Genomic DNA, 72,089 nt, shown 5'->3' with positions numbered 1-72,089 from the left:
ATTCTTACACCTAGCTCTGATACTCAACCAGTCAACAGCCCTGCTGACACGATGCAACCACTGGCGAAATAAGTTACATATTAGCACAATCAGGAGCGCTGATTATGACGCATTAATACCTGGCAGGATTCTAAGAGGCAAAGTTCTTTAAAGAAAGAAAAAAAAAAAAAGAAGGTTTTGTGTGCAAAAGGAGAGGAACAATTAAGGAGAGGCCTGGTTAATCATTCCAAAGCTGTCAATATATCCACTAGAAGTGACTCATTCCTGGGCGGTTCTGCTAATGAACCCTACAGCTTAGTCTACTCGCACTGTTCGCACCAGTGACGCAAATGAAAAGTCCTCAAGCAAGCTGGGTGTTGATTCCTAAATAGGTGTATCAGTCTAATTATGTTCGATAAATAGAGACGAGGACGGTACGCTCTTGAGTCACTTCGTTTAAACTGATCTCGAGTCTGTTATCTCGAGTTTCATTTCCAGAATAAAATGACTCAAACCCTACACTGTAAGAAAACAACATGTTTCGGGATGGCTCTCTGGATAGTCAAAGATCATTAGTTTGCTAAAGGGGTTCTACTAGGAACCTTCTCTGATATGAAAAGGCAATATTAGAGGGTTCTACATTACAAAGAGTTCTAGATTTAAAATTCATTGTGTATTTCACGTTTTTTTTTCTTTTTATGTATGTATTTTCTCTTCCTGGTGTATCTATTTCTACAGTCTTTCAAGTGAGTCATCTATTATTATATATTTATTGGACGGACTTCTGCTTGAATCAGTTCGACTTCGCTCCAATCGACGTGACTTGATTAATTATTACATTTTAAGACCAGCGCCAGATTCTTATCTTGAATCCTGAAAGGAAAATAGAAACCTGTTTTTTTCTTAAGAGTTTCCTAAACGAAGGTATGTTAGAAATGTTCTGCAGGTTCTCTGGACCATGAGTCAGTGCTAAGAATACCACAGCACACCTACTCAGGTGAAGCAGGAAAAAACAAAACAAAAAACAACACGGGTTAAAGTTCATCCAAAGACCTGAATCAAAATCTGAGATTTGGAGCTTGCTGAACCCTAACACTACAACACTAAGGGGTGGGGATCTGATGGAAAGTCGTGACGTTAAAAACCTCCCGTTTGACTGAGATCAGGTCAGCAGTTCATATACTGTACCTATGATTACATCTTAGACACTTTATGGATAAATTATGAGGAGGCTATAGCTGACCTTAAGCTTTAACTCACAGCCTGACTGCTCTGTGATTATCGTATAGAACCCTAAGCACTTACTCACACCCTGTGTGTCTCTGAGTGCGCATACGTGACTCTTGCACTAGTTTCTATCAGTCGTTTCATCACCCATAAACACGGCTTGGCATGCCAATCGTCATAATGTTGTGAGTTCTAATCTCAAGACTGCCAAACATATATTACAGGTCTGTCGAGTAAAACCACTCGTACGAGAACCCTAAACTCTCATTTGTATCCTGGATAGAAACTGCCTAAAGATCAATATTTGATCATCACAACACCTTCATATTTACACTTATGTGCTAGAAGTGTGCACAAGGTGATGAGTTCTAATCCAGCCAAGAGTGAACACTCAAACAAGGCTCCTAGTGAACTTTTTAACTGGTTAGTTTTAGATTAAAAAACAACAACAACAACACCACCACCCAAGAAAACGGCTGTAAATTAATTACCAGTGAACATTATTTACAAAACACAGATGTTCCATGGTCAGCAACGGACGACTCGGAGTAATTGTTTTTGTAAGTGCATCGCCTATTTGGTTATAAGGAGCCATCTGTCTGAAAGTCGGCTGTTTAATGCATTGTACAGTATTCCTGCATACCTCCTTGAGTTTGAGCAGCAGCTCCATGAAGGGAAAGGAGGAGAACTGCGAGCACCTGCAGCCGCATCTCGTGCTCGTGAGCGCGCGCTCACTTCACTCACTCAACCACGCGCCCTTCTTCAGCCCAGGTGCTTCACGCGCCTTCTTCCGGATGGAGACGCTGAGAAGATTCCAGAAGGAAAGTTCCAAATCCAACAAAAGCAGAACAATATCCACAAGTGTTTTATCCTGGGTTGTTTGACTGATTCTTTCCTCCCAGAAAACTCCGAAACAAGTAATCTGATTTAATCCTAGTTTTTAAAAAGGCTACCTTTCGATTCCGACTCTACAGAGAGACCGGCAGCAGGAGCTGGACATGGCGTGAAAAACGTCAAGCGAATTATCTTTTTATTATTATTATTATTATTCCCCGCTTCAGAGACAGTTTACGAAACGCCGTGAGGGTTTAGTGACAGCGACAGTTTGGGGAATTTGGGAGCGGAGACAGATTGAGTGGGACGCTCAGTAACCACGCCCTCTCTAAATGTCAACCACAGAACAGCGCTCGCGCTCTAGTTGCCAAGTGTTCAGTCTGCCAAACAGCAGCGCGCGGGGTGTGCACGCGACCGACTACTGATTAGCTGTCTAAGTGCTAGATTCATCTGACAGTTGAAACAAAAAGACAACAAGTACACTGTAATGCCAAAACTTTGTGGAAACCTAATTAACACATCCTATATCAGATTGAGTGCCTCCCTTCGCTGTAATAATAACCTCCAATCTTCTGAGGAGGCTTCCCAGTAGATTTTGGAAAGTGGCTGTAGGGATTCAGGTTCATTTCAGATATTCACAATAGCATTAGTGAAGGAGGTCAGGCGCTGATGTCGGATGTGGAGGTCTGGGGTGCAGTCAGCGTTCCAGTTCCAGTGGGGTTGAGGTCAACGCTCTGAGAGATCTTCCGCTCTGACCTTGGAAAAACATGTCTTCAGGGAGCTCATTTTGTGCACAGGGGCATTGTCCTGCTGGAACAGGTTTGGGTCTCTTAGTTACAGTTATATTATAATGCTACAGCATACAAAGACATCCTACACGATTGTGTGCCGAGAACTTTTTGACAACAGTTTGGGGAAGAACCACATATGGGTGTGATGGTCAGGTGTCCACAAACATTTGCATCTAAAGTGTATATCTAAAATCAATCAATCGATCAATTAATCTATCTATCCATCTTATCTAATCTGATGTTTAATGAACAAGTGCACATTTGAGAAAAGATTTCAAAGAACATGCATTGTGTTTTCATACAATTCCTAAAAAAACGTATATGGATATGAATAGGAGGCACACTTTTCTAAGCTTTCTAGAGCAGTTAACATCAGATATGAAGCACGGGACAAACACCATGTTCGCTGACATGAAAGAGTATATTATTCTCCTATGTTGCTGCATGACGTGTTTAAAACCTCCTTAGTACCCGCCTGGTGAGGGTCACGATGGTTTAAATTAGGTATAAAAACATTCAACAACCGAGGCATAACCTGAAGAAGTTTCACAGACATTTGACGAGCAGAAATGGAATAACGAGCCCCTGAACAAAGGGGGGGTCAATATTAAAAGTAACCATCAGTATCTGATGACTTCATGCTCATGGACTGCACCAGATTGGTCAGTTCTTGCTGTGAGATGTTCCTCCACTCTTCCACCGAGACATCTGCAAGTTCTCGATCACATCTGGAGGACACACACGGTCACATGTAATTTTCCACTGTGAGGACGATCAGCTGTCCTTCCTGTCTGCCTGTAGCGCCGTCTTACGTGTCTTACATTACAGACATTGCAGTTTATTGCTCTGAACACATCTGCAGTCCTCATGCCTCCCTGCAGCAGGTCTATGGCATGTTCACGCAGGAGAGCAGGAACCCTAGACATCTTTCTTCTGGTGTTTTTCAGAGTCAGTCGAAAGGTCTCTCTAGTGTCCTAACTTACTGTAACTGTGTCCTTAATCACCAACCACCTGTAAACTGTTCGTGTCTTAAGGACTGTTCCACAGGTGCGTGTACGATAATTGTTTACGGTCCATTGAACAAGCGTGAAAAATATCGTTTAAACCCTTTCCAATAAAGATCTGTAAAGCTCATTAGGATTTTACAAAATTATCTTTTAAATACAGTCTCCTGAAAAAGGGGCGTTTCTTTTTTTTTTGTTTTGTTTTTTTACTGAGTTTATATGGAGCTAATTTATTGCACAAAATAAAAATATACTGTTCATGCTTTGTACATGGTAGGTCATAAAGACTTTTTGTTTCTATTTACTTACTCTTAGGAAGAAACTGCTAAATAAAATTAAAATAATAATAATAAAAGGGAAATATCTAGCTAGCTAGCTAATGTTAGGGGGTATACAGTAATACATACATCATCCATCCATCCATCCATCCATTTTCTATACCACTTATCCTACAGGGTCACGGGGAACCTGGAGCCTATCCCAGGGAGCATGGGGCACAAGGTGGGGTACACCCTGGATGGGGTACTAATCCATTTTAAGGCACAATCACATGCACATTTACATAGACATTCACACACTACATTGTGCCCTGCAATGGACTGGCACTCTGTCCAGGGTGTACCCCGCCCTGTGCCCGATGTTCCCTGGGATAGGCTCCAGGTTCCCCCGCGACCCTGAATAAAGGAGTAAGCGGTAGAAGATGGATGGATGGACGGATTCACACACTACGGACACTTTGGACATGCCAATCAGCCTACCATGCATATCTTTGGACTGGGGGAGGAAAGCGGAGTACCCGGAGGAAACCCCCACAGCACGGGGAGAACATGCAAACTCCGCACACACAGGGCCACGGTGGGAATCACAATAATTCACTGCTTTAACTAATATTATCACTCCTGATTCCTCTCTTAACAGCTAGGTCAACAACAATAACAAAAGAAAAGAAAAGCTAACAAGCTACCCATGTTTATAATCCTTAAATCAAAGTTTTGGATGGTCATTTCCTCTTCCTGTTTGCATAGCAAACAAACACATATCCACTGCCATGTGAGTTTTTCCTGCTAATAAACATTGATAAATATGGTCATGGGTGTTTGATAGTCTGGTTTCCGCACTAGTAGAGTGCTCCTCAGTAGCTGTAGCGTGATCCTGTTACTCTCCACACAGCTCCATGTAAGCTGAGCTGCGTCCTGCAGGTGTTCTACACTAATTAGAAGGAACATGATGTATACAGTAGTTTGCACTTTGTCATTTCCTCGATTAAAAAAAAACCCTATTGAACTGTATACGTGGAAAGGGGGGGGGGGCACGGTGTAGGTGTTTTATCATGTTACAACACTATTTGGTGAAAAGGTAGCTCATTATTGGAAAAACGTCATTATTTTGAAAATAGCTCAGCTACTGACATATTACTGAGATGTACTTAAGATAACTGTATCTAGCTGCTCCCCAATATTGACTGCAGGCACGGACAAACCTAAAAAAAAAAAAACCAACAACAAACAAAGTCTCTAGTTGAGATATACATCACTAGCTGTGGTTGAGGAACTGTCAGAGGCAGAATTCACCGAACAGTGCTGCCATTTCTACCTCTTAGTTTTCCCCCCTATGTATTTCAGGAGATGTAGTAGTAGGGTTCCTTATTAATAATAAACACACCCACTTTGGGTTTAACTCCTAACGGATACACTACACCCAAAGTAAACACATCAGGGTGCACCAAAATGAGGCCAACCTGCTTCTTAAATATTTAGTCTGTTGGTAAACTGATTACTGAGGAAAGTTGTTTTCAAAGGCATCCAATTAAAAGGGCCGTAATCATTTTACTGTCACAACAAAGTTTTAAGGTCACTTTTTAAGGTCAGTTCAAAGGTCACTTCCTGTTCTCATTCCATTTGGACTTCCTGGTCATAGACTATTAAGTCTGCATTATGTCTTCATGTCATTAAGATAGTATCCTAGTCGTGCGTGTTCTGAGCCATGTTTTTCTGATTTGTCTTGCCTGTGGTTCGTCCCTTTGCTCTTTGTTGTTTGAGCACTTTTTTGGATTGCACCTGTTTGCTCTGAAGTACCGTCAGCCCATTGTGTATGACCTTTTGCCCATTTTTGAATACATTATTGGATTGTGCTTAAAGATAATACGTTGAACGTAGATCCTCATAGATTTTCGGATTCTGCTTCATTACAGAAGCCTACATATATATTTTTAATTCTTAATTCGGACTTAATTTCAGGACCACAGAAATAATGACTCTGCTGGGCCCCAGAGCTACGTTGCACACAAACACATACATATTATATAAAGTACATATTCAGCTGCTGCCTCAATGCAAAGCAAACCTGTTTCAGCCTTGACAGAGACCAGTCTTTACCCCCATGTGCCCGTGCTCGCTTATTGGATATTATTCAGTAAGCTGAGCTGTATTCATTGCCTGTTCATTGATTCTGGCATTGAATTGAAAAGAAGCTACAACTGCTTTGTTCAGTTTTACAGTAAAACAAGCGCCATGGAAAACTGTAAAGAATTCCTATCTAATAAAATAAATACATTTATAAATATATACACACACAGTTGTGGAAGTTGGAAGTTTACATACGCCTTGCAGCATCTGGAAAATCTTAATACTTTTAACAAAATAAGAGGATCATAAAAATCCCATGTTGTTATTTATTTAGTCTTGCCCTGAATAAACTATTTCACATAACAGATGTTTACATATAGTCCACAAGACACAATAATAACTGAATTTACACACATGAACCAGTTCAAAAGTTTACACACGCTTGATTATTAATACCTTGTGTCGTTACCTGGATGATCAGCGACTGTGTTTATGTTTTGTGAGAGTTCTTCACGAGTCCCTTGTTTGTCCTGAGCAGTTAAACTGCCCCACTGTTCTTCAGAAAAAGCCTCCAGGTCCTGCACATTCTTTACTTTTCCAGCATCTTCTGCATATTTGAGCCCTTTCCAACAGCGACTATATGATGTCGAGATCCGTCTTTTCACACTGAGGACGACCGAGGGACTCGTACACGACTATTACATAAGGTGTAAACATTCACTGATGCTCAAGAAGGCAACACGATACATTAAGAGCCAGGGGGGTGTAAACTTTTGAACAGGATGATCGGTGTAACTTATTATTTTGTTTTCTGGGAGGCATGTAAATTCCTTATTTATCTCCTCAAGAGTAGTACTAAATGAAGAAGAAAAAAAAAAAAAGATCTACAATTTACACCGATCCATCCTGTTCAAAAGTTTACACCCCCCTGGCTCTTAATGTGTCGTGTTGCCTTCTTGAGCATCAGTGAATGTTTGCACCTTATGTAATAGTCGTGTACGAGTCCCTCGGATCTCGACATCATATAGCCGCTGTTGGAAAGGGGTCAAATATGCAGAAGATGCTGGAAAAGCAGAGTGTGCAGGACCTGGAGGATATGGAATAGACCTCCTAGGTGTGTGAAAGCTGTAATGTTGCTTTCCTCTGACTTTGCGTTAATAATTACAAATGCCCAGTGACCATGAAGTAGAAAGGGTTATTAGAAACATTGCAACTGTTTATGTATGCACTAAAGAAATGGTAATGCATACTGTGAATTATTGCCCCAGAAAGCAGACATTATTAGCATTACTGTGCATATAATGACACTATAGGAAACGTGCATGAAATAGACTGAAACGCTTTCAATGGAAACCGATTCTAAAGATAGACTAGAAATGCTATAGGAATAGGTACAGCTGGAGCCAGTTGTAGTGGCAAACAGAAGCGTCCCAGAGATGCAAACGGTTGTTTGCAGCTCGCCTTATCGAGAGTACAGTGAATCCCTGCTTGCTGCAGAGCTTCTGCATGGCTTTCTTGTTCACTGTGAAGAGCATCATTGTGTTGCAGCCATGTCTAACTGCTAAATCCCCCCATTGATGGATGCATATAGACCCGTCAGTCACAATGGGCACATTGTCAAGAACCGAGCTGACTTCTGAACCCAGGATAGAACATGGCTGAAACCAACAAACTGGTCACTGTAAAATTTCTGAGCATGCATTTCACTCTTACTCAACTCTGAAATCACAGACTCTGCATCAAGCAACTCACAATTAGGCATCATTATGTTATGTTCTATTTCCACAAAATTGCGTGCAGATGGCACGCTTTGAGCTTTGACACCTTAGACGAATCCCCAGAAAGAGATATGTTCTCAAAAGACCTTTGTTTCAGACAAGGAATAATCACTGTGGTTGCTTATTTTGCTTTTCCTTTTTGTATTTAGGTGTTCACAACGATATTCCGACAGCTAGGAATAAGATGAGTCTAGACTTGCAGTTGAAAGGATCTATAGCTATATAGAGTAGCAATATAATGCATTCGCAGAAGCATGTATATATTTACGAGGTGCAGAAAATTGCAGCAAAAATACCACAGATGTTAATTTTGCCTGCATGTCTTGCATGTCATCTTTTTGCATCTATAATTACATTTAATGACTCGTCCCATGTCCGAACTGTATTAATTCGGAGTGATTACATACTCACGAATCAATCATGCTTTGGCATACAAATGAATATACAGAAAAACCCCTTCAGAAAAACCCTGGACCCTTTTCGACTCTAGACTTGGATTGTGTTCTGCTTCAGAGTGAATAAATGCGTCACTTTCCTGTGAATTTGGAGACCTCTGCTGGCAGAACTTTGTATCAACACTGCATTCGAACTCGTCACATAGAAAGAGAAGCACATTTTGGGGTTTAACACCATCATTTAATCTGATTAGTTACAAAACAAAGAAAATCAACAGCTGCATTAGTTATCGTTTTACAGTAGCTAAATCACCTGCAATAAAGGTTTAATCTGAGTCTAGATCACAAACCTTTGTTGTTGGTGCTCAGTTACATTAATCTGGGGTCCTCTGGTAAACTGGAGCATGAAAATGATTGATTTATTTCCCCCATATAAATACGATTGAATTGCAATGAAAACTTACTGAAACGTCCAGAAAAGTGAACTTTGACACGTAGAAATCTCAGAACTGAAGCAGGGGAACTCTATCAACAGAGCTGAGATGAAATGCGACCCATCATAAGACAACCACAGCTTCTGCAACACCAATCAGAACATCAGTTTACGGTTTTTTTTTTTTTTTTTGTTATTTTCTTTTTTACAAGCCCAGTTCAAAATACAAAAATAATGCTTTCTTTTAGATTACATTTTGGTAACACTTCAGGATAGAAACAGCAGTGGCATGAGACGAAAATGCTAGTGACTTGACAGCACATAAACTCACCACCGTTAAATATGTAGGTTGACCCACAGAAAACAAAAGAACCAACACAGATTTACTGGAAATTTTATCGTCACAAATCTCCATAATCTTGTTCAACAGTTATGGTAACTCAACATCCACAAGGTCAACAGCTAGTAACGTTACAAAACATATTTCTGTCCTTTTCATGACTTTTCTTTTCTGTTGCATCCTGCAGTCTTTATGAACATTACACAACAACTTCCATTTGGGGAAAAATACATAACTTTTTTTATTTTAAACCAAAATCTTACTGTGCGCCGAACTAATAATCCTCCAATGGGAAAAACATTTTTAAACAACATGACTGACTCACAAGGTGCTGGTCATCTTTCTGTCTACACAGGTTCTTGAATGTTTGAGAAGTTTTAGAATTTTCTATATATCTGCATAAATATATCATCACGAGTCCTAAAAGTAGACAAAGAGAACCCAATTAAACAAACGAGACAAAAATATTACACTTGGTCATTTATTTATTGAGGAAAATGATCCAATATTACATATCTTTGAGAGGTAAAAGTATGTGAACCTCTAGGATTAGCAGTTAATTTAAAGGTGAAGCTAAAGTCAGGTGATTTCAATCAATGGGATGATAATCAGGTGTGAGTAAGTGAGCGTCTTGTTTTAATTAAAGAACAGGGATCTATCAAAATCTGATCTTCACAACACTTGTTTGTGGAAGTGTATCATGGCATGAACAAAGGAGATTTCTGACGACCTCAGAAAAAGAGTTGTTGATGCTCATCAGGCTGGAAAAGTTTACAAAACCATCTCTAAAGAGTTTGGACTCCACCAATCCACAGTCAGACAGATTGTGTACAAATGGAGGAAATGCAAGACCATTGTTACCTTCCTCAGGAGTGGAGACCAACAAAGATCACTCCAAGATCAGGACGTGTAATATTCTGTGAGGGCACAAAGGAACCAGGGTAACTTCTAAACAACTATAGACCTCGCTCACATTGGCTAATGTTAATGTTCATGAGTCCAGCATCAGGAGAACACTGGACAACAATGGTGTGCATGGCAGGGTTACAAGGAGAAAGCCACTGCTCTACAAAAAGAACATTGCTGCCCATCTGCAGTTTGCTAAAGATCATGTGGACAAGGCTGAAGGCTATTGGGAAAATGTTTTGTGGAGAGATGAGACCAAAATCGAACTTCGGGTTTAAATGGGAAGCGCTATATTTAGAGAAAAAAAACCACAGCATTCCAGCATAAGAACCTGATCCCATCTGTAATCCCATGCTGGTGGTAGTATCATGGTTTGGGACAGTTTTACTGCTTCTGCACCAGAACGGCTTGCCATCATTGATGGAACAATGAATTCTGAAGTATTCCAGTATATTGTAAGGGAAAATGTCAGGACATCAGTCCATGAACTGAATCTGAAGAGAAAGTGGGTCATGCAGCAAGACAACGACCCTAAACACACAAGTCATTCTACCAAAGAATGGTTAAAGAAGAATAAAGTTAATGTTTTGGAACGGCCAAGTCAAAGTCCTGACCTTAATCTAATAGATGAAGGACCTTTGGAAGAACCTGAAGCAAGCAGTGAAGCATGTGAGGAAACCCACCAACATCCCAGAGTTGAAGCTGTTCTGTACTGAGGAATGAGCTAAGATTCCTCCAAGCCGATGTACAGGACTGATCGACAGTATCTGGTGTGACCCCCTTGTGCAGCAATAACTGCAACCAGTACTGGAAATGTTTAGTTGCAGTTATTGCTGCACAAGAAACCAAAGATTCACATACTTCTGCCACTCACAGATATGTAATCCACGCATCCATATTCCGCAGCGCTTATCCTACAACGGGTCGTGGGCAGCCTGGAGCCTATCCCAGGGAACTCAGGGTGTCAACCCATCGCAGGGCACAACCACACACCCGTTCACACACTATGGACAATATGGAAACGCCAATCAGCTTACAATGCATGTCTTTGGACTGGGGGAGGAAACCCCCGAAGCACGGGGAGAACATGCAAACTTGACACATGCAGGGTGGAGGCGGGAATCAAACCCCAAACCCTGGAGGTGCGAGTCAAAGTTGCTAACCACTAAGCCACCAAGCCTCCACAGATGTAATATTTGATCATTTTCCTCAATAAATAAACGGCCAAGTATGATATTTTTGTCTCATTTGTTTAATCGGGTTCTCTTTATCTACATTTAGGACTGGTGTGAAAATCTGATGGTGTTTTAGGTCGTATTTGTGCGGAAATATAGAAAAGGGTCGACAAACTTTCAAGCACCACTCTAAGTTCAAAAGCAAAATCCAGGGAAAGTATTTAACTTTATATTAGTTACTGTTTAAGGCTGTCCTTAAAACCTCAAAGGGGAACACGCTTCAGTGCTGCTCAGAAAGGAAACATACGGTCAGGTGCAAATCTTCTGTTCTTGGTAGTTTCACATACATCACTCATTAAAATATAACGTGAGAGCAAATGAAATTAAGTTTGATGAGGAATACACTGTATATCAGTTTATGGTGTCTCACAAGTGGTTAAATCTGATAAACAGTGCTCACTGATGTGCTCAGAGGGATGTCGGTAACTGTGCAAAACACACTAGCACAAGACTGGACATTATTTGCTTCAGTTGCAGCATCCTGAAACCATCCTTACTAAAACGACCTGAAGAGAAGAGTCTGTGGATGAGAGATGGGAAATACTGCAATCACAGCTGCTTTAAATTTCTACCGAAATGGACAATTTGGAGAGCTTCTCCAGCATCCACTGCAGAACACTTGATTGAAATCAATTTTGACATCTGATTGCCCATGTTATTACCGAAATCCCTTAACTAATCGAAATGTTATTAATACAAATATTAATCGGTGCAAAATCGAGGAAACATGAAGAACATGCCGTGCATTAGATCGTAAAACAGTGTTCAAGTTGGTCACATGGCTGAAGCCATGGCTCCGAGGTAAATGTCTTCATGCTCTGTTGTGAAACATGCGATTGCTCTCACTGCTTATTAAGACGTCTTGTGCTCTACTCTCTTAAAATGGCAACTTTCTGATTAGTATCCGTCTCAAAAAATATCTCGTTAGGCTATACAGACACACGTTACGATGATGCAGAAGGATGAATTCAAATCTTGGTTACTAATTGCACTTAAAAAAAAAAAAAAAAAATTCAAATAGTCCTTTTACTAGAATTGTTGTTAAGTAAAAAAAAAAAAAAGAGAAAAGAAAAAAAAGAACAAGATAACTTAATGTCCAAAAGTTCCTTAATTTATTATTATTATTTTTTTTAAATATATGTGCACACCCAGAAGAATTCATGTTTGGCTTTCACATTCTCAAAGTGGGAATATTTCCTCTCCTGGCTCATCCTTTCGTACTGTTGTCCTAATGGAGAAGAAGCATCACGCATTTGTGGAGGAGGAGGAGCAAGAGTAGACTGAGGTTGTGGAGGTGGAGGCGATTGTGGTTGGTGGGGCTGGCATGGATGTAGAAGTAGTGGAGTGGGCTGTCAGAGAGGTGGGTACACTAGAGACTGGTACGCTGGGCTGGCCATACTGAAGCGGCTGAAAGGACTGGAGGCTCTGCTGTGATACAGGAGGGATGGAGGGCTGAGTGCAGGCTGGAGGGGCGTGGCCTCCTGTGTTGCTGTTGCTGGCTGATACATGAGCAGTCCTGGGGTTCAGGGAAGTCGTAGGGAACCACGCTGCAGGTGAAGCCTGACGACAGACGTAAACAAAATATCAATATCATAATATTTTAAATACAAGGCACAAAAGTAAAGACTATAAGCATTGTACGTCATTCCCTGACGTACAGCTACTACTCACAAGGGCTTACAATCAGCCTTTTCTACATCAAGGAACTGAGTTCATTTAGTAAAAGGATTAGGAAATATGTGTCCAAGACTTACGATAAGGTGCATTAGGTAAGATTAGTAATTTTTTTTCAGGATTAAGTCTCTAACAGATAGGTGGGTAATACCATGACAGTCAATTGTTTTTTTAAATCATGCTCCACATATCTTCCAGGTTATTTGTACAAATAAGGAATGATTTAAAAAAAACAGACTACTGCACCTTCAAACTGCCCCAGTTAAAAGCAGAGAATTTGAATGGACACTTTATTATATGTCTAAAATGCAGGAAAATTCTAACAGAGCTCGAAATTTATTCAGACAGTGCGAATGAAAAAGGCCTGTATTCAGAGGGGAGTTACCGGCGGAAAAGTGATCGCCTGAAAAATCCCCAAAAGGAGTATTTGGAGCTTTTTTCGTTTCTCCCCTTCCCGCCGGTAAGCCGGCTTGCTTTATAGGAAGGAAAGTTGTTCAGCTGATCCAATGACATCATGGGAATTCCCTTCATGGTTGGCTGGCGAACTCTCGCGAGAGTAATCGGGAACACAATCACATGTCCGGGCAATACAACCATAGGGAAAATAATTCTACAAATCACAGCTGACTTATATAGGTAATTTAGACAATACACAGCTTTATTAATATTCCCCTTTATGTGGCCACGCTACATAGATTCCCCCCTCCACAGATTTACCACATTAAATACATCGGTTCTAGGTGGGTTGCTCCAACACACAGTGTAATTTATTGGCCCGGTCTTACTTTTTATTTCAGCTGGCCCCTCCCACTCGGGTGCCAGCTTGCCCGAGAACTTGTTAGAGGAACTGGAGAGAGGGCGGGTTTTAATCTAAACCAGGTTACCCGTTTGAAACTGCGCATTTTTTCTACTGCAATTGTAGTACCTAGCTTGTTTGGCTTGGCTCATCCTCATCTTTATCTCCTCCGCCATGATGTTTTGTCGTTCCATCAAGGATTATGCAGCTCGACCGGTTGAAGGTGCTCACTGGATTAGACGTTTTTTTTGTATAATACACTTTGGGTTTTGGAAGAGTTTATGGTAGCAAGGTTTTACTTTCGTGTACATATCAAATAAAAGCTTAAAAAGGGGGGTAAAGCCCGTATTTTACTTGTGTATCCCTAATGTTCGAGCTGTAAGTGTAGCAGCTGAATGCTTGGTCAGCTTATCCTTCAAAGTGTGGGTACATTTTACAGGAGGGCACAATGAGTTAAAACAAACATTGGCACGATTTTATTAATTAACTCCAAAAATTGAATGAAAAGTATTAGACAAAATTTTGTGCGCACACATGACAATTTCTTTATTATATGATACATAAAAATGTGATTATTTATGCAGCAATATATCATTAATCTACTATCATTATATTAGTCACTGTATTAGTTTTCACTTGCGTTTACTACGTCTTATTACATTTGACTTCTGCTTATCTGCATTTTCTATCCCTGATTTTTTCCTTTTCCCCCTGTGTAAATACTGACATAACACTAACTCGGAATCTGACCTGCTAAGTGTAATATTTTAGAAAGCTCTATTTTATGTTTTAAAAGCAGGAAGCGGTTAAACTGGGAAAAAAAACCCAACGTAGACTACAGAAATATAAAAAGAATAGAGATCCATAAGAAATAGTATTGCTACTGTGTATAACAGCTAGTACTGCTATTATACACTGACAGGTCATATAGTTGCATTTGGGTAGATGCATTACCTCAGTGAGCTGGTTCCAGCCACCTAAATCCTGCGCTTGCTGAATCTGCTTGAGCTGATTGAGCGAAGGCTTGGAGATGGCAGGTTCAATGGCCTCCTTTGTCCAATCATCTACAAGTTTGTGGAGTTTGTCTGTGAAGGTGGTGTCTTTATTGGATACACCTTGGGCTGAGGGATTGTAGACAGACATTGCATCATCATGGCATTGCTAAGATATACTAAGCACTAGCGGTTGCATAGATAATCGACTGAATCACTAATCACTGCTGTGGTGAGATGTCAACTAGTTTTTTTTGTGTTTTTTTTTTTTTTTACATATTTGGACAAGCAAACATTTGATCCTCTTTGAAACAGTACTCTTAATGAAGCCGATACACTATCAAATTGACATTTTGTAGTAATTTTCACAATTTAAAAATCAACAGAAAACAGATCAGTCACAGATCATGGAAAAAGTAAGTACACCCCATACAATGATCACAACTTCAAATCCATAAAATTAGAATCAGGTGTTCAAGATTGGGTGCTGGTGATAAGAACCTGCATAGATAATGCAAGTGGAACCGGTCTTATTTACACCCCTCTCATCTCTCATATCTAGTGTCTGGTGTTCCATTTGCTATTGAGGTGCGTGGTGTCATCATGACAAGATCTACAGAGTTCTCCAAGGCCTTCAGAAAAAAGGTTGTGGATGCCTACGAGTCTGGCAAGGGATTTAAAAAGATCTCCAAATTATTTGAAATGCATCATTCCACTGTAAGGAGAATCATCTACAAATGGCAGAGATTTCAAACGACCGTCTCAGTGAATTCAACCCAAGAGCAGACCAACTGATGCAAAAAGAAGTCTCCAAGAACCCCAAAATTTCATCACAGGATCCGCTAAAAAGTCTCGCAACTTTTTTGCATGCTTCTACAATCAGAAAGAGATTGCACAAATTTGACCTGCATGGGAGGCGTGGCAAGAAAAAGCCATTGCAAGACTACAGTTTACCAATCAGCATATAGGCAAAGACCAGGCCTTTTTGGAATAATGTGCTCTGGACTGACGAGTCAAAGATGGAGTTGTTTGTCCACAGTAACAGCAGACATGTTTGGCACAGACCAAAGACAGATTTTTAGGAGAAGCACCTCAAACCAACTGTGAAGCACGGTGGTGGAAGTGTTATGGTTTGGGGTTGCTTCGCTGCCTCAGGGACTGGACAGCTTGCATTCATTGATTCAACTCTGAATTTTGCATCATATCAAAGACTACTTGAAGATAATGTGAGGCCGTCTGTCTGAAGGTTGAAGTTGAACCAAAAGTGGATCATTTAACAGGATAATGCCAACAGAAAAGCCAACAATTTCCATGGGGTGTACTTATTTTTTCACATGACAGTATGGTGAAGAAAACAGATAAATGTACTTAAGTAATGTTATGTTAGTCTGAACTAAATTCAAACTAGATGAAGCCAATTCTATAGTCAACTGCACAAGACTACACTGGGAAAAGTGTTTTAAAAAAATGATTACAACACCAATTCCAAAAAGTTGGGACGTTGTGTAAAATGCTGGAGGTTAATTGGGAACAGGTCAGTAACATGACTGGGTATAAAAGGAGTATCTTAGAGAGGCAGAGTCTTTCAGAAGTAAAGCTTGGCAGAGGTTCGCAAATCTGCGCAAAACTGCGTCTACAATTCGTGGAACAATTTCAGAATAATGTTCCTCAACGTAAAATTGCGATGACGATGAATATCTCATCATCTACAGTACATAATATCATCAGAAGATTCAGAGAATCTGGAGAAATCTCTGAGCGCAAGAGACGAGGGTGAAAATCAATATCGCATGCCCGTGATCTTCGGGCCCTCAAGCGGCACTGCATTAAAGACAGGCCTGATTCTGTAATGGAAATCACTGCATGGGCTCAGAAACACCTCCAGAACTCAGAACGTGCCATCCACAAATACTGGATAAAGCTTTATCATGCAAAGAAGACGACACATGTGAACATGATCCAGAAACGCCGCCGTCTTCTCTGGACCAAAGCTCATTTAAAATGGACCGAGGCAAAGTGGAAAACTGTTCTGTGGTCAGATGAATCGGAATTTGAAATTCTTTTTGGAAACCATGGACGCCGCATCCGCTAAACTAAAGAGGACTAAAGAGGAGAGGGACCAGCTGGCTTTTTATCAGCGCTCAGTTCAAAAGCCTGCATCTCCGATGGTATGGGGTGCATTAGTGCCTATGGAATGGGCAGCTTGCACATCTGGAAATACACCATCAATGCTGAAAGGTATACACAGATTTTAGAGTAACATACGCTTCCATTCAGATTCCATCCCTTCTTCACTTCTGAGAGACTCTGCCTCTCTAAAATACTCTTTTTATACCCAATCATGTAACTGACCTGCTGCCAATTAACCTCATTTCAAAATGTTCCTCCAGCTGTTTCTTTTTAGTAACACTTACCTTTCCGGCATTTTGTTGCCCCGTCCCAACTTTTTTGAGATGTGTTGTGGCCATCAAATTCACCTTATTTTTCCCTTAAAATGGTCCACTTCCTCAGTTTAAACATTTGATAGGTTTTCTATGTTCTATTGTGAATATCATATGGGTTTGAGATTTGCAAAATATTGCATTCTGTTTTTGTTTACAGTTTACACAGCGTCCCAACTTTTTTGGAATTGGGGTTGTATTATTGTTGTTTTTTAAATTGTTTTCTTTACTTTAACGAACCATTAACACTGATACCACAACATGTGGAGAGGCATACACAGAATCGCTCATGGAGGAGTTCCTTCAGTGGTTATTTTGTTGTCTTTTAATGCTAAATCAAATTGAAATAAAATCCATGCTCTGTGACAATGAACTCTAGTTGGCTATTTTTGTAAATGATTGATCAACTAGTAAAAAATAGCAGTCGTGCTACCTCTACTAAGCACTGAGCTAAGAATCCTTTTGGGGTTACAGTGATTTCTGTTTGTTTCATACCCGTCTTAGAAGTCAGTGAAGCCGTTTTTTCAGGTTTGCAGCAAGACTGTAGTCTGTTTGGCTCTTCACTGGAGTAACTGCTGGATTGCTGGAGAGAACCTGAGAGTTTATACACATTTTAGGTTAATCAGGGCATATACCTCACTTAAACGTTCTAAACAAAACTCAAGTAGTCGATATACTTCTCATAAGAATTCCTTTATCCAACAAACTGCTTATGAATTTTCTCCACCTAAGTGGGATTATTTTAAGCCTGTGTGCTGCTCATGAACCATTTCCTTTCAAAAAGAGAGGGTCAGCACCTTGGTGTGTGACTCCGTTGTTGTCAGTGTGGGAATGAGGACGAGGCCGGGGTTTGGGTTTGGAGGGGCGGGGTCTGCGGGGGGAAATGGCCAGTGATGTTGCAGGGGTCGAAGGGGGCTGAAAGCAATCTTTCAGACTGCGCAGTTGCCTGTAGAGCTCCTGTAGTTCTTGCTTCTGCTGTGCCTGGAGTGACACCACCTCCTTGATATGTCTGTGGAAGGGTGAGAGAACCAAGAAAAGAGAAAGGGCAGAGGTGAAAAAAAGAAAGCAATATATAATATGAAATACAAGTTATGAATATATTAAGTATTAAGATCTATGGATTCATGTACATGAATATATATATATATATATATATATATATATATATATATATATATATATATATATATATATATATATATATATATATAGACAAAGATAAAGATGGCTAAATTATGGCAGAATTCAAGAAAAAAAAAATGAAACACAGCAATTACCCATTCAACTTAAGTTATTATAGTTAAATAAAAAGGAAAAATATTAAACAATCAAATCAAAATTCAAATCAAATAAAAAAAAATAATTAAACTGTAATTGTAAAAACTGTAAACTGAAATTAGATGCCTCAAATTCACAATGTGAATTCATTTCTATGTCTGTAATTGTTGTGCATAATCGACTTGAGTTCTAGTTTAATCTGGAAATGTGAGGTCTGTATATGGCTATTTTTTAATTCCTGCTTTACTTTTCTCTTAGTTTCTGCAGTTCCCTCCTCAGGTCCTCGTCCTCTACCTCACTCTCATCATCACTGCTTCCTGTTGGAGAGTGTGTGTGGCTACGTGGTGGATGGTGGTAGCCCACTGGGATTGCTCTTTCTTCCTTTTCTCCCTCCTTCGCTTTCGTCTTCCTCCGATCTTTCTCCAGGTCTGGAGAGACAGGCGAGCTGTCGGTGAGCTGCTCCTCTTTCTCCTCTGCCTTCATGATGGAAAAGCGCCCCACAGTCTTGGGAACATTTCTATGGTTCGGCGCTACCTCTGCTGTGGGCGTTGGGTCCTCGGGCTGGGTGACTGGGGTCACCTGGATGAAAAAGAACAAACATCCTGCACCTCTTTTTCTGCCAACTGAAAGGTTAAACATGTCATTTTTACAGTTCACGGTATTTTAATCCTGGATAAGTCTACATTTGGGCTGCCTTTGTGCAATTTACTTGGAGGTCTAAAAGGTCTAAATTGGAGGTCTAAAAGCTTTGAAAATCCAATAACACTGCTCATGAATACCGATAATAGAACATGCACTTTCTGATGTTTCTTTAGGTGAGCTCTAAGATGGAGTCAGTGTCTGCAGTAATGATAAAACTCCAATTTTCTGACAGCATGATTGAGGTATCTTAGTATGGGATCCATTTCCTATGCAGTCTTCAGAAGCTCTTATTTCAATTATAATTCAAACCTTCCAAACTCCTGGACATCCATAATTCAGGGCCTGACCTGCAAGCTGCACCACTTGGGCACACTTACAATCAACACAAGGTGAGCGCAAAGTGGGATCCGGTCAGTAAAATCTTACAAAACACAAGGCGTGATCCAACACAAGAGCCTCCAAGAATCACTGAGACAGATGCTGAGTTATTATAGAGCTGCCCAAGAAAAGTTTTGCCCATGACATGAACAGGTGTTTGGCCTTCCTAAATCCCTCAGTCCTGTCCATGTAGATGCACTCGATTTGGGCCTTGTCTTATACATTTTTAAGACAGGCTTACCCAAGAAAGATTTTGCCCAAGATACAAACAGCTGATCAGCCTTCATAAACCCAATCGTCCTGTCTCCGTAGATGCACAATATGTATACTGGCTATAGCATATGCAGCCACTGCTGCTCCTCTGAAGCAAATGGTAGAGGATACATGCTAGCACAGCACAGGCTATTCAAAAACCCTGGGAATAAAAACTGGGTTAAGTTTTAGCAGTAACCCTGGTAGAACCCGAGTGCATGCTGGGTGAACCAAAAGCATGTGAATGTCACTTTTGCTGAGGCCACTGTCAGTAACAGCAATGATTTTAGCGGCAGTATTCTGAAATCTCCTTCCCAGAGGGTTTCAAAAGGTGGGCATATTTGAGACACAGGATGGAGACAACAGACTCCATTCATAAAGTGGCATACTAGGGGGTGATGACCCACTGTCCAATCACTGAAACCCACATGGCAAACAGAGACTGTGGCCAAATACACCTTAATTGTGGAGACTTGATGAGGCCGTGGCATTCTGAATCTCAGTATAATGTCCCCACTGAGACAACAGATCTCTCAACAGGCAGAGGGGCCAAAACTGCCTGCACAGCTTCTGTGGAAAATTAGCATGAGTGATAGACATCCGTTCCTCACCCTGGTCAAAGTCTGAGAGATGACATCAAGTGGTGGGAATACGTACAGAAGAACTTCTGCTCATGGGGGGAGCTAGTGCATCCACCCCCATTGGTCCATCCTGATTGATGAGAGAATAAAGCAAAGGATTCTTTTTTAAGGGAAATCCTTTGGTGGCCTTCCCAAAGGGAACCCATATCGGATATACCACCTTTCTGTGCTGTTTTCATGTCGTGTGATAGGTACCGCTCCTTGATGACAGGCCTGACTTAGAATCCCAGGCATGTAAGTCACTTTCAATGACAGGAAGTTCACTCTGCCCGACACTGTCAGACTGTGTGCCAGAACGTACAAACGATGGGACCGATTTCCCCCTTGGTGGTTAAAATAGGCCACCACTTTTAGTATTCTTCATCTGAATAAGAACATAATGCAGCCACAAGAAGGGGAAGCTATTTTAGGGCCAGAAAAACCACTGGACGTTTTAAATCATTTATATAGTTGGACCACAGGTGTGAGTCCCATACTCCATTCACTTTCATGCCCTCATGAGTGGCTCCCCAACCCCAAGAGACACATCTGATTCGACAACCTTCCTGGATAGTATGGTGTCCATCAAAACTCTGCATCAAAAAAGCCTGCCAGGCTCCAAGGATGCTGTGCCAACATACAACTGATAGAAAACTGGTCTAATCTGAGGGAGGCCACCCTCATGAAACTTCATGTACAAGCAACTAAACTGGAAGTCTGAAGGACCTGCCCTTAACATTTAAAAAACAAAAATAAAACAAAACTATGTTCCCCCGAATTGGGGCTTTGATAGACCCCTGTCCATTGTTTGCAAAACCCACTGTGATGCCATGCCAATGCCCCATACCTCTCTCCTTTTGTGAGGCACTACACAGACGACACTGGTCAGAGGTGAACACCATCTGTTGGCTCATGTGTGAACAGCACCTTTACATGCCTGACACAAAAGGTCTCAGCGCAAACCTGTTATCTGGCCAACAGCATCATTTATCGTATTTGTAATGTTTTCCAAATGTTGTAAACATTGTGTAAACTGAGTAACAGCGCCGTCAGCTCATCATCAAGACGCGTTAGGGGGAACACATTTCATACAAAACACTGGTGTGAGCTTGTGCTGAGACTTAAAGGTGGCTCGAAGAGATCATCGATCTCAGAACAGACTCCCTTTCTCTTTGCAGGGTTGTGCTCCAGGGTGGTGTTCCACACACCATTCCAGACTCAGGAACTGAGAGTGTTGTGGGGAAGGCCAGACCCACAATCGGATGATTTCCTCTTTGCTCTCTGGGAAGCTAGGCGAAAGCTGTCTAGCTGCACACAATCTGCAGATCCATGCTGAGTGTTTGATTCACAGAGATTCAGACTCATCCTCTGCTTCCATGGAAATTCACGCCATAGCTACGAGGACCTCGCTGAACATGTCCTTGTGCTGATCTCCCCAGGGTGTGCTGGCTGTAGTCTCTAAACCTCCGCACCCATTGCCAAACAACCTGGCGTCCCCAACGATAAACCTTAGTCGGACAAATTAATTTAGCCTTGTATGAGGCTATTCAGGGATAGATACTGCCCAACTCTGGCAAGGCCAGTGCAGTCTGGACATGTTGCAGCCCAAAACAGTGATCTGCTGTGAGTGTCCATGCCTGAAATCTTGCTGACATATGGGCACACTCGAAGGAAAGGCTTCTCTATTAGGTAGTTTGGGGACTAGCAACTGAGGTTAAGAGCTTGCTGAAAACTGGCTAGGTTGAAGCAGCTTCTGTGGAAAGAGGCTTGGCATTACCCAGGTAGGTTAATGACTTGTGGTCAAGTTGTTAAGTCAAACTGTGGACTGTTTAGCCAAGCCCCCAAAGTGGATATGTCAAGCTAGATCATTCTGAGATGAGATGAGGTATTTGAACGACATGGAGAGGGTGAACTGGCCCTTTAGTAAAGCTGAGGAGCATATGCATACATCATGAATGTCAGCCAACGAGATTCGGCGTATTGAAATAAGAGCTTATCAGTACCAAGTGTATCCTGCAGTGAGATACCAAAACAAAGGCTTAAAAGACAACTTGTTATTTTTCTCTGGCAAACCAATAAAAATGGAAAGGAGTTGGCTTAATGTGACTATTGTGGCTCTCAGTTGTGTGTAAATTAATGAGCAGAGAGTCTGCACCTGGAAACGTCCTCTGTGCAAACATGGCTGGGAATTTGAGGGAGTCTGTCCGTCTTCATTCACTCCCCGACTGCTAGAATTCTCATCTGCCCAGAACAGAAACAGAGAATATGAAAAGATAAGAATAAGACCAACTCTCGCAGATGACAGAAAATCAGGAAAACCACAGATCTCTCTCTCTCTCACACAAACAAACAAGTAAAAACCACATACAAAACAACTGACCAGGACAAATACATAAAATCCCATAAACAACACAACACACATATACATGTATGTAAATAATTAGGGAATTTTAACACAAACTTTCAGCATGAGACCTGGGAAAAACACACTACCATGCATGTCTGAGCTATAAATGCATTGCTCAGGCATGGCCAACAATATTGCAACCTACATTACATCATTGCATATCTTTTTCAGTGAAAATTACAACTCCAATTCCAAAACAGTTGGGACAGTATGGAAAATGCAAAAAACAAACAACAACCCCAAAAAGAGTCATTTGAAAATTCAATTCACTCAGTACTATATTGAAAATACATTATTAACACATTATTTGATTTGTTTACCACTGTGTAACATCACCTTTTCTTTTAATAACACATTAAGCGTCTGGACGCTGAGTGAAGACACCATCGGTTTAGTTTAGTGGAGCAAATGGAGTTTTCCCCCCATTCATCCATTATGCATTTCTTCAGCTGCACAACTGTACAGGACCTTCGTTGCCTTATTTTACGCTTCATAATGCACCACACATTCTCAGTGGGAGAAAGGTCAGGACTGCAGGCAGGCCATGCTCGCACCTGCACTCTCTGCTTACACGACCATGCGCTTGTAATGTGGTTTAACGTTGTCCTGCTCTGGATGGCAGCATATGTTGCTACAAAATGTGTACATATCTTTCTGCATTAATTCTGCCCTCACAGGTGTGCAAGGTACCCATGCCATTGTCACTGACACACCCACATACCATGACAGACACTGGCTTTTGGACCTGATGCTGATAACAGCTTGGATGGTGCTTTTCCGCTTTGGCCCGGAGAACACGACGGCTGTTTTGTCCAAAAACTATTTTAAATGTCGACTCGTCAGACCACAAAACACGATTCCACTGTGCTACTGTCCATCTCAGATGAGACCGAGCCCAGGGAAGTCGGCGGAGCTTAGCATCAGCATTTTCCATACTGTCCCAACTTTTTCAGAATTGGGGTTGTACTATATCGTACTTTACATACAGTACATTGCTACATGAATATTGACCTTATACAGTATGTCATGCTGAGAGGGTGCGTTGTGAAGTATAAAATGCTCAAATAGAAATCAGTGTATGAGATTCATGTTAAGCAGTATGTTATGAACATCAAGAGAACTATGCATCCCTTCTCCTCCCATCCCAGCCACACACACACACTGATAGCAGCTGTAAATAGCACTGGATGTATTGTGTGATGTCTATAAACAGTACAGATCCATAGCATGTTGGCTGTGTGTATATTCTGCATCATACCGATTTATCTCCATGAACTGCCCCTTAATTATTTACTTGACACAGTATCACATATACACACATACATATTCTGAACATACTGTATATGACATATATTAATACACAGAGTATTCACAACAGAAAAAGCTCTAATAATGTTTATCCTATATTATATTCATATGTATGTAAGGGACCTGTATACAAAAAAAAAACAAAAAACAAAAGCCTACCCAGGCAGCAAAGAACAGGATGCTCTGATAACGATTCAAAAATATCAGTAATAAAATACAGGCCTTAAATCATTTTTAGCAAACTTCAGACAACACTCAGTTGCCATTTTGTTAGGTATAACAACTGTAGCACTTTATTTGGGACTAATTTGGAAAAAAAAAAAAATATCTGACGGGATAAAAACAAGTAATTTGAAAAAAAAAAAAAGACCTGGTATTGTGTATGGTGCTGGTATGTGGTACGTGCATGGTCAGGTACAGCGGTGTTGATGGGATTTTTAAACACTGCTGGTTAGAGAACAGTCCACCAAAATAAATATAAGCTACAGGAGGATCTGTGGGGACAAGGATCCTTTGGAGACAAAGCTGCAGTCTCTAGCGGTACCAATATGATGGATAATCAAGTCAGGCATAGGTAGGTAGATAAGTTTAATTGAGTGGCCTGTTAGTGTATACAGTGTTTCATACCAGTACTACACAGTGTCAGTATCACTGATGTGCTGATTATGGCCCACCACGCAAATAATATCTGATCAGCAGTGGTCTTCTGATGGACAAGGAGATGGACAAGGAGATGGAGCCACTAGCTGGCTCTCTCTTCTGATGGACTGACACATTGTGCAGATCAGTAAAGGGTCTACTGCCACTAATAGTTGGTGCACTTGCTCAAATTGCCAATGGCTGTATCTAAAGTATACCTAATAACTGGCCACTGAGTGTATAATGTGTACATGCTCTTTTGCTTTAATTGGGGAATCGGTTTATTACAGAATTTAAGGCACCAGCAACTAAGAAACATCAGGGTATGCAAATAAACGCCGTAGCTTGAAAGAGAGGTACAAGGTACAACACAGAAAGTGTGGGATATTAAATCTGCACATATCTGGCTGAAGACACCTATTTCTACCTGTAAAGGCTCATCACACGTAGTGATGCAGGGGGTCATTTTCAGCTACATACCCTCCATAAACACCATCTCCCCTTCAGCGGTTACTTTTAACACAGGTAATATGGGACATACCGTATATATTCATGTCTGCCACAGCTATAGCTAAGGGGGCAGAATAATACCCCTGTAAAGAGGAAAGAGTAAGCCTCAGATGGGGACTATTAAAAAAAAAAAAATGCAAATAAATGGGAGATTACATTCAGCCCATTTAGCTGCAGGATGGAAAAAGGAATCATCAGTCTTGTACTGTGCAGTCTTAGCAGTGTGTTAAAGTTGTGGGGAGGGTACTCTGGAGTGGCCACTGAGAGATGAACTTGGAGATACTGGACTTTGTCTCCTAAGATGGAGCTCACATCATGCAGTAAGCATCAAATGCCCTTAATGGGTGGTTCCCCTTGCCAAACCTCTTAGAAAGGAGGAGGAAGAGGTGGGACCTTGACTGGCTTGCTCCTCTCCTAGAGGGCAAAGGATTAATCCATCTGCTGGCTTCTTAACCTCTGCCATGGCACCTTATTCCATATCTAATGAGTTTTCTGACAAATGCCACATGCCTTTAGAGAGTGGACCACCTGAACTGGCAAAATGCACGTATCAGTTCCTGAGTGGCGCAAAAGAAAAACTTTCACTCTATCGTCAGGAGGTCTGGAGTTCAAATCCCCAGGATGCCACAGCCATGCGTGGCTGGGAGTCCAAGAAAGCAAAATCGGCTATTTTATCTGGGTGGGAGGGATGGTATACGCTCTCTCTCCCTCCCCTGTCAAGCTCAGTGACACTACCCAATTAACTCAGACACCCAGGTGTTTGTGAGTTAATGTATGGGCAGAAGAGGGCAGATAGTGCTTTCCTCTGAGTGTGTGCTCTGTGATGCAGCATGGGCAGCAATTTTTTTTTAATGGTTGGCATTGAAAAAGAAACACGTGTTAGCCTTCGCTCTCCATGACAATTGCTGGTGTATGATAGAGGGAAGCTGGCTCGTAGGTGGGAAATGGCAGGTGACCAAATTGAGGAGGAAAAAAAAACCTCATCAAGCTGCATTCCTAGCATGGACATCTTCAGACAAATGGACAGGCACTGTGATCCGTCTCAGGCAGAGAAAAAACAGGGCCCTGTTGCCAATGAACTGGAAGACTAAACCACAAGCTCATACAAGATTTACCATTAGAAAGTTTTAAATGCAGCTAGGAGACTCAATACCACAGTCATGAAAGATTTGCAAAAACTTGGCACAAAAAAAGTGGGGTAATTAGCTAGCCGCCTTATCAAAACAAAAACAAAAACAATGCATTAAAGTGACTAGCTGGCAAGCTGTAAGAGGGGCATATAGCTGATGTGATCCCCTATGTCACCACGTGTTATTGACCTTACAGGCATGTCTTAAACCAGGCACGCAAAGGCAAAGTATCCCAAAAGAACCATGTTAATGGAAACTGAATTACTCAAAGTGAACCACAGCAAATATAAAAATTTCAATGTAATTATTAATATAATTCTTCTTTACACCACAGAATAGATTAAACAATGCTTAGCTACATAATGGACTTGAATGAAATGCAACTTGTACCACAATGATTTCACTTACTGGGCCAATGATACTCATACTTCTAAAGTTTGCACCTGCTGCTGTTACGTTAAGGTTTTGCTTAGGTACTGGTTAAGGACAGTGCAAAGCAAAACTTATATACAGATGTAAACTTTAAAATGTCTGGCCCACCCAGTTCTGATCAGCAAGTGTGCTTAGATGTAGGGCAATAGTGGAACCTGTGAGATGGGTAGCCTTACTGTGCAGGCAAGTGAGGGGCAGGATCAGGTGGGCTGAACTTGGCTTTACTGCAATAGAAAAACTAGGCCAGATGCTCACATTTAGGGCTGGCTCCATCTGGATCTTCTCCCACCTCCTACATTCCCTTCTTTCCTTAACTCCACTGTTCTTACCCCTGGGTAACCCATGCAAACAAATTAAAAGAAGCTACAACATAAATTCAATATACACAAACTTAAAAACTAGCTATTCAAAAACAAACAAAAACAAAGCTTACTTCTATAAAAGAGGAGTTATGACCTATAGGCTGGGGAACCACTGCCCTGTACATATTCAAAGACATGATCCAGCTCATGAAGAACTTGACATTTAGCTGAGAAGCCAGATTAGGTGTGTTGGTAGCAGGGTAAATTTGAAAAGGTACAAGGCAGTATCTCCACAGGCTGAAAATCTTTTACATCATTTTTACCATGTCGTGGATATTAAAATAATTTAGTGGTATCAGTGCGACCAGGAACAGCAACAATCACATCACATCCTAGACAGTCATTAGGATTATTAGGATAATTATTAATTATTTTATAAGACAATACCTATCTAGCAAGGTAAGGGGTCAAGAATCATATGCTATGTTATCTACACATTCATTTAATGTCGGAGCCCACCCACACCCCTCACTCGCTCTCACTTGCACTCTGTACAGACGCTACCTTTCTGGACTCTGGGCTTCTTGAACAAGCTGGTGGAGTGGCGCAGTTTGCACGCCCAGCTTTTGAATTTGCGAGTCCAGGATTTCTTGCTAACAGGATTTCTGATACTAGGACAAGTCAGGTTTAGGCCAAAATATCCACCTCCTGCATTTTGCTGCTGCTGCTGCTGTCCGGCTGCTGGTGCAAGGGACTGCTGGGACAAGGAAGGCTGGAGGACATCTACGGCGGCACTGTCAGAGGGGGAGGGGACAGCCTGGGTATACAGGATGGGGGTAGAAGAGGGAGACATGGTGATGTCAGAAATACAATGTTGGAATGTATACATGCATATAATACAGACTATGATATATATATATATATATATATATATATGGGTGGACAACGTGGCTCTATCGTCTACCATTATGTGGTTTTGAAACCCAAATTACAGATGTGGCCAATAAAAATGCGCATCAAAGCAAAAGGGATCTGCGATTTCCTTCAGTATCATACACATGCACAGAAAAAGGCATGGTTTTGCTACAAAACTGTCCAGAGCTTCAGGTTTGAGGCTTAACTGTCATGTCCAAAACTGTCAATCTTGTCATCAAACAAAACTCACTTATTGCATGTAAAAATATTAGGGCAAATATCAACTGACCAAAAGAAAAGTCAACTGACATTGTTAAAATGGTAGAACACTATTCCTAAAATAATTTGTGCATAGTTTGGCTCCTTCTCCATTCACTTACATGGGAATGAGTGGGATTAAAAACTGCACTACAACCACATGTATGCTTCACTTTTTCACCCCTGTTATGACATCCACCCATAATATAGTCACTGGTATGAATCAACAAAACAATTACGGCATTTGTTGTTTATATTTAGTTTAACATCAGTTGGCAGCCAAAACCAGGCCAGGCTGTTTATTTATTTATTTTTTAATCCAGACCGGACTTACAAGGACTGTAGATTCACTGGGTGGAGATATAGGTCCAGGCACAGTCTCCTGTGGAGGGGAAAGGAGGGAGCAGGGTAGGGAAGTGGAGGAGAAGGATGAGGCAGGTTGGTGCTCTACAGCAGTGGAGGGGGTTGGAGCACTCTGGGTGACGCAATCTTCTCCTGTTCTCTCCCTCTCTCTGTCTGATGAGGTGGAGGAAGAACGAGAGGTGGTGGAGGAAGTGGTGCAGGAGGAGGAATGTGGAGAAGTGTCTGAAGAGCAGGCCGGAGGAAGTGGGAAGGTGGAGGGTGGCAATGTGTGAGACTCGGATGACTCCTCTCCCCTGGCTGATGTGGCAGCTGTAGCGGAGGAGGAGGTCAGGTCAGGAGTGTGGGTGGAGATGGTTGCCCCGCTGCCACTGTGCTCCTGATAAAGCAGATTCCTTAGCTTCTCATCGAGTGTTTTGATACGGTTGTCAACAAACTCAATTTTTGGGGGGCCCTCACTGTCCGACTCAGCTACTGAAGAAGGCTGGGCGGGAGAAGGGGAGAGCACGTGAGCCAGAGCTGGCAGAGCTGTCTCCGAGAGTGAGAGAGGAGGGAGAGAGGCATCAGACAATGGGTGCAAAGGAGCAGACTGGCTGAAAGTGTCATCTGTGGCAGTGACCTGTCCTGTGGAGAGCTCTGATTCCAACTGCTGGATAGAGAGCTGCTTCTGCACAAGCAGGGATGCAGGCTGAAGCACCTGCTCTAGCTTTGGTTGCGTTTCCTCAGGAGGGACCTGATTTGAGATTGAAGTCTGAGCCAGTAAGGGTTCTTGTGTTTCTAATTTTTGCTGAGATTGTATGGCCAGCGCTTTAGGGTTCAGCACGGTGTCTTGTTCATACTGCGGCGGTGGAACTGCCTGCTTCTGCACTACACCATGCAGCTGCATCTGATCCAGACTGGCATGTGACTGTAAATGGACACTCTGCTGGCCTAGTGATTCCAGTGGAATTTCCGACTGTCCCTGTTGGTATGGGATTTGCTGTAGAATCGACTGTTGCATTGGATGGAAATGAGATGCTGGATGCTCAGCTTGACAGGGCTGTGTATCTTGCTCTACAGCTGAAGAAAGTTTGTCATGGGCTATGTACTGGGACACTGTCGCCATTGGCTTAGTCTGTACTGAATAGGCTTCTGTGAGTGATTGAGATTGCAGATTGCCTTGCTGGAGTATCTCAGGTTTCTGCATTGATGGCACTTGGGGTAACTGCTGCAGTTGCTGCACTTGTTCCCCATGATTTAACATGCAAGATGACAGGGTGCTCTGAGCCAAACTGCCAGAGTGTGACATTTGATCTTCAGGCATGCTGTGCCCTATAGCAGAAGCATCTTCGGACCCAAGGCCAAAATTGGAACCCATGCTCATATCCTTGCTAGATGCCAAGGTATGGACATGATCAGCCACAGGAAAGGCTGTAACATGAATAGAAGAGGTCTGGTTGGGGACTGTGGCTTGAATAGTAGTTGCAAACCCTTTCCCCGAACCTGGCAGCGTAATAGCTGCTTCGTCTTGAATGACTGCATCTCCTGTGGACATGTGAAGTACTGGGGGAAGAGAGCTCGTGGAGTCCAAGGCGGTGGTACCAGGAATAGGGACAGCAGGGCTTGAGTCTTTGACAGACACAGTGGAGGGAGGAACAGAGGACATTGAAAGTGAGGAACATGGAGAAAAATGTAGTCCAGACAGAGAGTCTGACTGCTGTGAATCCTCATGGTCTGAAGCTATGGCAAATCAGGAGAAAAGGTCATAAATAGTATTAAGGCAATTAATATTAAACATATCTTGGCTACAGTAAGTAAAATCTTGGCAGAAAAGCACCAAGCTAAAGCCGGATTTACACTGTATGATATTTGGCCCAATTTTGCCGTTGCAGGTACAATTGTGCATTGCAAAGGATAATCTTTGGTTGTGAGTTCAGATTGGTGGTTTTAGAAAGTATAATGTGACATGCTTTCTGTCAGGCCATTTAGTGCAGAGTTCTGGCAAAATCAGAAAATTTTGCTGAAAATCTCAGTGTGAGACTGTTGCTACGACACTCAAATCCATCAATAGGAGGACGGCATATCATTACACAAAACACACAGGACAACCACAAACATGGTAATGGCAAAGGCAAAATGTACACAAAGCATATGGGATTTAAAAGAAGAGCGGTTTGGCGAATTGCAGCAGCAGACAGAATATCTCATCACACTTACAGTGGTTCTTCAAAGTGTGTGAACCCTTTAGAAGTTTCTAGATGCCTGCATATATATGACCTAAAACAGTCCCAAATGCAGACAAAGAGAACCCAGTTAAACAAATGAGACAAAAAAATTATACTTGGTCAATTATTTATCGAGGAAAATGGGCCAATATTATATATGTGAGTGGCAATGTATGTGAACCTTTGCTTTCAGTGTCTGGTGTAACCCTCTTGTGCAGCAATCATTGCAACTAAACGTTTCTGGTAACTGTCGATCAGTCCTGCACATCGGTTTGGAGGAGTTTTATCCCGTTCCTCAGTACAGAACAGCTTCAACTCTGGGATGTTGGTGGGTTTCCTCACATGAACTGCTTGCTTCAGGTTCTTCCACAACATTTCTATTGGATTACGGTCCAGACCATTCTAAAACATTAACTTTATTCTTCTTTAACCGTTCTTTGGTAGAACGACTTGTGTGCTTGGGGTCGTTGTCTTACTGCATGACCCACTTTCTCTTCAGATTAAGTTCATGGACTGATGTCCTGACATTTTCCGTTAGTATTTGCTGGAATACTTCAGAATTCATTGCTTCATCAAGGATGGCGAGTCGTCCTGAACCAGATGCTGTAAAACTGGCCCAAACCATGATACTACCACCAGCATGGGATTACAGATGGGATAAGGTTCTTATGCTGGAATGCTGTGTTTTTCTTTCTCCAAATATAGCACTTCCAATTTAAACCCAAAGTTCGATTTTGGTCTCATCTCTCCACAAAACATTTTTGCAATAGACTTCTGCCTTGTCCACGTGATCTTTAGCAAACTGCAGATGGGCAGCAATGTTCTTTTTGTAGAGCAGTGGCTTTCTCCTTGTAACCCTGCCTTGCACACCATTGTTGTCCAGTGTTCTCCTGATGCTGGACTCATGAACATTAACATTAGCCAATGTGAGCGAGGTCTATAGTTGTTTAGAAGTTACCCTGGTTCCTTTGTGCCCTCACAGAATATTACACGTCCTGATCTTGGAGTGATCTTTGTTGGTCTCCACTCCTGAGGAAGGTAACAATGGTCTTGCATTTCCTCCATTTGTACACAATCTGTCTGACTGTGGATTGGTGGAGTCCAAACTCTTTAGAAATGGTTTTGTAAACTTTTCCAGCCTGATGAGCATCAACAACTCTTTTTCTGAGGTCGTCAGAAATCTCCTTTGTTCATGCCATGATACACTTCCACAAACAAGTGTTGTGAAGATCAGATTTTGATAGATCCCTGTTCTTTAATTAAAACAGGGCGCTCACTTACTCACACCTGATTATCATCCCATTGACTGAAATCACCTGACTTTAGCTTCACCTTTAAATTAACTGCTAATCCTAGAGGTTCACATACTTTTACCTCTCAAAGATATGTAATATCGGATCATTTTCCTCAATAAATAAATGACCAAGTATAATATTTTTGTCTTATTTGTTTAATTGAGTTCTCTTTGTCTACTTTTAGGACTTCTGATGATGTTTTAGGTCATATTTATGCAGCTATATAGAATATTCAAAACTTTAAAGCACCATGACAGGACAAAAAAGGGACATCACATGGAAAGAAACAGAGGATGAATTACAGCTTTCAGGTGTGTAGCTAGCTAATTAGTATGCAAATGCTCCGATCATAGAATTTATTTCACTATTATGACAACGTGAAAGTATTTTTATGCTTTCCAGCTACAAACCTGTGATTCGTCACTGTGCACCCAGCATGGCACAATGTAATAACTAACTTTATCTTTTGATCTGACATAAAGAATGTTATCACACAATCTGTTAAAGCATGTCTCAAACAGTGTGACAAGTAACGATCGTAAAAGACCACTGGAATCGCACACTGTAAAACCGGCTTAAGTAAATGATTGAAATCGTACATGCCAGTTGTAATTCTAATTCTTGCTCTATAAAAATAACTCAAATCCAGTACAAGAATGAATATTGCTGGTACAGAGTACCTCGCTCAATCTGGCCCTGGCTCTCCCCTGCTGGTGAAGGCGTGGAGGCTTCACGGTTGGACTGAGAGTCACGATGACGAATGGTCTGGTTGATGAAAAATCGCCAGCGACCCACTGGAGAAGACTGAGGCGCAGAGTCTAGTGATGGACAAAATGACAAATAGGAGCAGCAAAAACAACGCAGCAATTTTTTAAATTATAACCTGCCACTGAGTGCCAAAGAGGACTTTATGTACCAGCTTATTATTTAGTTTTTCACCTTAAAACGTATTATTCAGTAACTACTATATCGTTATAAAAAAAAATTAATAAAACAAGAAATTATGTAGGGTAAGGAATGAGAGTCTGACCACACCATTGTCTCTTGGGAGTTAATTAAATGAATGTAGGTTAGAAGGTGTAACATTCACCTTATATAAATGAAAGCTTCTCAATACACTCACCTGTTGAACTTGATGGTGTGGTTACATGTAGCTGCTCCATGGATCCAGTCTGTGCGAAAGAGAGAGAGAGAGAGAGAGAGAGAGAGAGAGAGAGAGAGAGACGGGGAGGAGTTTTGCAGTGAATCTGGAATTTATCCTAAACAAACCTAATTAAAATGTCATTGCCTTTCTACATATGGTCCTGTGTAAATAGTTTGGACACTCCTGCTATAGCACTAACTATAATACAAAACATAACTTCTGATGTAAAATAACAGCTTGGGTGGAAAATACATTGTGTACCTCCTAATAATCCCCATCTCATCACTCTCTCCTCTCCACTAATAGCTGGTGTGTGGTGGGCGTTCTGGCGCACTATAGCTGCCATCGCATCATCCAGGTGGATGCTACACACTAGTGGTGTTTGAGGAGATTCTTCTCTTCCCCCCAACTATGTAAAGCACTTTGAGTGTCTAGAAAAGCGCTATATACATGTAACTGTAACTAACTAACAATATATTTAGTACGAGTGGATTCCATGCATAATAAAGAGCAGCCAGACCTTCGACTGAGTGCTAAGGATCTCCTGGGCTTTCTTCACTATAGCCCTCAAATCCTCTACAAATTTTTCTTTCTCTGATTCAAGGACAAAGTCCTCTTCCACCTATAAAAAAAAAAAAAAAAGATGACAACACATTTTCATTAGTGAAACATTCCCCCCCACCATTTTCTCCCCTAATTTGGACACCTGCCAACTTGTTCCCATCAGCCAACTCTCCCCTATCATATGACAGCTCCTAACCAGTGAGAGTGAACATCCTAAACATTCACAGCATCATGCAAGGGCAGCATAACACACTGAGAGGAACATGCCATCTACCATTTCTACATACATGAGCAACAAATCCCTACGACTGGCTAAATGTTGCCATGACTGACAGGGGAGATGGTGTTTGCCATCCATCCCACTGTGAGAACCTAGCCAATTTTGCTCCCTTGGCTCCTGACCGCAGATGGCCGTGAACCAAGAATGCAAAATTGGCTGGATGGGAAGGATAGCATACATCTTTTCTGTTGTGCCACTTGGGAGCAGCAGTAAATTTGTTTTGCTTTAAGAAGCAAGGAGACTAATCTTTGTTTTTGTTTTTTTTTAAATTTAATGCTCAATAATTAAATTCATGAGTCTGAAATTCTAACCATGTAATCGGCTATATCTTCAGGTGCATCTTCCTCAATATCAAACTTGAACGTGACCATCTTGTTACTGTGAGTTTCGAGCTGGCACTCCACCATGTTGTCTCCAGTGTTTGACACCTAAAAACGCATAAATATTTTTACTTTTGACTTAAATATTTCCTGTCTGCTGTAGCTGTTCAGTTGTGATCGCTTAATATAGGTGCTGCAAGAACCTTATATAACATATGTTTACCTGTAGCATGCTTAGCTGGAAGTGAGCGGTTCTCTCAGGGCGTTGGTAGGAAGATCTCCGCTGAGTCTTTATTTTCTCCAGCTTTTCATTAACCAAGGGTAACGGGGATTCCTCTCTACTGACTAGAGCAGAGCTACGAGCAAAAAGAGACAAACAAATCAAAACTTCATACCCACAAGTTTAAAAGGAAGGAAGGCAAGTGTCTGAAACATACCCTGCTAACGAATGTCGGTTGGCAGATTGGTTTGGGCTCCCCTATTCATTTAGTTGAAGAGACAAACAAACATATATGCAGAAAAAATAACAACAGAAAGAGACAAATCAGCTAAACTGTTGACATAAAATTACATTAAAAAAAAAAATACAATTACAATAACAAAAAATGTCTGTATATACAAAGCTTTGAGAAACAGAAGTTTGATTTTGTAAGTATACGTTTGATTTTGTGCGTGTTAAGTATTTAGATAAAAACAAATCATATAGTTCCAAACAGAAATTATAGTCTAATAAAGTCAATTAATGGGGATTGTTGTTATACATCTTTGCTGGTACAGGATGCCTTAAAGCACAGCTATAAAAAAAATGTTATATTGAGAAGGGTGTGCATTTGTACCTGTGCAATGCCCGGCAATGCAGGGTCACAGTCTGCCAGCAAGTTTGGGGGAAGGGCAGTGCCATTAGAACCAGGGAGCTGTGAGGCACTGATAGGAGGAAGGGAAGTCAGAACTATATCGGTTAGCACAGCCTGGCTTAGCTGTGCCTCAGCTGGTACTGGGACTTCTGAAGCAGTGGGGGCAAGCTGGGAGCCTGATAAGTTGGTAGTGATGAGGGAGGTATGAGATGGACTGGAGGGTATCTGGAGGGGCTGCAGGGGAACTTGAGGGTATAGTGGCTGCACAGATGTGCCTGCAGTCTCAGTGTATATGTCGGTGTGTGAGTGAGCTTGTGATTGAGCATGTGTCTGTGACTGAGGGCATGTCTGGCTGTGAGTATGTGCAAGCAAGATTGATTGAGGCTGGTGTTGTGGGGAAGGTGGTAGGCCTACTACAACATGACTGCAATGCGCAGCAGTCTGAATTTGTGTCGGACAGGGTTGCCTTGGTAAGTCATGTGATGGAACCCCAGGGTGCAAAGCAGAGGGTAGAGGAGATGACCACTGATTGAGATCTAGTGCGACAGCAGTTTGGTGGGATGGTGGAGGCTGCTGAATAGATGACAAAATGTGGGCCTGATCCTGCAGCTGTACTGGCTGCTGCTGTACCTGTTGGAATTGCTGTGTTTGCTGTTCATACTGTTGAGCAATTTGAGGTTGCACAAGGGGCATGGGCTGCATGACCGTCTGAATGGTGATGCCACCTGGCTGTTGCTGTCCCTGCAGAGTAGGCTGTGTCTGTGCTTGGATTTGATTTTGAGCCTGGCCTGTCTGCTGCAAGTATTGCTGTGTGGTAGGTACTGTGGCAGGAGCTACAGTACCTGAGGACACAGCAGTGGTACTTGCCACTGTTACTGGAGACATCACCATTTGTCGATACTGCTGTTGTGTACCCTGTGTAAAGTCAACCTGCATTGGCTGAATGGTGTGCTGACTGAGTTGTGAGGCTTGAAGATACTGCATTGTGTGCAAGGCAGAAGGGGCCTGAACTTGAGACTGAATTTGGCTTGATAATTGCGTTGACGCTGGTATTGCAGGAACTGGACAATGGACAGGAGTTCTGGTTTGATGTGGCATGACTTGAGCTTGAAGATTCTGTCCCTGTATAATCATTTGAGCCTGTGCCTCATTTGGGACATATGTCTGGGCCTGTACTAAAGGTTGTGCTGAATCCTGCCTCTGCATTGGAGCTGGAAATGCTTGCGGACTCTTCAACTGGATGGAGCTAGGCTGTGCTAGGGATGGAATTTGTGATTGTGTTGCTGAGAGACCTTGGGTCTGTAAAGCTATTTGACCATGGATTTGTGTAATATCACTTTGTTTCTGTTGTATTGGCCCTTGAGTTTGAGGTGCTGACAGAGACGATGCATGTTGGTCAATGTGTACAGGTGTTTGTAACTGACTAGAAATTTGGGAGGTAACCATTTGTGATGCTGACTGAGCAACAATTGTTACCTGTGATTCCACAGCAGAATTTCCATCTTGCTGCCCGGCGATAAAAGTTTGTTGCTGAACAAATTCTTGTTGGTGTTGTTCTACTTTGTGTTGAGTAATACTTTTGTGCGACTGAAGGGGCTGCTGTAGTAACAAGGCTTGCTGCTGCTCATACTGAAGTACAACCTGCTGCTGTGGAACAGTTTCAAGACCTACGGCTTGCTGTTGCCTACTGTGCTGCTGCCCAGGGGCTACTTGTTGGTCCAACTGTTGTTTCTGTTGTAAAAACAAAGCTTGCTGTTGAAGATGCTGTTGATCCTGCTGTTGCTTGAGTAGATTCTGCTGTTGCACAATCTCAAGAGTAACAGCCTGCTGTTGTCCACTGTAATGCTGCACAGGGGCTACATGTTGGTTTGACTGTTGCTGTAAAAGTTGTTGTTGCTTGAGTAGCGCTTGCTGCTGAACAATCTCAAGATTAACAGCTTGCTGTTGTCCGCTGTGATTTTGCCCAAGAGCTACTTGTTGGTTTGACTGTTGTAAGAACAAAGCTTGCTGTTGATGTTGCTGATCCTGTTGCTGACTCAGCAGACCCTGCCGCTTCTGAATAGACTCAAAAGAAACAGTTTGCTGTTGTCCACTGTGATGTTGCCCAAGCGGTACTTGTTGGTTCAACTGTTTTTGCTGTTGCAAAAATACAGCTTGCTGTTGACACTGCTGCTGATCCTGCTGCTGTTGAACAGACTCAAGAGTAACAGCTTGTTGGTCCAAATGTTGCTCTTGTAAAAATAAAGCTTGCTGTTGAAGCTGCTCCTTTTCCTGGTGTCGCTTGGGTAGTGCCTGCTGTGACTCTGTATTCGGTTGTTGGTGTTGTACAAGAGCCTGATGTTGCATTTGTAGTTCTCTCTGCTGTTGTACTAACATCTGCTGCTGTTGGTCAATCTGTGGCTGAAAAGCTTGTTGCTCTGACTGTTGCTGTATTTGTGATTGTGCAAGTTGAGACTGTGAAATGTGCTGCAGTACAGCCTGCTGCTGTTGTAAAGACTGCTGCTGCCATAATAAACCTTGTTGATGATCCATTTGGTGCTGCTTTTGCAAAAGAACTTGTTTTTGCTCTAACTGCTGTTGCTGTTGTAAGAGTTGCACTTGTTGCTGCTGTTGGTGTAAAATAGCTTGCTTTTGCAAGAAAGCTTCTTGCTCGATCTGTTGTGGCTGTTGCTCTGTCTGTTGTGGTCTTAGCATGTTCTGTTGTTCTATCTGTGGTTGAGTTTGCTGTAATAAGGACTGGCGGTCAAACTGTTGTTGGTGTAAAAGAATTTGTTGTAGCAACAGACCTTCTTGTTGCTCCAACGGCTGCTGCAATAGTGCCTGTCGCTGCTGCTGCTCACCTGCTTGTTGTAAAATAGCCTGCTGTTGTTGTACTTGCTGCAGCAACTGTGGATTCTGTTGCTCCATCTGCTGCGTCACTGCAGGATTTTGCTGTTGTATTTGAATTTGTATTTCTTGTTGCTCTATCTGTTGTTGTTGCTCTGAATAAATTTTGTGCTGTTTCTGCTGTTCCAATTGCTGCATACCATGAACTGCTTGTTGTTGCTCTGCAAGTGGTAACTGCTGAGGAGTTGATTGCATCATGGCTGACTTTTGGGGTTCTGCCTGACTTGGCACATATAACTGTTGATGGTGTTGCTGCAGTAACGACGGTGGTTCTTGCTGCTGTTGTTCCATTGATAGTTGCTGGATAGATACTGTCTGTTGGACCTGCTGTTGAATTACAGATTGCTGTGCTTTAGGTACTCCTACAGGTTGCTGTGCATATATGTGTTGCTGTGGGTCTACCTGCTGAGGGTGCACCAAAGTCTGTTGGTGTGGTATATATTGTTGCTGTGCTACACTTGAATGCAGCTGCTGCTCCTGCAAAACTAACTGTGGGTTCTCTATCTGCGGGGGTGGTATACCAGCTGAAGTAGGAGGTTGTTGCATTAAAATGCCCTGCTTTAGAATTTGCTCCATCTGCTGTAATGGAACTGCCTGTTGTTGTTGTGACGGTGGTGGTTGTTGTAGCAATGTAGTCTGCAGATCTAACACTACCTGTTGTTGTGGCTGAACTGCAGTTTGTTGAGGCAAAATTTCAGTCTGTGGCAGAGGTGCAACATTATGCTGGCTCTGTTTAGTTTGTGGCATCAGGTTGCTCAAAGATGGTACTACGGACTCTGCAGAAATAATACTAATGGAGGCCTGGGGTGAAACGGGGGTCAAGTATGACTGCGTCTGTATAAGAGAAGCATGAGAAGAAACTGCTTCTCCTGGCTGGGGGAGTGCTGTTTGTGTTACGTCTGTGGGATATGGGGCCAGTGACTGCAGGCATGTATGAATATAGCAATCATTGGAGACAGCATGTGGAAAGGAAAGAAATGAGGGGGAAGAAAGCAAGAATAAGGATTAGTATGGATCATTAATCATCCAAGGGTAAGAGGACAATGTAGAACCTAAGGTTCTGTGCATGCTATCAAAAGGTTTCTATATTCTCTTTATTCCAAGTCAGCGTTTGTTATACTATAAAGGATAATGTATGGTGGTTGTTATGATCCAAAGCTATTAGGCCAACCTCTTTAGATATTTTAATTTTATGGGTTGTGCAGATTGCAGACCTCTGGTGTTCAAACAGTAAAACTGTATTATACGCGTAATTGATAGAATGAATCGCACATTTAAACGATGAAAGTCGTCACAGTTTTGCATCGTCACACCTCTACTATGTATGCATCAACAAATGGAAATGCAAATAATAGCTTGCCTTTTAACAAACGTTAACAAATGTATTTAGGGCTAAATAAAAACAGGGCTACTAGCCACACATGATTTACAGTCCCAAAACATACAGTGACTTACAGCGATCTATACAACTGGAGCTTGGCAATGCTTAATGAATTCAGCTTTATCAAGATGACAATCTCATGCAAAACAGACCAGACTGGTGCTATAAACATCAGCACAGAAGCAAGAAACAAATTCTTTGCAAAATGCAAAAGACCAATATGGAAATTCAATGGCAAACATCCGTGTTTTACTAGCATTGAATGCACCACTCAAAACATAGTGGATACAAATACAGATAAACTAATGTACATAATTGTTCATAATGTACACAATGTACTAATGTACATTGCCGTTTCCAAATGAAATAAACTAAAGCGTGAGAAGAGAAGCTGGACACAAGGGAGTCAGTCACCTGAGAATACTGCTGCATCATACCAGATGTGACTTGTGTTATGACTGGCTGAAAGAAAGCCTGTGCAACAGGACTGCTAGGAGCCCCACAACCACTTTGGTTAGTGGACATCACAGATGCTCCACTGCTCAGGCCATTGGACATATTTGGTTCTCCTCTGCTCTAAACAGTAGGAAGCATCTGGGGGTGAGATGCAACTGCTGCACGCTCTATTACCTGATAAATAAAGAAAATACTACTTCTCGATCTTAAAAAACAACTTTTTTTTGTGTGTTTGATGCCAATCGTGCTCTTTGAAATTGACTGATTCCGAGAGAGTGGTAGTTTCTTAAAATTTATCAAGTAAGAAAGCACACACACACACACACACCACTGTGACATGGTTGAGCGTGCAGTTATTGAAGAGGTTTACGTACAGATGTCCCAGTGGGAAAGCTGGTCTGAGTGTTAGCAAAAGAGATTCCAGAGTCTCCTGCTGATGAATAGGGAAGGCTTTGTGCACCTGCAAATGATTCTCCACTGATCGCAGAGGGGTTCTCTGTTTCTGAAAAATCCAACGAAAACAAACACTCGGTGATCATTGTGAAAAGACAAAAGGCATAGACACATTAAAGATAGATTGTCTTAAATTAAGCGACTTTATGTCATATACGCTCATTATTATGTTTTATTTATTATTATGCACATAAAAATGTGCACAGTCAAGGTCTCATAAGACAAGTCAGAGATAAAACCTCTAGTGAACATGTTACCGATGTGGCCTTGTGCACTGCTGATGGGGATCTGTTGTCGAGTGTGTTGCTCCACCTCTTGCAGGTCCTCTCCCTCCCTGTGCCCCCCAGTAACCCCAACAGAGGCAGCAGTAGGAATAGCAGGAGCCCCAGGACCCAGGGAAGAGGGGAAAGAAGTAAAACTGGTGAAGGGGGTAGCAGAAGCCAAGCTAGAGTCTCGCCTCCCGTCTAGGGCTCGCTGTTGTCGTGTTGCGCGGAACTTCTTAATCTGAGTTATCCTGTCTCGAATAGACTTTCCCACAACCTTCGCGTCACTCTCGTGGAAAAACCCAGACTTGACCTAGAACGCGCGGAAAGGAAAGAAAACAAGAGAAGAATAAATAAATAAAAATAGTGATAGAAATACATTTCAGGTCAATTTTTCTATTCTTAGGAATAAAGCTTTTTGTTAAAATATCTACCCGATTTTGGCATTAGAAAGCTCAAATAAAAACTCCGCAGCCTAACTAAAACTTTGTTTTTCACCTCCGTACTTAGTTATTTCCTCAGATCTTGAATGACTGACGTTTGTGAAATACTTTCCTTTTAACGGCTCACTACGCATTAATTAGAGAGCGTTCACTGTAAATGAGCTGTATATGGAGGGGGAAACCGGGCCGTTGTAGGTACGTCATTCTGAACACTCAAATCTACACTTGTTTCTCGGCAGCTTTGATAAATAAGGGCTGATGTTTTAGAAAAAAAAAAAGTATTTCTAAACAAATTCAAAACTGAAAAAGACAGAGAAAGGGCAAGAGAATAAATGTTAAGCCTTTCCAAAAGTTGCTGCTGCTCTTAAATTGCTGATTCAGGAACATCATAACATTATAAGGGATAACATCGTCTTCAGGGATACTAATCACAAAACATCAAATTAAGTTAAACCCTCATTTGTTTTGTGTTTTATAATGTCTGTGCTGATGTCAGCAACTGCCAAGTCTACCTCCTCATAAGTGAAACTTATTAGCCAATAAAAACAATCCTGATTATTCCATGGCTGCCTCACCATCTCCAACGCCACTTCCTCTGCGCTGTCATTCTCCAGGTTGTAGCTGAACTCAATGGCCTCGTTGTCCTTGTGCTTGCCCTTCAGTTTTTTAGGCTCCTCCACCCAAATACGTAGTGCCAGACAGTCCTGATTGCCCACGTCCTCTTCCGCCAACTCCACTCGCACGCCTGTGTCCTCGCCAAAGAAGGTATGGTTCAGCAGGTCCTTGATGGAAAGCCTAAGTGGAAAACAGCAATATTGAAAATGCATTACCTATGCAACGCATAACATTTCGGTAGGCTATAATAAAAGGAACAAAAAGGTCACACGCTTACCGTTCTCCCCGGTTCTGCCGAATGCAGCCCTCGATGATCTCCTTAATTTCTGGATCGTTCACTTTATCAAAACTGGCGGGCTTGATCCCCTGCAAACAGAGACATGTAGTCAATCGTTCACCGATCCCGCTTTGTAGTCAAGTCGATGACTCGGGGATGGCGCGACTGATAGAAACGCATTTCAAACCGAATCAAAACCTTCCATTCGTCTGTAAAAGCAACAATACAAATCAAACGCTTTTTCCGAGCCTTACACTGGTGACCTTGCGGTAGATCTGGGCAGCATTCTGACACTCAGAATAAGGGTACTCGGACGTAGCCATCTCGAGCATGCACATGCCAAAGGCGTAGACGTCCACAGATTCATCATAGTGTTCCTCGTACATCTCTGGAGCCATGAACTCTGGGGTACCTGTGCAACGACACCACAGTTAGAATACGAACGATACGAACATTCTCGTGGGGTTAGTTTAGTAACAGTTTCACGCTTTAATAAGAGACCTGCTTTTGGAAGATTGAAGAAAGTGTCCACTGGAAAGTACTAATTAGTTCTTTCATCCATATTTAATGATTTGTTCATTCTGCTTTGATTAATTAACAAATTTCCTAAAGCCTCCGTCAATGTATTTTCATCGGGATCATCTTATTAATAGTAGCAGCTTCTGGGGCAGATTAATACTGACTGGAAAGAAATGTTGGTCCTATCAGTTGAGATAGTTTTCTTTCTTATTATCTAATTAGCCATCTGTTTACATCAGATACGCGTTTCTTTGCTGCTCACTTTGTCTCAGTGTGTAACTTTACATTTTTTGCATGACTTTAGAAAGTGGACAATCTACACCCAATTACTTATTATGTGTTCTGTCATGAACATTTGGACTACCACTAACAATTAGCTCCAAAATCAATAAGTATTGACAGCAGTCTGTGCATGCACACTGCAATCAATAATGCTGAGCTGAAATAAATGCTGAACAATGAGCAACAAGAGACGACTCTGGATCTAAACAGGGAAGACACTGGAGCAAAACAGAAATTGCCAGCGAAACCACCACATAATCATCGATGATTAAGAATGTTGCAGCTACAGTGATTATAATTGTACGGTTGCTACGACAGCAATGATGACGGCAAATCTATGACACATATGGGCCCGTAAACACACCGATCACACTCTTGGCGAAGGACGTCCTCATTAGCGTGGCCAGGCCGAGGTCTCCGATCTTCACTGAGCCTGTGGGGCCTGTGATAAAGATGTTGTCGCACTTTAAGTCACGGTGCACAATGGGCGGCGTACGCGTGTGAAGGAAATGCAGACCCTTCAGGATTTGCCTGCACCAGCTGCGCAACACTTTCGGCTTCATAACCTTAAAGCGCTTAAGGTATCTGAAAAGCACACAGCCAACAGAGCAAATCACTCATGACACGTTACAACGTCCAGCGTCATGTTTAAAAACCATTTGCTTTTTCAATTCTTGTGAAACTAAACTTAAATATTAAGTAAAAAATAATAAAATAACGATACCTCAGTCGAAAAAAAAAAAAAAACACAACTGTATCCGATCTCCGTTAAATAACAAGTCTTGGTGTTAATAATGAATATGAAGTGGCAAGTGTTAGTTAGCATCATGCGACTAAAAACGGGTCAGTAATAGAACGGCTTAAAGCATGTCGCCATAGAAACTAAACTCGGCGAAGACACGGTCCTTAACTCTGTCACTATTGCCTTAGGAGTATAAATATCCTGGGCCTCGGATTTGTTCCAACGTGTGGGTACTGACGTTTTGAGTGTCCCCGAGGTCATGAGCTCCGTGACGAGGACGATGCACTTCTTCCCCCGGACAGTCGACTCCCAGAAGTCGTAGAAGCGCACGATGTTGGGGTGCTGCAGGCCCTTTAGCATCTCGGCTTCCTCTTTGAAACGCTGCTGCTCAGCCTTGGTCAGCTTGCCATCCTGAACACGCCACACACATGTACACACACACACACACACACACACACACACACACACACACACATAACGCTCGGATTGGGCCAGGCCAAGTCATGCCGTACGAGACACTATAATGATGATATATTAATTAAATAAAAGACAATAGATCAAAATATGATGCAATCATGAGATCAGTTTATTTTATTGTTATTTTTTTAAAATCTCAGAATAATTGAAATAATTGCAGCAGAGTACAAACAAATGGCTAAACTAATTGAGGTAATTATGGAAAAAGGTATAGAACAAAGCCATGGACTAGCATGTGATTTTGAATTGCCCTTTTAAAAACGTGCTTATCATGAGGAATGTTGAACGCTTTGTGCCCAATCATTTGTGCTGCAAGAATGTAACCCTCCAAAATATGCTCGCTTATGCTGGTTGCCAGGAGTGGGTGGGTGGGGGTGATTTTAGAGGGCTTGGAAGTGTGCATGCTTATTATTGGCATTGCAGTTTGCACTGAAGTGATTTATTCTTCTCCATATTCAATACCGCAACTAGCCAGCAGATGGAGTACAGTAGTGTGAAGTCATGTGGCGAGGCAACACCCAGCTGTCGCAGGTAAAATATGCTCGGTCCCCCAGCGTGGAGGATATACCCTGAAACCTTCTCACTTGTCCGAGCTAAATATATAGCAACATGCGAAATCGATCGTAACATTGGCATGCACCCATGACAGCGATTTTCAGAGCATTCACATCAAATCCAATGTTTACTTGTAAAATTACACAACAATATGGCAGAGCGCTGTCCTCGGGCTTCCAGGTCACGCCTGGAATTTGTTCATGAGAAAACTAGAGTCTAAATTAGAAAAGCGCTAGCCTATCATTAACAGCAGAGAAAGGAATCCTGTCGTTCCCATCCAGACAGAGTATGGCCGTTAAACGAATCACGAAAAAGCATGACGTGATGAAATTAGGTCTAAGGTCAGAAACTGATTGGTCAAGTAGCTAAAGAAATCATGGTAACGTCTACCGACAACACATTTGGGTTTTAATTTCTAGAACTCCTGTCGGCTGTTCGTACAGGAAATAACGGAATGTCTAAAGACAGTCGACGGCGTCTTTAGGTAAAATTACGCCGACGACAAGATGTCCGTACATTTTCTGAAGTTGCATACTTCTGACGTTTGGAAATGAGAGCCTGTACTTTTAACTTCAACCTGTTTAACTTTTTTAAGACTTTCCGAGAACTGTGCAGGAACCCTGAACTCTCTCTCACTATGCTGGACTCTCGGCTAAATTTAAAGTACAATTTTCTATCAAATTGAAAAACAATTAATTGAACTGAACTGACTTGAACGTAGGTGCTTCCTAGCGGCCCAAATCACACTGGTTCCACACATTCATGGAAGCATTTTAAATGCACAGAAAATGCATTTACACAGACATTGCTTCATCACGTGATTTCCACCAAGGACGAAGCGTCTGCAAAATCGTGACATCATGTTTTACTGACCAGCCAATATATCGGGAAGACACTCGAACAAATCCAAGCATCAAGAACGGTCTGTCGATTTGCCTGAAATGGAAATGTTAACGTATTGATGGGATAAATGCTATGGAAAAATGATTTTTGGAATATATAATTAGGGGAGATCAATTGCGTTTTTTTCGATCCAACCCTTTAACTTGCTCTTTCTTCCCTAGAGACTGCAGAGCTCCCGCATCTAATAGAGAATAAATACTCAAAACATACAGAAAGTGCCCGACAACGGTGTCAGCATTAACACTGAGCACAAACCCATCACATATACATGAGTCAACTATAACGCGGGAGCATACCAAGCATACCATCTGTTGGTGTTTCGAGGACATTTGGCAAATTTAGCTACAGTGGGGGAAACCAGTATCGGACTTCGTTACCCTTTAATGTTGTGAATTCTTTATATTTCTGGATTTCTCGAGGTAATACTGATGTCTGGTGAAAATTTCATGTGAATAGCCTCATTGGAAAATATATTTACTGAAAAAAATGCTGACACGTCCAATACTTATATCCGCACCTCTGTATATTACACAAGGAACACATGATGTGTTGCGATAACTTGAGCCTGGTATTGGTTGAGCCTGACCTCTGAAGGCCAAAGGGACGAAGAGGTCAGGAAACGAATAACCATGGCAAACCCCCTAAAACAACACTACTGACCAGAGAAGAATAAGCCGGAGAAACACGCCACAACCCTGTACGGTGCCACAAAAAGAAAAAAAAGATAAACAAACTGGCGTAGTGACTGGATGCATAAACTAGTTTGGTTTCTGCTTGTGGTCTAGGGGGGAATAAAATGACTTCATTTTTAGCCCTTGGCACTGTGTAATAGGATTGTGTGACCTAATGAGCATTCTCTCAGGCTGCGTTCACGTTAATCCGGACAGATCTGACAACTGCATTTTCGTTTTTAAAAAGCCCTCCGTCTTACGGTTTCAAACGTTTTCCAAAAATGACTGAAACATCCGGAAAAAAAAAACACTTGCATCCCTATACTGCACATGCGTAAAGACACAAGAAGCTCCGGCCATTTCCGTCAGGCGTTGATTTTAAAATGCGACCTGAAGGTTGTACAAAGTGACACTGATCTAACAAAGCTAACAAACTGGATAGCGGGAACAACAACTGCAGTACGGCACCATCCATCATCTTGTTTGTTTTGACTTGTGTGGGTCACATGACTGCATCACATGACTAAAAGTACATCATTGTTTTTGAACAGCCCCGTTTTCTCAGACCGCACTACAACGCGAAAACGGGATTTTCGAAAAGCTCCGTTTTTGCCGGACAAAAACGCCGTCTCGGTGTGCACGGAAGGCCAAAATGTGGAGAAAAAGACTCGGCAAACGCCTGTCGCTCCATGTCTAAAATGATGGTTCATTTTAGACATGGAGGAAACTGTACATTATCAACGATACTATAGTGCGTACAATTATAAAAGTTCTCTCAATTATTACATGACTTGACTGGTCCTTTGAATTGAAGGGGTTTAATTAGGACTTGGACCTAATGTGTTCTGTAGGTGGACGGTTCAGGAATAAAAATCTCCAATAAATAGGCAGAGTATCATTATACACATTTGACTGACGAGCCTAAAGTTGAACATGGCTGCAAATGGTTTGAGAACCCGTGCTCCTGAAAACATCTCGTCGGTCCCGTAGATGAAATATTTCGCGGCCCCTTATTCCGCTTATATTACCCGACTCCACCGGACCCCACTAAAATATAATCGTACACTCCTAATGCATCCCTTTCCTGCCTTCAAAAACACACTGCGGAATCACCAGCATACACACAAACCACTGTTTATAGTATCTCGGTTTACGTCCGGGTCTGGAAGTGTTGCAGTGTTTCATGGCGGTGTTTGTGAGTCGTATAGAAGTTTCCACTACCCTTTGTGTGTTTTATTTAATGGTGCATCCCGAGACATCGATTGCCTCCAAGTTTCCCGGTAGGTCAGTAAATGTTTCCTAGATCTCCCAGCATTAGTAAGAGTGTGTGTTGAGTTTAAGGTTGTCCTTGTGCCATGTGGTGTCAGTGTCTGCCTGTGTTTGCATGTGGTTTCCCAGGAACACTCCTCGCCACGTTCGTGTGTCTATACACACGTATATACGTGTGTGTATATACACGTGTGTGTGTGTGTGTGTGTGTGAGAGACTTGTCCTTTGCTTACTCGTGTCTCGTCCAGGCACTCCGTCTTCTGAAACGGTGACCACTCGCCTGATTCAAGTCAAAGCCAGTACTGTTTATTCATCTTTTTCAATTAATTTCTCACATGATATCAAAACGCATGCATGCAAACGCTAATTCACCCATGACAGCATTAGACACTTAGTCACCACTAGTAACTTAATCCCTGGAGATGATCGCTGCTTGCTCACGAATCCGAGTGACACTTTCTGATGACATTTTAAAATCTATACTAATCCTTATGACCTCTGCTTTAAAATGGCCTCTAATTAGATTACACACCATGCACTTAGTGTAATGGTTGAAAAGTGTTGGTGCACAGAAAGCACGGATGGATGCAGAGACGACAGTGGAAGAGAAACGAAGGGCTAACCTTTAAGCCGACCAACCTGAGAATGATCAACAGAATGATAAAGAGGGTGCGCTGAGGGAGTGGGAGAGAACAGGGAAGGATGCCGATGACGCCTTTTGTGCTGGACCTGTGGGTATTCAGAAGAAAACTCACAAATCACATCCCCACACATAATTAGGAAATATAGTCAGGGTGCATACCGAATGCAGCTACGTATACCGCATGAGTACCACATGACAAGCCTGTAGACCTACTGAATGATGCATGTCACTCTGACGTCAGCTGCACCTCCTGCTCGCGAAAACAAAGCGGGAGACTAGAGTAATTTTTAAGAGCAAGCCAGAACCTGTTTTCTAAAATGTCAGCTTGGGCTGCTGGGTGTCAGAGTCGGAAAAAAGTGTCCAAAAAGCAATCTGAAGGTTGTGCAAAAGTGACATGTATATAGCTTTAACGAAACTACGCAGCGCATCTAAAATCTACATCAACAAACTAGCTAGCGAACACTAGCTAGCTAGGTACCGCTCTTGCAGATAATGGAGTTTACCTAGCTAACTTTGTTCAGCTAACTAATGAGTTTATGGCATCTGGCGAAGCAGTACCCAGTACCTTAACCGTAAAACGTTACATCTTGAACTTGGTGGAAGTGGTACGCGTCACGAGTCTTCTTCACCTTCGATTTCTCTCTAGTATAAACGCTTGTTTGTTTAGCCAAATAGCATTCCATATATACAGTATTTTAGTGGTGATCCATAATAATAAGTGGATAACATTTCAGCCATTATGAATCCGATTCCAAAATGCATTTCTTGATAGATTATAACCAAGAAGCATCAGGTTGCTTTCCATCAGGGTGGATAATGGTAATATAGTATTATCAGAGTTATTTAACCAGGACATTGTTCAGCTTGATAAACAAGATGCTCATATTAGCAAACCTGTATTCTGCTAATTCTGTTACGGTTCAAGCTGGTCATTAAAGTCTATTTTAATAAAAATGATTCCCATGTTGATCGGGACACGATGAGCATGACCATGCATGTTTAGCATTGACTTTTACTACTTAAGTTATTTAAAACAGTATTCATCTTTTCTTGTTATACTGTTTTGTAGATTAACGGTAGTTTCGCTAAATTAATGGTCATTTAACGGTGTCAGAATGATCCGTGTACTAGCAAGAGTACGACCCAGTGAAATAAGTCTTATTAGTTTAACATGGATGAATGATTTTAAACTCATATAACGAGTCTCAAATTTATTAAATTTGGGGGGGGGGGGGACAACTTAAAAGAAAAAGACCATGTGACACCACATCTCTCACACACAAATGATAGATTATATTATAAAATGATCAAATTATATGATAAAACCACATCCTAGAAACACCAAATTTCTCTCATACTTTACTGACAATAACGATCAAAAGAATGACCTCATAAACTAAATATAAAAGTAATGTCCAAATGGTGTCATTTGGTCCTTGTTTTGGGACATTAAGCCACGTTAAGCTTTCTCATGTGCAGCATTTTAGAACTTTTTCCTCGACTATAGAACTGAGGGACCGGGAAGATAGTTCATAGTGAACAAAGACTCCAAGACCAAAGCCAGGAAAGGGCTTCTTTTGAATTGGAATTGAACTATAAACAGCATACGTCATGTTACGTCATGCGGTTCTGAATGACGGGGAAACCTGGTGGTTACCCAGTACATTTGGGGGAAATGTTTGGAGATGATTGCCACACGGGTGAAGGGTGATGTTGAACTTATAGACTTTTGAACGGTACATAGTGACACAGATCTCCTGCGGCGGCATGTCTCTCAGCAGAGCCCCTGTAGACGAAACACTCCTTGAGGAATCGAATGTCACGGTAAAGGCTGAGCACGCTGCCCGTTTGTGGGCCGTGGTGGTGACCTCTTTCACCCAGCGGGCCAGTCTCTGCTTAGACCGGGGAGAATCCTGCGTCTGTATCGAGACAGAAGGATAACCAATCGGATGAAAGAATAGCTGCTGTGTGGTTCAAGCAGTACTATAAAAGGTGCATACTGGACGCAGTAGAGAATGTTCTGCAATTTGACCTTCGTAGAACATTACAAGGTCAACGTTGCTGGTTAATTCATTCATTTGGGAGAAATAACCACAGTTACTCCACGTCAGCTCGGGTCACCAATGCATGCACAGCGAGATACCATCGACGATGCCATTTCAGATCAGCGTCATTCATGGGTTCTTAGAGAGATATTAAGTTCTGTTAGGTGGGCGTAGCAGAAGGAGGTGCCTAGCTTCTTTCACAAACACCGTGGTGAGACTATGAGATCCCGGCGAGGTGCCATCCACTGTGTTATCCACAGCCCATGCAAAAAGACTAGCACTTCAGGCCCTGGACATCACACCAGATCCAGGCGACAAGGCTCACACTGTTCTCGGAACAGATCTTTCCTCAGGGCATACAACGTAACATGTGCTCTAGGGTTCAGGATTGTTTTGGCACAGCGCTGGTGAATTTTCTAATTTAATTGGTCAGAAGGTGGCATCACACCAGGCTGCACCTGGTTGTTGATTATTTTTCTGTACCAACACATCCTGTTTTTTTTTTATTAAGTTTTTATTCCTTACATAATACTAAATTTACAAAGTACCATTGACTGAAGAACTCATGAAAGCATTCTAAAAAAAAATAACACACATTTTACATACCACCAACAACTGGCATTTTTGAAAAATGATCAAATACATGTCCTTAGTCACTGTGCATATGATGTAACTGCAGAGACAAGCTGTATGCACGTGATGAAAGGCCATCGTTCGACATGTTTAGCAAGGCGTTTGGTCGGTGGTGATGGTCAGGTGCTCTGTAAAAGAGCTGGCTCAGGAGATCTCGCTGGAGAGCCGGAGGAAAATGTGAGTGGCGTCCAGTCAGCAGCTTAGCACACTTCCTCCTCTCACTCAAATACGATCTCGCATCTTCACTTCCACAGTAAACACACGGGCTTAATGGAATGCCTGGCTCCTTCGGGATCACGGAGTTAATTGTGTCCTTTCATCACTGTATATCTAGATGTCTTCAGAGGTTTTCAGAAAGAAGAAGGAGGGGTGAACGGAGCTCACGTTACAACCACATGCACCGAGCTACAGTAGTGAAGGCAACACAATATCAACCACCATGGGCAATTCTACACTTTGCCTCCAGAGTGAAAGTGTGTGTGTGTGTAGTGGGGGGGTTTGTTTGCCAGTATTAGATTACCATAATCTATGACCAATCAGGCAAACAAGGTACAAGCGAAAGCTGAAAAAGGCTATGCTGTATCTTATCTCTGGGTTTATTTATTTTCTTTAGATATTGTTTAGAATTGGTCATGTTATTGCTGACAAATCAAAAAAAATGAATTTCAGACTCTCCCTATGAGTCGGACGACTGAACGCCTGCTAAAACCGTTGTTCATTATTTCCCCACCATCATGCCACCATGTCCTCGTTACTACTCACTGTAGACAGAATATTTATATTTAAAATGTTTCTGATGTTCTTCTCTCACTCACCACTTCTCAGTGACATTCAGTGTCGTTTTGAGAAATCCAGAGTACAATCAGCTGAGGAAGCAAACTTCGGACTCAACGTTCCAGAATGCAACGCGGCTGTATGACGCAGTTGGCGCAGGGCTACGGTTGCCCTGGCTGGGTTACTTCGTAATCTACGAGATGCTGAGTGTGATGGTGTTGATGGCGGTATAAGCGTGAAACTTGAAGCGTTGGAAGCTGATCTGTTTGTGTCCCTCTGAACCACTATCAGCGGATGAGGGTTGTGGGTTATGTTGGAAATGTAAGCGACCAGCTACAGGGAAAATAGGCCAACTTGTCGATGAATGATGTCTGAACAAACGAACAACAACAACGAAAAAAAGGTTATTGAAGGTCATGCTAATTATAAAGATTAATATGCACGTGGTGTACGACACGACACTTCACCTTACACTTCCGTCCATGCACTTAAAAAAAAAAAAAGATATTAAACTAGTCATTTGGTGTGACTATCCATCATGTGGCATAACTGATAACGGCAATAACTGTATTAAAACTCAAAATAAGACATCCACATTCTGTGGCTGAAATAAATGCTCAAGTGGCTGCTGATCTTTACATTTTTAAAAAACGGTTTTATGGCGTTTAAAAAAAAAAAAAAGGTGTAGTGTGTGTGATAAGGAAGGCAGCACAATGTGTGTGATTAGAAAGTGCAGTTATAGGACATATATATAAATTCATGACATTTATTCATAAATACTGCATGCATATTTTCTATAGATCTTACTTGGCTTGTAATACTTTGCCCGATTTGAAGCATATTAAGGAAATGTATGACGTGGAAGGTACATTATGGTTGCGCCACATGATCATTCTTAAGTCAATAGATGTTAATGAAAAAGAAGTGCCAAATTCACATATATTCGACACCCTTTCAATATCCTTATACGTCAAGGACCCAATAATATTCACGCTATTTATTGGAGTCTCTTATTCAAGAACTTCGCACCGACAGAACGGATCCAAGTTGGCATTATTTAATGCATATGTTGTGTCAGAGGATGAACTGGGCCAGACTAGTCTGATCTAGGTCGGATGCATTCAGCCAGTTGTCTTTCTGCATGGGTTGTGCTGTCTATGCAGACCTTTTGTTCCGGTCTGACAAGCACCCACTGTAATTAACTTCACTAACACCTCCGCTGTACTGTACAGCGCGCACGCACACAGAAATATTCCACACATGACAACAGAGCAATACAGTAACCGACCCCCAGGCAAAGGGTACAACTTACATGCATGTATTGATGCACGTAAATCTGCACAAAGCAATACTCAATATGTTAAATGTTACAATGCCTCATAAAGCACATAATTAAATCATACCGCTGTCTAAGCTGCACTACCGGGAAAATTCAAGTCACACCACATGAACCTGTTTTTACTTTAAAGTAAAAGTGCTTTCAGTGCTAGCGTCAAGGACACGTAGGAGACAGACTAAGTGTAGCCAAGGACGCTAACAGAGGAGAGAGCCGAGCCACTGGGAACTTCCATTTCCGAGAATTTCAAGCTGAATTATTACAGCTAATCCCCTGCCTGTGGAAGTCTCTTTTCAGTACACACGATGTCACACGGCTGTACGCTTGTGCATTTATCTGCAGTAAAGCAGCTCCTGAATTTATACACAGCCAGGAAGGAACAGCGCTGGGTCAGATCTCCCTCGTTGGCTTGCTTAGTGACATTTACAATACCGGCTTATGTCCTCGTCTCATATTATCTGCAGCTGATTTAGGAGACACACGGTCAGTCAGAAATTTCAGTGTGTGTATTATTCAAGTGTAATTCTAGCCCTGGGGTTCGACTGTATATAAAACATGTATATCGGTAGATCGCGTTAGTCTAAGCTACTTCTAAGTTAAGCCCTAAATTCGAGATATTGCTACTCATTCAGAGAGAACTATTTGTGAATAGTGAACTATTTGTTGGATCAAACGACCCAAAACGGCTTTAAACAACTCAAGGAGACGTCTGGTGTTTAAGATGACCCGTTAAAAGTTTTTCCTTCGCGCTGTATGCAGTCGTTTTCGCTATTTAAACATGTATTGACAGGATCAAAAACCGTGCAATGATCTTGTAGTGCATTTGAACAGCCCGCCTTTCTAAGCCTGCATACAGGTCAGTGTTGCATGCTTCTTGCACACAAATGTACTTATGACTCAACTGAAAGACTGTAATGAGCTGATAAGGATCCACATCTGTGCCTCTGCTTTACACTTCAACAGGATGTGGACAATAAACCCCATTGCCTGTATTTAATACAAGGTGTTAGTACACACTGTTTAAATATTAGGCTGAAATTCTTGCCCATCCGTGTCATGTGAGCACGGCGATTTGATTTGCCTATAGGCAAAACACAGCGTCAGATTACCGTTGGCCTACTTAAATACACCGTCTAAAGTATTCAGCACCATAGAGTCGAATTGTGTACTACACTGTAGTATCGAAAATCTACCTTGAGCGACTCTACTCTCGAAGAGTCGCACACTATTCGTGGACGTTCAGAATTAAGCACACAGTAAGTGATGCCATGTTAATCCTCTGTTTGGCTCATCTCGCTCTCACACACACACACACACACACACACACACACCCTGTTGCTCATGACAGGTTCACACACCTCTGCAAAACAAAATCTAAGAACAGGCAACCTGAGTAAACAGAAAATACTGTTTTGAAATGATATTGTTATTTATTGAAGCAAAAACGTTATCCGGTACCAACTGGGCCTGTGTGAAAATGTATTTGCCCCCGTAGTTACTAATTCCCCAAATTTATAAAACTGCATTCATAATGGCATTCAGCTGGATTAGACACAATCAGGCCTGATTACTGCAAACCCTGTTCAATCACATCAGCACTTAAATACAACTTTTTTAACAGCATGAAGTTGGTTAAAAGGTCTTACAGAGTAACACACTATGGCAAAGTTGAAAGAAATTTTAGAAATGATGAGGAAGACGGTGATTGAAATACATCAGTCTGGGAAGGGTTACAAAGCTATTTCAAAGGCTCTGGGACTCCAAAGAACCACAGTGAGAGCCATTATCTCCAAATGGAAAAACTCTGCACAGTAGTGAACCTTCCCAGAAGTGTTAGACCTTGTGAAATTCCTCCAAGAGCACAGCAATGACTCATCCAGGAAGTCACAAAAGAGCCAAGGACAACATCAAAGGAACTACAGGCCTCTCTTGCATCAGTAAAGGTCACTGTTCATGACTCCACTATCAGAAAGACACTGGGTAAAAATGGCGTCCATGGAAGAGTGGCGAGGTGAAAACCACTGCTAACCCAGAAGAACATTAAGACTCGTCTGAATTTCGCCAAAACACAGCTTGATGATCCTCAAACCTTTTGGGAGAACGTTCTGTGGATTGATGAGTCGAAAGTGGGACTGTTTGCAAGACGGGGGTCCCGTTACAGCTGGTGTAAACCAAACACTGAATTCCACAAAAAGAACATCATGGCTACAGTGAAGCATGGTGGTGGCAGTGTGATGGTGTGGGGATGCTTTACTGCTTCAGGGCCTGGGCAACTTTCAGTAATTGAGGGAAACATGAATTCTGCTCTCTACCAGAAAATCCTAAAGGAGAATGTCCGGGTTTCAATCCGTAAGATGAAACTCAAGCGCAACTGGATTACACAGCAAGTCAATCATCCAAAGCCTAGGATTAAATCCTAGTCCTAGAAGTAAGTGACAGACTGATCTCCATTTATGGGAAGTGTTCAGTTGCAGTTATTGCTGCTAAAGGTGGCACAAAAAGATTTTAAGTTTAAGGAGGCAATTAGTTTTTCCCATTGGTGATAGGTATGTTGGATAACTTTTTTTTTTTTTTTGCTTCAATAATAAAAAAAAAAACAATCAATAAGTAAAAACTGTATTGTGTGTTTACAGGTTGCCTTTGTTTTTATGTTGTATTTCGTTTGAAGATCTAAAACTATTTAGTACGGGATATGGAAGAAAACAGACGAAATCTTTTTCACAGCACTGTATGAGGTGCTTGCATGGTGCTGCATGATGAATTCACGGATTTCCTTCATCCATCATCCATGCTTTATTCTGCTCAGAATAAATGACTAAATTTGTATATACTCTGACAAATGCAACCAACAATATTTTCCATCAGAAAATATTATGGAAAGGTACAAACAGTGCTATTAGTCAAACTTGTTTTGTTAGGGTGTGGGAGTGAATGGAACTTTAAAAATTAAAGAAATAAAAATCACGGCTAATCTCTTACACGCAGTCAGCCATTACTACTCAAAACAGATGCCTTAGGGCAGTGGTTTTCAAAGTGGGGGCCTCAACAATTTGGTGTGAAAAAGAAATAAATACATGATTTTCTCTTTCTCACTCTCAGACAACCACACACACACACACACACACACACAATTCCTAACGTAATGTAATGTAAAGATGTAATTATTAATAAAAAAAGGGGGATATATTCAGAAGTCTGTATTTTTAATGTGTTTTAAAGACATCTTGCAAAAGGGGGGCCTCGGTCAAACGTTAATGCCATTTGGGGAGCCTTGCCCCGGAAAAGTTTGGGAACCCCTGCCTTAGGGCATAATATTGAGCTTGTTCCTGCTAGAGGCTGTGCTACATTCATACGTCGGGTAGATTTGCCTTGTTTGTGATGTTATACTTCACTGGGATGCCATGGAGAAGTTATAAAATGGGAAATATTCCCACAGGGCAGAATAATGGGGTACAATGTGTTTACACAACGTTCACACTAACAAACTGTCTGTCCGTTTTCTAACGAAGTGTGTGACACAAAGCCACAGTTCTTGTGCCAGTGCAAGAGACAGTTTGATTTGAGATTAGTTTGAACAAATGTGACCAATCCAAATGACGTGGACACAGAGAATTACTCCTAGACGGGGGGGCACTTCAACAGGACTGCCTTACATTCCCTTCTCTTGTAAATGTACTCCTTTCGCTATTAATTTCACTATACTGTAGTTAGTAAATTTATGAAGAACTGAATTATGAACACTTTCAGGCTTTCAAGGTTTAATAGATGTTAGTGTTACAGCTCCACAGTCCAATTTCCTCCCTCATGACTTAATGGTTAAGCTGGATGTCAAGGCTGAATGAATGGGGGGAAAAAATAACGATGGAGCCTGGCACAGCACTCAAAGGCAGAGATTAGCCAGGTCCGCAGTGTGGAATTAGCTCTGAACACATGACAGACTGGGCCTTGCACACAAAGCAACCAAACATGCTGAGAAACCGAAGAGAATCCATAGGAAATGCTCCGCTTGCCTCCGTTCCTCAGTCGGCATTTTACTGTTCCTTCTCACGTACCAAAAAGCCACTATTATGTTGGTGCCTGACTTTCTTTCTTAATGATCAATCCATAAATATTTCAACCCAATAATCAATAATCGTCATCACAATCAACGTGTCGCTCATATTCCATTCGAGGTTCTAAATCGCGTACTCGTAAACATAGCGTTTAGATCTTTCAGCAGGTTTCTGCTGTCGTATACAAACACACAATATAAACTTTTTCTTGGCGCCGGAGTAATGTCTCAAGGTTACTTTACCTAGTTTTTAACTAACTGACGGAATAAAAACGCTAACACGGTCATTATTACTGCTACATTTATACGTACTGCCTTGGTATCCTGGGAACCCGAAATAATAATCAAGCACAGACAGCTTCGCTAAAACCTCACAGAATCTCCGTGTCAGAAAAGTGCTGCTTTAAGAGCGCTACAGCATTCGGTTCACGTGATCTCCGAACAGTTCCGACCACGCCACGCTCGCTAGCTTACTGCGATACAGATGCTTACGCTACCAGCTGTGCGCATGCATTCACTGACCGTAACCACAGCTTCTGCCTTCTGAAACGATTATACAATAAAGCATTGGTAGGAAATACAGTGTATTGTGGACCGCAATGCATTCAACAGACAAACAAGTCTACGTTAAAAGACAGAAGCTCTACTGTGCTGACCACATAATTTCTGCACTTCAATGCATGCTGAGTGGGATCCGCTCTGCTCTCCCACGGATGGTTTCGATGCGTAAACTATGGAGCTATTCAACTGTAGTTCTGAAGCTCTTTTCTCCGTGTCTCAGGGCACCCCACTGTGAAAAAGTTTCGAAAGAATAACAAGAATACAAGAGGCTAAGATTTCTCCAAAAGGCCCAGAACAAGTCCCAAGAAACAGCATCCTGATTCATTCTAGCTGGACCAGAGCACTTAGGACTAAAAAAAAAAAAAAAACATGATACAGCTGAAACCGGCCTAAAAATGACCGATTATATTACTGTTTACCTGCAGCCTGTTCAAGGCTGCCTTATCATTATCGTCAGAATGGTGCCAAACACGGAGCTTCTGGAGGAACATTCGTCCTGTTCAAATCAAGCTAATGGTAATATGACTAACAGACATGACAGAGTGTCTTGTTATGACTTGTATGCTGTGCTTGTTGGATAATGCGTGCATGTACATCTGGGCCATCGTTTGCAATTTCTATCAGACACATGCCTCCTTTCATCTGAACTGACCAGTCAAATTCATTACCGAACCTCATCAGGTAAAAATCAAATCGGTCTTGAATCGGAGTACCGTGGGTTTACATGTACAAGGAATCTGTCTTGGTGTACCGGTGCTTAACAATAACAGGAAAACAAAAGAAAAGAAAAGAAAAAAAAAAAGATAAACAAGAGAGAAAGTTATGAAAATGAGAAGCATTAAAAAAAATCTATAAAGCTATGAAAACTATGAGGATAAATATAAAAATGTAAAGATTTAGGAAAATAAAAATAAAGACATTAACCGTACATTAGTGCCGGATGTGCAAAAGTGGGCCAGTGCGAATGCTCATGCAGTCTGAGTTGTGTGCGTTAATGTAACGTATATGAAACAACAACAACATGGGGTTGTTCGTTAATGTAACGTGTAATGTACATGGAGGCGGATACGAGATCATGGTGGGTCCTGAGTACTGTTAACGAGCCAAGTGGCGGATGGAAAGAAACTGTTTTTGTGGCGTGAGGTTTTGGTCTTCATGGACCACGACCTCCTAAATAGGGGGGAGTGCCTTGAAAGGTTTGTGTTTGATAAAGTTAACTGCTTAAATATTAGATCTTACATATGTCGCTAAAAGTTTACATGCAAACAAAAAAAATCGAAACCGCTGTAAATCAAACGTAGTCCTTACACTATTAGTGATGCAGCGATTAACCTGAATAATGTTGATTACGGAAAAAGTATCAACGTGGACTTTTATACATTTCAACTAGTCGTCTATTTAACCAATAACAAACATGAAATCGCACGTACTGTAGCCCGCTATTCCTGGGTAGAAGGTAATACCACAGCGAAGCCACTGGGGGCAGCAGCGCTGATACTACTGCACCACACGGTACTGGATGAGGCCGTTTTAAACAGATCAGCATGCTCGCTTGTTGCCTAGATAACAAGCAGCCTTACTGAGATGTGAACATGACTCATAGAAACATGAATGTGATAGCAGCACTCTCTCTCTCTCTTTTACAGACAGAACTGTATGAGATTGGCAACACGAGAGGAATAAAAACAAAAACACCGATAGGCTCACTCCAAAAAATGTACGGCACAGTACGATGTAGTCTGCACAAAGATATACTCTTCATAGCAGCATTAAAAACAGAAAGCACCTGAAAACTCCTGCTTGATAGATACACAGATAGATAGATAGATATTGATCCCAAGGGAAATGGCAGAAAGAGTGAAATTTGAGATACAACACAAATATTAAGTTATAGCAAAGCTAGCATCAAGTTATTGAAATGATTCCAGAGCAGGACTTACCTGTAGTTCACACCAGGCCACTTCCACCCACGTCTCCGTGTCCAGGCCTTTATAAACGGTCTTAAAAGCTCCTCGGCCAAGCTCAATGTCGAATTTAAGGAAGCGGCCACCAGGTGATGTGGCCACAGCTTTCATCTCAGCCTCCTCCTCCTGCTCAGACTCACGCTCCTTTCCCTTTAGTCTGGCCACTGACGGGGCACCCTTTTCCAGGTCTAGGCCGCCACCGTGGGTGCCATCAGTGGGTACATGCCGAGTTCCATCACTGAAAACAGAGTCCGAGGCACGGAGCTCAGAACGAGGGACGCTATGAAGGCCCTCGTCCTCCTCGACAAGCTCATCCTTCTCACAGAGTTCCACGCTCTTCCGAAAGAAGCGTTTGTTCTCACGCTTCGGATGAGAACTTCGCTCTTGTGCCTCACCGATTTCTCCTTCTGCTCTTGCTCCTGAGGCCTCCTCTTGTCCAGCCCCTCTCTCTGGTGTCCGGCTCTCCCTTTGGCTGGCTGACTGGTTCCCCGTCCTCTCGTTCTCTTCCTCCCTCTCTCCATCAGGTTTCTCTCCGGATGACTCCTCCGTGCCGGTGGGCTCTCCTGGGTCGGTCGCCATGACGATAAAGACTAAATAAATAAAAAAAACTCCTTTCCTCCTGTTTCTTTTTTTGGGTTTGGTCTGGTTCACAGACGCATAGAACACCCTTGCTAGTGTGTGTCAGTTTTCAGTCAGTGCACGTCTTCTATCCATCCCAACAAAATAATGTTGCTCAGCTTCAGGTAAAGCCTAAAAAAAACAAACAAAAAAAAACATAAAAAGCATTCAAATTTAGTAGGTGTCATGTATAAACATGCGTCAGTAATGTCATTACTGCGCAACATAGTCAATAAAACCGATCCCAACTGTAAGACTATGGCTTATTTTAGCTGTACATGTTCACCAAATATAACCCGCTATTTACAAATTGAAAGTCTACCGCTTGAGGAAAGTGGCGTGTTACCACCTCGAAGGATTATTTACCGATAACATCCCGAAATGTTTTGTTTTACACCACAGTAATTTGACTTTTTTTTGTTGTTGTTGTTATTTATTATTAATGAAAGACCACCGCGTCATACTTCTCATCCGTTTATCGCTAGGTTTAATGTTGTGGAACATCCGTAAAGCAAGTTAATTCCTGTTATCGCTTACATAACACATATAAAAGAGTCCTTTCTTCACCAGTTAATAAGACAAACCACAGCTTGTTGTGTTATTGAGTAACCGCAAAGCCCTCTGTCCTGAAGACTTTCCCCATTCTGAAAACATAAAGTTACAGATTTACCTCAGACCGTTTCAATGTGCTGACCCTGGCGATGCTAAATAAACATCTCTTCACTGAAAGCTACATCACATAAACGCTCGCACGCATTTTCAGCCCGTTCACGAGGAACGTCTGCAATACAAACGGGTACCTCTGCGGAAGTTGTTCCTATAGAAACGATAACCGATTAGAGCGTGTGCGCGGATATAAACTTTGCAGATGGCGCTAGTGTCGCGGTCGCCTTTAGAGAAAATGAACAAACGCCATCATCTCGATCAGAATTGAGCATCTAGTAGTGCTGTGATATAAAGAACGACTGCGACTTTAGCAAATACCGGAAGTATCCAATCATTTCCGCTTCGTCCGCACACCCCAACCGGCTCATCGTTAATGACTCAGCAGATCAGAGGGTCTGTATACTGTATGAGCACCATCTTAGCACTCTATATAACGCAAAAAGCCTTTAGATTACAAATCACCGTAAGTGCATCTGTGTCTCTCCCGTCCTGCTCGGACAGAAATTTAGTCCAACCCATTAACATTTAGTTCTGCGAGTGAAGAGGTAGGGCCTCGCTGCTCTCAGAGCACCTGCAGAAGACAGCCTTCCACTTCCCTTCGCATTGCCTTCACGTCCTAACGGCTCACAATCACAACTAAAACAGTCTGACAACTCTGACAATTTAATTATGTCAAGATGGCACTCCTTCAGATTTTTTTTTTTTTTTTTTAAATGTATTTAAAAAGTTAATCTACATGTACAACTGTATGGAAAGACTTTGCACATGCCAAAGCTTCTACATGGCTGAGCACTCAATAAGAGCAATCACATGTCATCAATGTCAGAAACTTAGCTTTAAAACAAGCAAACAAGAGTTTCCAAGGGGGGGGGGGGGGGGGGGAAGCAAGCAAGCAAGCAAGACAGAAAGAAACTCCAGGTAGTATTTGGACCTCAGGCCGCTACAAAGGCAGGTGAAGTACATTACTATGACATAAAGGAAGAGAATGCCATGATGATTATTTAAAATTGATGCTGCGGTTAAAGCCCTTAAGATGTCAATAATTCATAAGTACAGGGAATGCCAAATTGAGCTGAAGAAGTAAAAGCAGGGAATCATCGTCAAGTGGAACACAAAGTAAATAAGAATTTGGAAGGGGGTCAACAGTATTTCAGTCGCACATCAGACATGATGGCAGCCTCCTCGTTCACATTCACAGTTTTCCATCAGGTAAATTCTCTTAGATTCTAAGGGTTTCATTCACAAAGCAAATCTATCTCTAGACAGTGTGGCTGCTGTCTAGCATCCATCTCTCTTGTTATGACCTCAAACGCTCCACATCATTATCAGTGCTGCTCTTCATGTCCAATAAAAAAAAATTGCTGTATTGCTGATTATTTCCACTGAATCATCATTTAAAAAAAAAAAAAAAACACACACAAAAAAAAAACCTGATTCAGCAATAATCTAGTCATAAAAAGCCACATAAAGGCAACCTAGGCTTTACTGTCTGCCTCTGACAGTCTGATACGTGTTTCCGTTTACCCCCATGTAGCGTCTCTTTCTCTCTCCCCTCTGGTGAAATCTCTCCACTGTCGCTTTCCATCTGTCGGAGGCAGTCGTGCCTCTGCCCTCCACACTGACAGCACATATCGGGCTGACCTGTGTGCAACCTCACATGACTGCTCAACAAAGGGGCTAATTATAGTAACAGACACCTGTACCATTCACGCTGTACTGCACTAGAACATGGAACTGGCTAAACTATACACAAGAACATTAAGGACCAGACCAGCATGATAAATCAAAAACGTTAATCGTCTATCCATCCATCTAAGCTTCCCATCTAATTGTATCATTAAAGCAATCATGCTTTTATGAGCAGTGAGTATGGGACTTGTTAATAAGACAAAAGCTATCCCAGCCTATGTCAACAACACCATCAATTTTCAAAGAAAAGGAGTCAAACCATGCTCAAAGGTCTCGTAAAGTTGCTGGATGATATCATACGAAAATTTGTATATAAACATAATTGTTTAAGATGTTTCGCACAGAATAGAATAAAACAGAATCAAATAAATGTCTCCTTTCAGAACGCTTCAGCAGATCAACGATCATATTCATTTCGTTACTTTTATTATAATAACAACCTTTTTAAATATGTTTTTTTTTTGGTTAGGCTTAAATTACATGACTTTCCACCTTACATGTCCCTGTAAATGTTTTGTTGCTATAGAAACAAAAATGCGATATACCGAGTGGACCGCCTCGCAGCTGGAACTACGGCTGGAACCATGCTGTTTTTTCGAAAACAAGGTAACAGGCACTCCTGCTGCCGGTGCCTCTGTTTCTAGGTTTTAACATGCCTGTGTGGGTTTCCCATTGTCCATCTTAAAGCAACACTCCTAACAAAAACGTAACCATCAATACATGCGTTGGAAGCTAGATCTTTCAGTAAGAGACACTATGGGCTTCCGTGGATTATGAAAATTCTGAGATGAGAGCAAGGTAGAACTTTCTTGGGCATAACCCTAACCCTATTACCCAAACTACACCCACGGTGAAGCATGGTGGTGGCAGCATCATGGTGTCGGGCTACTTCTCTTCAGCTGAGACTTGGGCTCTAGTCAACATACAGGGAAACTGCAGGCCTCTGTTAGACAAATGATAAACAACCCAAAGCACAAATCCACATCAACTAAGGAATGGTTTCAGATCACCACCATTTTGAAATACACACTTACCCAGAAAGACTCTATTACAAGCAAAAGGTCCTTTTGAACAGGGGTGTGTAGACTTTTATGCAGGCTAAACTGTATATGGATAAGCTTGCACATAGTATTAGCTTAAACATACTTAAAGTATTTAGCTTGTTTAGATTTTACACGACAAACCGTTCATTGTTAGCATCACTACCGATGCTTAAAATCCTAAAACAGTGCGACATGCTGTAGGGGTGGTCAATGCGGCATTCTATAACTTTTAAAGATGATGCGATTTCGCCGTATTGAGATATCGTGACATACGCAGGGTTTCCACAGCGCACGAGTTCTGCTCGCGTTTTCTCCGTAAAAAAAGATACAGCAACGCGCATAACGCGAGTGGAATTTGGTCTGGGCAAGCGGTCAATTTGACTTCATATTATTATTAATGTGACAAACAAAAGTTATTGATTAAAAAGCTTTCACAGCTTGCGGTTTTCGACTCTGCCGGTCTCGCTCTCCTTCACGGATGAAAGGTTGGAATTTCCCCACCGAGCACAGCTCGTAGAAGGCGAAAAACGACTTTTTCGTGATCTCGATTTGGTGCTCGGCGCAATCTGACTGAAATGGAGTCAATTCAGCAAGCAAGAAAATATAACGCCGAGCCACAAGTGGCCCTCATGCTTCCATAGGATCAGTAAGCACGGACACGTGACCTCAACTGTGCACCTCGGGCATGTTGCCCATCTACAGAAGGAAAAGGAGAGAAATAATCTCTAATATGTGAAATGAACCAAACGCCCACTTGCAGTGAAAAAGGAATAAACTAATTTGTCTAGTCCAGGTAAACAAATATTTAATAGTATGTACTCAGGGTTCAATTTTCTATTACCAAGCAAACAACTAAATGGAGGAAATGGATGAATAAATAAACATGTTTGGGGTTTCACTCTGAACTGAATAATGCACTCAGAGTGATTTTATAAAGAACAAATTCGGACCATGAATGGTTTCTAAGACGTCACTGGGAGAAACATTGCTCGTGTCTACCGGCAAGTGGTTCACGGCCCCAAGTTTTCGGTTTTATTAACACCGCTACAGCAAACAGTCCAATGGGCCAGACAATCCTCAGGAAATGAGTGAGAGTCAAATAGACTATCAAATAGACTAATTGGCCAAAACCAGTAAAGCAGACAGTGTTCGAACACTGGTAATACAGAAAGCCCAGGTTATTTGAAGTGAGTAATGTCTTTGCAAACAGGTGAGTGTTGCAAATGATCAGGTGACTGAGTGGGGAGGAGCTTGACAATGCTGGAGGGCAATGGTGATGAGATGATGAGGTTGTGGGCTGAGGATCATGGGGGCATTTGGTCTGAAAAACTCATTAAGAGTAAGAACGTGCCGGCAATTCAATATTTAAAAAAATTAATCAAAATGCAGACGAGCTTAACAGCTATGGATGTTTAAAGGTTAACATTAAGCAGAAGACACACCCCTGTACATAAGTGTTTAATCCGTTTGACTAAATTCCACAGCTGAAGCAAATAAAGCAGAATCTTCCGAGACATCATCCAGAACGAGATGCTGTTTCCAATTTGACGATGATTAGACGATAATAGCCAGTCTGGGCTGTATGCTGCCTGGCTGGGGTTCGTTTATTAAAAACTCACCACGATGCGAAAGCTTCTTTTTCACTACTATTGTGTTCTATTGTGCAAATACTAGACATCAAGGGCCCAATGTTATCTCTTTCTCAAGCACGACTCTCACTGTTGTGGTCCTTCATGTTCCTTAAGGACATGTGGCAAGTCAGGTTCTACTAATAGTCATTAAGCCCTGGTTTATCCAGATATCACCTACAGAGCAGATGGCACTCCGATGTTGAACTCGGGTCATAACCGAAATCCCAAATAGTTCCTTCTCAATCAGCTCCCTAGGTACACAAGTTTGGGCACTCGTAAGGACCCTTGCTCACTACACATTGGGACACTGATGACTCAGTTTCCAGTGAACCTTCTAAATTTCCCCCCGTCACTCACTCTAAAACCCAAACATATCAAATATTGAAGATTTAAGTCATATAAATTTCATCAGCTTAATCACGCGTGTTTCCGTCATGGTACGTCAAGCAGGATCGTAGGCTAGCTAGCGGATCTTTTAAAAGTCATTAGAAGTCGTTAGACTCAAACAAACTACATGTAGAACATCAAATAAACGTACAAATTTGCTGACAAAAGTAATCATTTGAGAACTACGACAAGGAGAACAAGCTTACATTTGTAGACGAAATTAGCAGGGAGTTCGTCTGCCATTTTTTTTTTTTTTTTTTAAAGCTGATGCTCCCTGGTTTTTGCAGTGCATTGTGTGATTATTTATTTTTTTAGGGAGCGAACGTTCCAGTGCACTGGAAGAATTTAAAATTGCCGACTCCCTGATCGGTGCCCTGACTACTGAACTAGAGAGCTGATCGAGACACACACTAAGATAGAGAGAAATCAAAACCCATAGCCCAGCGGTTCCCAAACTGCTCTTCGCGGACTGTAATTAAGAACACTAAATTACAGCTCGAGTGAAATGTCCAAAAGCAACAGTACTCGGCTGTTCACACCAGGCTTGAGCAAAACAGAATTCCTCAAGTCCAATCAGTTTCATATTTCCCTTCAAGTTTCTTGTAACCTAGTTGTCAACCTGTAATTTATTCTGGCTTGCATTCGAACCCTACGTTGGCTTTCCTTCCTGATTTAGTCTGTAAAAGTTTGGGTTTTTTTTTTGCGCAGTGTGAGACTCCCACTAGCTACTGCACGTGTCATAGGGAAATACTTTAATGCGTATTTAATGTGTACCAAGGGGTATTACATCAATAAAAATAGCACTGCCTCTTTCGCCTTATGGTTCCAATTAAATTACGCTCCAGTTACAAAATTAGAAAAACAAACAAACAAAAATAAATATTCACTCATCCATCTTCAGTAAACGCTTCATCCTGGTCAGGGTTGCGGTCGGTCCGGAGAACATAAAGGAATAAAGGAGCAGAGACACTCTGAATGGGATCCCAGTCCATGTCAGCACACTACGCATACACGTTCACACACGTATTTACACCTGGGGGCTAACTACCTACTGGCATGCTTTTGGGAGGTGGGATGAAACCAGAAAACCTAGAAGAAGCCCATGCACACACTCTATATAGACAGTAACTCGAGGCTCGGGATGCTACAGTGATCAATGAGCCTTGAGCGACCATGACCTTGTCCTTCCTTGGACCACATTTGGTAGGTACTAACCACTGCATACTGGGAACACCCCACAAGACCTGCTGTTTTAGAGATGCTCGGACCCAGTCGTCTAACCGTCACAATCTGGCCCTTGTCAAAGTCGCGCAGATCCTTACTCGTGCCCATTTACTTTGTAAAAGTTGTACACATCAACTTTGAGAACCTACTGTTCAATGCTATTACCGCTGCTTTTATGCGATATTAAAAAAGGCACATAATTATGGACGCGACGCTCAGATTTGGGATATTACAGTTCATGATAAATCTATCCGACTCAGTTATATATCCATCCCTTTCTAACAACCCTATCGGACACACTGGGCGAAAATGAAAGGCTAGAAAGAAGCACGTGTGTCGGCATGTAAACGAGCAAGAGGCAAACAACGACACGTGACAGCGGGGGGTTCGTGTTTAAAAAGGAGCTGATTTGTTTAATGGCAAGGAGTTTTCTTAAAAGCCACCGGACAGCGTTCGTACAGAACATCAAGCCTCTCGCCTTCAGTCTGATGCGCACTTCCAGAACCTTGCCAACGTATAAAACACATCAAATATCTTAATATGAGCTGAACGAGTGGGGACTGTTTCAAGTTCTTCGCTGGGAATGCAACTGAACATGAATTTGTTTAATTATACAGGAGTGCAAAAAACATCTGCGAAATCAAACTCTCTCTTCATCATAAAGGTAAACTTGTCCAGGTTCTTACATCTGCATCAAAACACTAAGATTTATGTACATTGTTTAGTTTTTTTTTTTTAACACTCCTGTAAGTGCATGCATGCATGACTTGCTTACAGGACATGATCAGTGTGACATTCACATCCCTCCCTAACCCTTCTGTATTAATAGAGTACAATGGAATGGATGGGTTCAGACAAGCCAGAACCGTGTGGCATGATTGACACGCTTCCTAACTCGGTTTTACAAGAGACGAGGCTCTCACAGGTGTCTCTGGAGCGCCGGTTCATCGGGTGAGGCGTTCCTAGGCTTGTGATGTTCCCTGGCACAGCAAAGTGCTCAGCGTGGTTCGTATCATCTCTCTCACGCCCGGTGTCGCCCGCTCCCACAGAGCTCTGAAAAACCAAACACAATAGGAGCTGCGCATTGATGAGCCCTCACTGCTTCCGCCAGCTTTTCCGCCCCCCAAATCATCGCTCACTTCACGGGTATACACACGTTAATCCCCCAGGCCTGAGCAGGCTCTGCTGTTTTACTGAGGCAGACAAAAGGGGCAGCCAGGGGACACGGTGTGTATTTGTGTGTGTTTCAGGAGGGTGGAAGAGAGGTAGGAGAGGGGTGTGAGGCATGATGTAGCTTCATGAAAAAGGGGACAAGACGGGATGATGGGTGGAGAGAGAGAGATGGGGGGGGCGCAACTGGGACATACGGAAAGCAAAGCAAAGAAGGTTAGCATGGATGTGACATGAAGCTGAAATTATTAATAACCTGTGTTGTTTTTAATTACTCATAGCATCAAGAAACTCCCTTTCCCTTTATCTCTGGCTTCAAAATCAGAAAACCTACACTAGTAATAGGCCAAATTACTTCACGGACCTTTTAGGGCTGCAGATTAAAATAGGAAAATAAATATATATATACACACACACACACACACACACACACAACGATTTACAACTTGGTTCTGTAGAGATGTCTTACAGGATTCGCATCCTACATGTGTCATAATGTACTATTTAAATAAAGCAACATCAGTCAATCGGGGAAAAGTAAAGGAAGTCGTGCTTTAACACAAGAGCGGAGTGTCTTACACCCTCACACGGAGCACGTCGAGCAGCTTTTTATACCCCACACGGTACATTACAATTACACGGTTAAACACGTCGGAATTTTACCGATGATTTTCTAACCCGATTCGTTTTTAAATGACTTTCCAAAGCGATTCATTTAACTACGTGATGGACTCACATTGACGGTGCCGAACACGGACGGACAAATCAGTAGCCCAGCCCAGTGGCTTTCAAAGTGAAGCACAGCCAGGGGGTCCGGGGCATGTTCATTTAATTTCTTACAGTGGGGGAAATCACTACACACATTATCAACGATATAAAACATAATAATAATATATAGGTCCAGGCACCAAAGGTCAGAAATAGAAATCTCTATGGCTTAACATTAAAATATATATTATTTGAAACGTTTGAATAAATGCTCATTAAAAAAAATCTGAGGGTCTCCATGGAATTTCTTTTACAGTTAAAGAGGTCTCTGGGTACAAAAGGTTGGAGAACCAATGACCCAGGCTCCAAAGACAAGTACATCCTTATTCACAGTGGCCTGTCAGCGCTACTAAAAAAAAAACCTTTATCAGGACAAACTCTCGGCCTGCAGGTCTTGATCGCAAGCCGTCAAACTATCCCTCAACTTCTTGAAAACTTTTTTGTACTCAAGTTGAAATGATGCTAAAGGTTATTCGCTAGTTTGTCTCCATTTGCATGATGACTCACGATCCAGGAGTGTACGGCAACGAGGAAAGGAAACGCTTCATTTCTGAATTTAAGTACATTTTAAGAATGTTGGGGTTTTTTTCGTCTTTGCGAGTATAAAATGTTGGTCAACTCTAAATTTTATTCCACTTTCGTTTGAAAAATCAAACAGCTACTCCGACTCGGACATCCTTTATTACTTCGCAAGCGGTCCCATGCCAATCTCAGAAAAAGACATCCAGATTATTTTCTTCTGTTACTTCTTAGTCGTCCAATCGCTGAATTCATCAAAAAAAAAACAAACATCATTACAAAAGATAAAGAAAATAAGCTTCAGTCGATTTTGATCTCGTTGGGTCAGAACACCGGGGCAAGAATATTTTAACATGTAATGAAATGTCATGAAAAAAACTTTTTTGCTGTACCCAGAGGAGTCAGACGAGCTGGGATAGAGCAAACAGCAAGTGAATGAACTGGGGTTTAAAAAACAACAACAACAAAACAACTTTGTTGTTAAAATAGTTATTATTCATATTTCCTCTTGGAAAACAGATTAACACCAATCTTGCTGATGCAGTTTGTCTGTCTACACTAATCAAATTTACTCAATAAGATTCATAACAACACACTTTCCATCTATTTTTTTTTTAATAACATTATGCTTTTCATGTTATAACACAAGCTAATATTGCAGGGGTTGTTTTTTTTTTTTCACACCGGAATATTAATGGATACTGAAGTTGGATACCATGTGATGTTTATGCATACATGACGGATTGAATCAAGTCATAAAACATTAACGCATGCCTGGTACAGATCAGGCAGCATGTTGCTACTCGATCCACATCCGCCGCCAGTTTGCAGTGCGTGCAGATAGGATAGCGACAGTGAATCCCGAGATGCACCTCAGTGCTGTAGCGACTTCCCCGCCGCTGCACTAAAGACACCGGCTGAGGCGTGACCTGTTTGTATGTGAAATTCCGAAGAAACTGAGCAATGTAAAGTTCGACGCGACGTCGTCATGTAACTCGCACGATTCGTGTATTTCTATCCCAATATATCGAGAGAAAATAATGACTTTCGCCGGACAATGCAAAGACAGACCACCACAGCTCATCGCCAAAAACTTTCTTAAAAGAGAATACTCCTCCTATCCTCATTCGTTACTCAGTCTGTGTTCTTGAACTTAACTAGTTAACCTGGCGTACGTTATTGCATAAATTTGAAACGTCCGACCGGGCAGCACGTTTCATCTTGTACGTGGACTAATGAACGTAGGATTGGTCCATCAGTAAAACTCGCTACATTTCCACAAACACGCCATCACGAAATTAAACACCTATCAGTTATGTGCATTATTTGAATATGCCACAATACCACCTTCAATAGATCAGAGACCAAGTGACCTTATTTACATGCACATCAAATTTCATTCAAGGTCTATATTCCGAATATGACGTTTATATGCGCACACAATAAGGTCAATAATTAGATTACTGCGGTCCATGTAAACGCACTGAGTGTTGTGTTGTGCTCACAACTGCTTGTTAAAAGGTGCATTAGGTAAGATTAGTGCGTTTTGGGGTGTGTTTTTTTTTTCCTTTTCAAGATTAGGCCAGTTAATTTTTAGACTTTTGAGTGACCCCTCCCCCTTCACGACCATGTCCACAAAGCTCCGCCCCTTTTCTCTTAGAGTAGAGTGTCCAAACACAAACAAGCCTTCCGGCCCGGAACATAGTTTTCCCAAATAGGTTTTCTCAGCCACTTTTGTCCCGAGGTCATTGTTTAGAACTATTTTTTTGTTCATCATGTTCTACATATTTTTTAACATATCACAAGTTTTCGCCTCGGTGTTTTACACCGTCGCTATAACGTTACAGGGTTTTGTTGTTGTTATTGTTGTTGTTTTTTTCGCCAGTGGTCCTAAACATTAACACACGAGCCTGAGGATGCAGCAGGGATACTAGTCAATACAGATGGCACCTACCTGTTACTACACCAACCTTAAAGATGCGTGTGTGTGTGTGTGTGTGTGTGTGTGTTCCAGCACGTCCAGAAAGCACTGAAGAACGGCTGAAAACACACATTTAAAACGCACCATGTCAGTATTAGCGGTTAGCCTTAACGCGTTAACATTATTCACACGGTTAAAGATTCGTGTGCGACGCTCGGCACTGCTGTGTGTGTGTGTCCTGTTCAATACATTCACAGCGGACATGTCCTCTAGTTGATGTTTATTGGTGTTTTCTTGCAGAAATCGCTGTTCTTTGCGACTCACCGGTACGAAGCATCTTCCGCCGTGGTGTGTTTATATTCAGCCGGCTGGGAACAAAAGCAGGGCTGCTTACTGTTTATTCCTCAACACTGAACAGCTCCGTGATTTTGGAAACATTTCCAGGACGTATTCAGAAAGCAAGGATTAAAGACATTCTCCCAGAATCATTGGTGTGTATTCCATGGCTAGAAACGTTTTACGTCTCCTGTTTGAGCGCCAGTAAACGCACGCGAGCGAGAGCGCGCGCACACAGAAAGAGAGAGAGAGAGATTCTCACGCCGAGCTGTATAAAGCCTACATGTTTATAATTCCATCATTTCTTTTCTTTTTTTTTTTTTTTACATCATTCACAAAGCGGTGGTGGTGTCTGTGTGTCAGCAGTGCTGTCACGGACCGCGTCTCTCCTCATGTCTCGGTCTGTTCAGTCTTTAGATAGACGGCACGGGGAGGGCTGAATGTGCGCGCTCGTGTGTCTCGGGAACGCGCGCGAGCGTATAAGCAGCATCAGAAGTGTTCTGTAGAAAGGGTTTCACTTCACATTGTGTGATTTCACTTGGAGCTTGCGTGGAGAAGCTATAAAAACACAACCCGGGGGGGTTGTAATAGGAAAACAATCCAGGGCAGGGTTGCAAAGTCACCACCGTGAAGTTCGATAGTCTCCTGAAGTGGTT

General features: G+C 41.9%; 2 protein-coding genes across 2 annotated transcripts in view; both read right to left on the bottom strand.

Moving 5' to 3' along the window:
- The window catches only part of erbb3b (erb-b2 receptor tyrosine kinase 3b), a 37,892-nt gene extending 35,335 nt beyond the window's left edge, over window positions 1-2,557 (bottom strand). Inside the window, exon 1 of the mRNA XM_053643210.1 lies at window positions 1,850-2,557. Coding sequence (XP_053499185.1) covers window positions 1,850-1,916 — 67 coding nt within the window. The 5' untranslated portion in view covers window positions 1,917-2,557. The remainder of the gene's footprint in view (window positions 1-1,849) is intronic.
- Window positions 2,558-12,512: 9,955 nt separating this feature from the next.
- On the bottom strand, window positions 12,513-61,544 carry si:dkey-151g10.3 (uncharacterized). The gene is made up of 23 exons (XM_053643556.1): window positions 59,438-61,544; window positions 43,818-43,990; window positions 43,202-43,422; window positions 42,291-42,448; window positions 42,037-42,125; window positions 41,720-41,939; window positions 40,696-41,014; window positions 40,360-40,487; window positions 35,245-39,069; window positions 34,846-34,886; window positions 34,632-34,764; window positions 34,400-34,516; window positions 33,765-33,866; window positions 33,224-33,272; window positions 32,781-32,918; window positions 28,576-30,320; window positions 27,633-27,885; window positions 22,496-22,740; window positions 18,696-19,027; window positions 17,968-18,179; window positions 17,666-17,764; window positions 14,692-14,858; window positions 12,513-12,827 (listed from the first exon to the last, which is right to left on the bottom strand). The coding sequence occupies exons 1-23, from the start codon at window positions 60,038-60,040 to the stop codon at window positions 12,513-12,515; spliced, it is 9,684 nt and encodes a 3,227-aa protein (XP_053499531.1). The 5' UTR covers window positions 60,041-61,544.
- Window positions 61,545-72,089: the final 10,545 nt, after the last annotated feature.

This window comes from Ictalurus furcatus, chromosome 15 (genome assembly GCF_023375685.1).
Source record: "Ictalurus furcatus strain D&B chromosome 15, Billie_1.0, whole genome shotgun sequence".
In the NCBI taxonomy this organism is placed as follows: domain Eukaryota; kingdom Metazoa; phylum Chordata; class Actinopteri; order Siluriformes; family Ictaluridae; genus Ictalurus; species Ictalurus furcatus.
Note: the sequence above shows the minus strand (reverse complement) of the source record. Positions and strands in the feature narration are given on the sequence as shown.

Bases quoted from the DNA above. Each gene is read 5' to 3' on its own strand.
- si:dkey-151g10.3 (XM_053643556.1), bottom strand. From the start codon at position 60,040: ATGGCGACCGACCCAGGAGAGCCCACCGGCACGGAGGAGTCATCCGGA. The intron at 34,887-35,244 runs GTACAAATGCAC...CTAAATGAATAG, and splicing joins CATTGCCGGGCATTGCACAG to GGGAGCCCAAACCAATCTGC. The intron at 14,859-17,665 runs GTATGAAACAAA...ACAATCCCTCAG, and splicing joins TTCACTGACTTCTAAGACGG to CCCAAGGTGTATCCAATAAA.